Genomic DNA, 63,267 nt, shown 5'->3' on the forward strand with positions numbered 1-63,267 from the left:
GGCAGAGATTATTTTATTTTGTATTTGTATCTCCAGAGTTTAGAATAATGCCTGGCACATTGTAAGCATTTAATAAATGCTTTTTCATTCATTCATTCAGGAGTGATGAGGATTGGGAATACAGCCTGTGCAAAGGTATGCAGGTGGGAGATAAAACACTGAATTCAAGTAACAGCAAGTAAGTCAGTTTGGTTAGAATGTAGCGTATGATATACAAAGGGCTGTAAAACCATGCATTCCCTTTGATCCACCAGTGTCTCTACTGGCTCTGCGTCCCAAAGAGATCATGAAAGAGGGAAAAGAACCCACAAGTGCAAAAATGTTTGTGACAGCCCTTTTTGTAGTGACAAGGACCTGGAAACTGAGTGGATGCCCATCAGCTGGAGAATGGCTCAATAAATTATGGTATATGAATGTAATGGAATATTTTTGTTCTGTAAGAAATGGTGAACAGGGTGATTTCAGAAAGGCCTGCCAAGACTTATATGAACTGAGGCTGAATGAAGCAAGCAAAACCAGGGAAATAATCTATACAATGTGCTTGTGTGAGTAGTAAGAAGGGAATGAATGGAAAAGGTGTTGTGCAAATAGAATCATTTCCCCATTTCAAAACTCAGTTTCTCCTGCTGTAAAAGGAGAAAGTCTGAATTATATTCAAGGTCTCTTCCAGTTCTGAATTTCTGTAAGTTTGAACAGTGATTAGAACTGGGGCTGGAGTCAGGAAGACCCAAATTCAAATTTGTGTGACTCACTAGCTGTGTCACCCTGGCTATGTCAATTAAACTCTCTGTGCCTCAATTTCTCCATCTATAAAATGAAAATGATAACCTACCTCTCAAAGCTGTTGTGAGGATAAAATAGGATATTTTCAAAGTGTTCTACAAACTTCAAAGTGCTATATAAATGCCAGCTATCAGTATTAGCACATTTACTGAGGATTCTACATATCTCCTAGAAATATATTTTTTACATTATGATCAGGTATATGGGAGAAGTGGATATAATGGTGAAGGAGGTAATGTTAGTTTTCATTACTTGCTAATCTTGCAGCAAGAGTTGCCAGACCTCATAGTTGGCAGAGAAGACAAAACACCCACCTCTTCTAGGTTACAAGGGAACATTCCCACTGCTAAAAAGCCAATGCCTGTCTTGTCCTTTGGGCATATTGCCCGTGTCCTGGTACTCAGATGACCCTGAATCTGCAGTGGATATCTGCAATCCTACTTTGTACCTCATCCAAAAAAAAGACCAGCATTATCAGCTGTTTTTCTTCCCCTCAGGTACTCCCTCCACGAGAACTCTAGTGATGTACAATCACACACATATGTTCCTCCCTTCTGCTCTATTCAAATAATTCTCAATGTTTTGAATACTCCCCTCCCCAAACCCCCCAAACCTCATGAATTTATACTTATCTTTTTAAATCCAACTCACATCCCACCTTCTAAAAATCTCCCTTGATAAGCATTACCAATAATGATCTACCAGACTTCACATAATCTTTTGCCCCTTTATGTTCTCATCAGGTACTATTTTGTGCAATTCTTACACCTATTTGTGTAAAATATATGCCTTAATAATAATACTGGATCTATGTATGTACCCCTTTAAAAATTATAGTGTTTACATAAACTAACTCATTTGATTCTTATTACAACCCTCTAAGTACTTATATTATCTATTTTTCCCCATAAGGAAATTGAGACTCAGCTTTTTCCAAGATCATACACTGACAGGCGTCAGAGATAATCTTGGGAACCTAGGTCTCTCCTCCCTCCATTTCTTTCCATCATACCATATACTGCCTTTGACTAACTAATTATGAAGCTACTGATCAGAAAGTGAATCACTTCTGATTAATTCAAGAAACTGTGTTACTACTAGACTATACATTTAATCATGTCTTAACTAGGCTTATGTTACTGCTGCTCCGCTCTCCTGCTCCACCCTGTACTGGCCACCAAAACTTAGTGTTTAATAAATGTTTTTTGACTTGAACCGAACTTTCTCCACTCTGCTAACTTTGGGTCATTTTTCTCCTTTTTGTTTTTATGGATTGCATCATTGGGTGGAGGGAGAAACAGCTCAGGAATGTGCTCAGGGAGGAGAAGCAAAGTGGGAGGGGAGGGTGATGAGACAAGAGACAAGGATTTTTGTGTGCCAGCCAGCAGGATTCATTTTAGAAATATCACATATGATATGATATATATATATATATATATATATATATATACAGATATATATACAGAGAGAGAGAGAAATTATACATTATAGAGAGAGAGAATATATCTAGAAATATCATTTTTGGATTTTTGATCTGATCAGTATAGATACTCCTTCCGATGAGGCAGATTGCCACTAATTCAACAAACTCTCAGTTTTACCTATAAAATCAGAAAGAGGAAAAAGAGTGGAGATAACCTAAGTTTAGGTAAGATGTGAAATTTATAATCTAGTAGTAACAAAGTTGGAGACAACTAGATGCTCAGTGAACAGAAGGTTGGATCTGGAGTCAGAAAGACCTGAGTTTAAATGTAGCCTTAGACATTTACTAGTTTCATGACCTTGGACAAGTGACTTAATCTTGTTTGCCTTAATCCAGTGAAGAAAAGAAAAGAATGGCAAACCACTCCAATATCTTTGCCTGGAAAACCCCCATGGATAGTATTGGTGTGCTATATATAGTCCACAGATGAAGAGCCATACACTGAACAGTAACAAGGTTAGTTCAGCAACTTATAAATGGTTCACTCTGATCAACTATTATGCTCTTCTCAGCAATGCTGTGATTTAAAACAATTTCAATAGATTTAGGATGTGAAATACCTTCTGAATCCAGAGAGAGAAAACTATGGAAACTAAACAACACATAGTATTTTCATCTTTTTTCTGCTTGATTTTTTCCTTTCTTGTGTTTTTTCCCCTTTTGTTCTGATTTTCCTTTCACACCACCACAAATATGGAACTATATTTAAAAAGATTGCATATGTAGAATCAGTATCAGATTGCTTGTTGTCTTGGTGAGGGAGAGTAAAGAAAAATTACAATTCAAAATCTCACAAAAATGAATGTTGAAAACTAAAAAAGGATTTACACTGATCAGCAGCTGTACAAGTCGTTTTCTCTAGTCAGGGGTTCTCAGAATTCTCTGTGAATCCTTGAGGGTCCCTGAGATTGTTTTGGGGGTCCTCAAGATCAAAATTATTTTTATAATATAAAATTAAAATTAAATAGTGTTGTTTACACAAATAAAACTAAGAAGTTTTCATTTCTACTAAGTAAATATTGATAGAGCCCACCTACAAATGTTTTTTTAGATTGTTAAAGTATCTTAAGACCACAAGTTTGACAACGAGGCTCGAGGTCTTTCACCTTTTCATAGAGAGCAGCGCATCTATTCTTGGTTTTCCCAACATGACCAGTCTATTCTCTCTCTGGATAGGCGGGGGACACAACGGTGAGGCGAGACTGAGGAGGGAAGCCGGGGGTTCCCAGCTCCCCTCTTGGGGTTACTAGCTATGCGAAGTGAGCACAGAGCCCCACTCTCTTCCTCCTGGGTAAAAAGGACGTCACCCCTCCCTCCCAGGGCTGCAGCGATGCTCTAATGAAACGGAAGAAACAAAGCGCTTCGCAGGCTTTGGAGGGGAAAGAAAGCGCTTCGCGGGCTCTGGAGGGGAAGGAAAGCGCTTCGCGGGCTCTGGAGGGGAAGGAAAGCGCTTCGCGGGCTCTGGAGGGGAAGGAAAGCGCTTCGCGGGCTCTGGAGGGGAAGGAAGGCGCTTCGCGGGCTTTGGAGCGATTGTTGCACACACACACACACACACACACACACACACACACATCGGAGAAGAAACGTTCATTAAGCGCTGGGCACTGGCTGGAGACAGAGACAACTATCGGCGCTCCCGCCCTCAAGGGGCTTACGCTCTGCGGGAGGGGACAAGCAACACAAAGCGCGTCAAAGTAAAACAAAGTAACAAACAGAAACAAGGGCGCGCCTGTAGGCACAAGAGGAGACGCGGCGTTTCTGTAAACCTTGGGCGGGCGCGGCTGCGCCGGCGGCCTCAGACCCCTCCCCACCCCCTCTGGGGCGGGGTTGCCGCTCCCCTCTCCAGCGCGTCTTGCGCGCGAGGACGCCGAGGCCAGCCGGATTGGAACTCGCCAGTGCGGGCTGCGGCCGCGAGCTGCCCGGATGTACCCACACACGGCCATTACCCGGATGCACACCCACGCCTACGTTAGGGAGGACTATGAAAAGCGAGCATTAGACAGGGACGTCTTTGGCCTCTCTATTTCCCCGGGCTCGGCACAATGGCGGGCGTACGGTGGGCGCTTAGTCACGGAGCTTTTGACTGGGATTGCTTAGTTAAAAGAGAGGACACGGGAAGGGAAGGGGAGTAGAGAACGAAGCCGAGGCCAAGGCCAAGGCCGGCCGAGAGCTTGACGCATCTGTCACGGATGCCAAGGCGCAGGCGCGCCAAGGTGACAGGAAGCAAACAGTTGAGCCGGAGCCCGAAAGACCGGAGCGCATGGCTCTCCCTCGGCCAATAAGAGGTGGGGGCGTGGCCATCGCCGTCCGCCAACCAATGGGCGGGAGGGAGCCGGCCGCGGGCCCGCCCCCTGGCCTGACTCGGAAGTGCTTTGGCTTCGGCACAGAGCAGGCGGGTCAGCGTCTGTGCATCGGTGCATCTTTCGCTCTCGCTCTCCGCTCTCTCTCTCTCTCCGCTCCCGCTCCGCATCCGCAGCGCCCGCCGCCGCCGGCACCGCCGCCGTCATGGTGCGCAAGCTCAAGTTCCACGAGCAGAAGCTCCTGAAGAAGGTGGACTTCCTGAACTGGGAGGCCTTGGACCACAACCTGCACGAGCTGCGCGTGCTGCGACGCTACCGCGTGCAGCGGCGCGAGGACTACACGCGCTACAACCGGCTGAGCCGCGCGGTCCGCGACCTGGCGCGCCGCCTGCGCGACCTGCCCGAGCGCGACCCCTTCCGCGTGCGCGCCTCGGCCGCGCTGCTGGGCAAGCTGTACGCCATGGGCCTGGTGCCCACCCGCTCCTCGCTGCAGCTCTGCGACACGGTGACGGCGTCGAGCTTCTGCCGCCGCCGCCTGCCCGTGGTGCTGGTCAAGCTGCGCATGGCGCAGCACCTGCGCGCCGCCGTGGCGTTCGTGGAGCAGGGCCACATCCGCGTGGGCCCCCACGTGGTCACCGACCCCTCCTGCCTGGTCACCCGCGCCATGGAGGACCTCATCACCTGGGTGGACTCGTCCAAGATCAAGCGCCACGTGCTCAACTACAGCAACGAGCGCGACGACTTCGACCTGGACGACTAGGAGCCCGGGCCGCGAGGAGGAGGAAGCCCCTCCCCCACCCCCACCCCCCGGCCGCAGCCGGACCCCTGCTCCAGAGTGAATAAAAAGCATCTGTTTTCCCGCAGCCCTCGGCCCCCGTGTCTTTTGTTGTCTTGGCGGAGGCCGCCCGGGGAGGGAGGAGGGAGGGAGGGAGGTCTGGGAATGGAGGGGCTGCAGGGGGGCGGGGCTCCGGGACGGGGGGGAGGGTCTTACTCGGGCTCAGGACAGTGCCTGAGGGCGGATTTGAATTCAGAGCCTCTGGCTCCCCCTCCACCAGCTGCCGGGTCCTGATTGAACACCAGGCCCGTTTCATCAAGCATCCAGTGTGGCCATTTTGGAAGGAAAGCTTAGTATTTTATCTATTTTGAGTGGATTTCTACGCTTGTTAAATAAGGCTTAATTTGGTCATCGTTTTCATAGGTGTATTCACCTAAGTCATACACACATGCTCTCTAAGGAGAAGGAAAAAACCGAGGGGTTTTCAGAATCCCCTTTAAAAAACATTCGGTTTCGGCTGTAATCTTGTTTAAAAGCGGGAGGGGGGAGCGGGCTTACTGAAAACTGCGGGTCACGCCGAGCCTGTGTGCTCCGGCCTCAAAACCCTGACGGCCCTTCCCAGATCCATCCCTGCACAGATCTCTTCTGCAGGGCAGACTGTGTCGGGAGCTCTGCAGGAACAAGCATTTCCTTCCATGGCGGGCCACGCTGAAACGTACAACTAGAAGCAGGCTTGGGCTCCGACAGCTACCTTGTATCTATCTGCCTCAGGCTCTTAGCCCCCAGGCGATTCGCACCTAAAAACTTAAATATGGAAATGAAACGCTAGTGAAGAGCAGAGCCCTCGGGCAACGCGGCCGCGGAGCAGCTGGGGCCCAGTCGCTGCTGGAGCGGCTATGAGCTGACCTTGGGGTTTCTGAGCGAATCCGAACTTCCATTTTCCTAGATGGGAAAAGGGGGATGGGTTTCGCTGGAAGCTGAAAGCCAGACCGGGGTAGGGAGCGGGGGGTGACCTTCAGGAGCGCGCTGCGGAGGCGGAGAAGCAGCTGGGCTTCTGGCCGGCCCCCGCTGAGGGCCCCGACGATCTCCTGCCCTCGCCGGCGGGGAGGCTGAGGAAACGGGGGTCCCAGGCTCGCCTTTCCGGGAGAAAGCCTCAGAGCCCCAGCGTCGGTGGGAAAGCCCGGGGGAGCCCGGGAATGTTTCCCTTCCCCGCGCTGGCAGGCGCTGTGGGAGGCAAGGGGGGATCGGAGGCGCTGTGGGAGGCAAGGGGGGATCGGAGGCGCTGTGGGAGGCAAGCGGGGATCGGAGGCGCTGTGGGAGGCAAGGGGGGATCGGGAGGCGCTGTGGGGGCTGGTCTCCCAGGAGTCCGGGAAGGTGAGAAACGCTTGTGCGAACGACACCGTGAGGCGCGAGACATCGGCCTGAGATGATGCCAGGGCTGCGCGGGATGCAGAACTGGGAAGGGGCGGGGTCCCGGGGAAAGGATCTTCAGGGAGCCCCGGTAACAGACAGAGCATTCAAAACCGCGGCGCACCGAGCTGGGGGGGAGGGGAGAGGGGGGCGCACGAAGCTGCCTGCGGGGGGGGGGGGGGGAAGCACCAAACAAATTATGTATCTCGCACAGGCGATCGAAGCAGTTGTTTCAGAGGCAACATTTGAATCCAGGGCTTCCTAAATCCAGGCAGCATTTCTATGCACAGAGTCAGCTGTTAGGCTGGGCAGGGGTAGCTCAAGACAGTGTCTGTGATGGCAACAGGGAGACCCTTCAGTCCTTGCAAAGCCTGAGATTTCCTCAATGTGGGCGCTTCCTCCACCATCACCGCTTCTTATTCTTGAGTTACTATGGCAACCCGTGTGGAGACAACACGTTCCAAATGTCACGTTCTCTGTTTCTGTCTCTCTCTCTCTCTCCATCCCTCTTCCCTCCCTCCCTCTCCCTCCTCCCCCCTTTCCCTCCCTTTCTCTCTCTCCCTCCCTCTCTCTCTCTCCTTCCCTCCCTTCCTCTCTCTCTCTCTCTCTTTCTCCCTCTCTTTCCCCCGCTCTCTTTCTCTTTAGCTCTCATTCTGTCTCTGTCTCTCCACAACTGGAGGCTGAGTGACTCTCACACCTGGGTAGGTGACTCAGATCCTCCCGGCTCCCGGGCCATGGAGCTTCCCAATAATTGCCCCTTCTTGTAATAAAAAGGGCGCCGCGGGCTGCGAGCTTTGGCAGGTCCTTCCAGCTGGGAAGGCGAACTCTCCGCAGGGATTCACCACCAAGTGTCTCCTCGGGGCCTTCTTTGTGCCAAGCCCTTTGCCCAGTCCGGGGTTAGATCTCCCCGGCTCAGTGTTCTCCCTGTCCAATCCATCTGCTACGACAGAGCCCAGAGAGTCTCCAAAGTGTGTCCCATCTCTCCCCTTTGCCTCTGTCCTCCAAGGGCCTTCCTGGCCCTCTGCACGGCCCAGCCCAGGCTACCTGTGTCTAGGCTGGCCCAGCACTTCCCCGCACTACCACCCACGCCCATCTCCTCTCGCCATCGTTTCTCATCCCCTCCTCTGGGGTTCCCTGCTTTCCTACTGCCCTCGGTCCGGCTTCCTTCCATTCATTCTGTTGGAGATTGCTGCATATGCTCACCTGTGGGCAAGGGTTTGCCCCCATAGAATGCGAGCTTCTCGAAGACTTTGGCTTTCCTCTCTAACCCCGGACTTGGCAAAGGGCTTGGCACAAAGAAGGCCCTGAGGAGATGCTTGGTGGTGAATCCTGCGGAGAGTTCGCCTTCCCAGCCTGGAAGGACCTGCCAAAGCTCGCGGCCCACGGAGCCCTTTTTATTACAAGGCAGAAGAAGTGTGAGAAGGAATTTCCTGAGCCCGGAGCCGTGAGCCCAGCACGGAATGGGCCGCTTCAGACACACCGAGGTTCGTGGGACTGAAGCGATTAGACAGAGACCCCGTTGTCATTTGTGTACAACAAACCTACAAGTCCTGCCCAAACCTCTCCCATGAACCTGTCGCTCTGTGGAGCTACCATTGCTTGGCTGCCTCATGGGTATCCCTGAATCAATATAACCAAAATAACTCATCTGCCCCCCCCCCAAAGAATCTTTTCCTAACTTCCTTCCCTACACCCCCCCCCTTTTTTTTTAATACTCAAGGGCCATATCCAATCAGTTTTAATTTGATCCCTTAAGAAATATTGTATCTGTAATGCACACTCAAGACTTTGTACCTTCTAATGTTTAATGTTGATTGTCTAGTCCAAGTTTCCCACATTTTGTCATATAGAACTATTGATTTTTGTGGACAAATTAAGCAGGTTTTTTTTTTTTTGTTTGTTTTTTAATGACAAGCCCTTCAAGTTTCAGAAGGAGAGAAAACATTTTTATTTATAAAGAGCCAACATTTAACTCAAGGAAGAAAATAATCTCTTGGCCTCTTAGCAAAATTGTTTAGTTTATAAAATTGATCAGAAAAATGCAAATTAAAACAACTCTGAGATACCACAACACACCTATCATATTAGCTAAGATGACAGGAAAAAATAATGATGGATGTTGGAGGGGATGCGGGAAAACTGGGACACTGATGCATTGTTGGTGGAGTTTTGAACAGATCCAGCCATTCTGGAAAGTGATTTGGAATTATGCCCAAAGGGCTGTAAAACTGTGCACACCCTTTGATCTAGCAGTGTTTCTACTGAGCCTGTATCCCAGAGAGATCATAAAGTGGGGAAAGGGACCCACATGTGCAAAAATGTTTGTGGCAGGCGTTTGTGGTGGCATGAAACTGGAAACTGAGTGGATGCTCATCAGTTGGAGAATGGCTGAATAAATTGTGGTATACGAATGTTATGGAATATTAGTGTTCTATTAGAAATGACCAGCAGGATGATTTCAGAAAGGTCTGGAGAGACTTACAGGAACTAAGGCTAAGTGAAATGAGGAGAACCAGGACATCGTTGTACAGGACAAGACTCCCAATGACCAATTCTGATAGATGTGGCTCTCTTCAACAATGAGATGATTCAGGCCAGCTCCAATGATCTTGTGATGAAGAGAGCCACCTACACCCAGAGAGAGATTGTGGGAACTGAGTGTAGGTCACAACATAGCATGTTCACTCTTTTTGTTGTTTGCTTGCATTTGATTTTCTTTCTCTTTTTTTTTTTTCCTTTTCGATCTGATTTTTCTTGTGCAGCAAGAAAATTATATAAGTATGCATATATTGGATTTAATATTTTTTTTACCATTTTTAACATAAATTGGATTATTTGTCATCTAGGGAAGGAGGTGGGAAAATTGAAACACAAGGTTTTGCAAGGGTTAATATTGAAAAATTATCCATGTATATGTTTTGAAAATAAAAGCTTTAAATAAAAACAATTGTTTGGCTAGCAGCTTTTTATACTACTTTTAGTAGGCCTTATTTGTTTTGTTTTTTTAAGGAGGGAAAGCAGGGATATGTGACACTAGGAGAGTGGAAGCCTGGTTCTGGCCCTCCCTTTGCCACTGACTGTCTCAGGTGTGTGACTTTGGGCTTGCAGGGAGGAACAAAGGGGAACACTAGGTCACAGTGAAAAAGAACATGGAGTGCTCTGGAGTCAGAGCCTGAGGTTGAATGTTGGCTCTGACACTCCTTGGATCGTCTTTGGAAAGGCCCTTGACTTCTTGGGGTCTCATTTCTTCATCTGTAAATAGTATGGCTTAAACTAGATAAGCTCTGAGGTTCTAGATCTAAATCCATGAGCCTATAAAAAGTTACTGAAGAAGACAAGATGGCAGAAGACTCTGGCAAGCTTAAAAATCAATCATAAGACAGTATATACAATACCTGAGAATATGAATGCCTAGACACAGGAACTATATGAACATAAACATAAAACACTTTTTGATACAAATAATCTAAATAATTGGAGTAATATTTATTGTTCATGGGTAAGTAAAAGTCAACACAATTTTAAAAATAAAAATTTTACCTAGCTAATCTATTTATTCAATGCCATCCCAATTAAATTATCTTACTGAGTTAGGAAAAAAAAATTCATTTGAAAGAACAAAAGGTCAGAAATTACAAAAGAAACCAGAGGGAAAAGATTAAGGAAGAAAATCAGCTGTCTCAGACCTTAAACTATATTATAAGGTGAGAGCATTGTTGAAGTGTAATATGGATAATTTTGGTTATTCAAAAAGCAAAAATCTCTTGTATAAATAAAACCAATGTAGTCAAGAATAGAAGGAATGCAGAATATTGAGAAATTTTTCATAGACAATCTCTCAGAGAGGTTGTGATTATTTTGGAATTTTGCCACAGTGTAGGAAATGATGATGAGCTGGTTGATTTAGAAAAACATGGACAGATTTGGAACTATGAAGGAAGATGTTATCCACGTGCAGAGAAAGAGATGAAAAGTAGAAATATGCACAGCGTGGTTTATGAGTGGTTATGTATATACATTTGTACAATAATTTCCTGATTCTGCACACTTCACTTAGCATCTATGTAAGTCTCTCCTGCCTAAAGAAAATCTAGCAGAAGCAAAGAAAAGCTGGACAGCATTGAAAACTGTAATATTTATTATATAGGTTTTCTTGAAATGGAAATTTATTGTTTTATATTAATTCTCTTCTGGTCTGCTATGTACATGGTAATGGTCTTTTTTTTCTTTTCTTTTCTCATTTTGTATTTAAGATTAAAATGATTAAAAATTAATAATAAAATTAACAATGAAAAATATAATAAAACCGAAAATGTATGACAAAGGAGACAAGAATCTGACATGTGCCATTCAGTGGAAAGATCCCTGACTGGTGTTGGAGAAACTGGGTTTAAATCACTTTTCTGCTGCCTAAATACTCACAGAACTGTGCCTCAGCTGCTTCCATTTTCGAGCCTCAGTTTCCTTTATCTGTAAAATGACTAGACGCCTTTTGAAGTTGCTTCAATATCATTAGATTTGAAGTCAAGAGTAATTTGTAAATCACAGTATCAGTTTCTTCATCAGTAAAATACTTTATACATATTAATATGCATAATAATTAATATGCATGGTAATACTATTAATATCAAAAATACTTTGTGCATATTAATATGCATAATAATAATTAATATGCATGGTAATACTATTAATATCAATTATAATATGCACTACTTCTACAAGAATGTTATGAGAAAAGTGCTTTGCAAATCTTTAAGGTGCTACAGAAATGTCAACCTGTTGGAGGGCTATTATTCCTCAAAATCTCTTTAAATTTAAGCCTCTGATAGCTCCAAGTTAAAGAAAACATCAATTTATGTAGGTTTCCTGTTTTCCATATTTCCTAGTTTTGAATCTCACTCTGGATAAATGTAGAAGGAAATGTAAACAAATTTCATTTAATTTTTGTGAATCAACTGAATACTATCCACTTTGTAAAATTTTGTGGGGGAGAGAAGGGAGAATGTTCTCAAAGATGAAGAATCAGTTTAAACATTGATTTTAAAAAGAGAGAAAAACCTAGACTTAAAAAAACAACAACACTCAAAATTGTGTGATCTCAATTCATTTGCTGTAGGTGGCAGAATCAAGGGCCAAGTTAGGAGAAGGTTAATTTGTCTGGAAGAAAGCAAAATGTCAGTAAATAGAAAGGCAAAAGAAAGAACCATTTAAATGGTCTCATTGATGAAGATACAATTATAGCTAAATTGGTTCTCCCTCTCCCTCTCCTCCTCCCCCCTCTCCCTTCTCTCTCCCTCCCTTTTTTTTTTCTGGAACCCTCAGAGAGAGGTCTGGAACAAAAGGTCCAGTGAGCTGAAACTCATTTCTATTTGGTCTTTTTCAATGTGTGCAGCACAAGTGGCTGGTTTTATCTGTCTCCGCTGTGCAGAGTGAACCAGTTCCTAGCGTCCCTTGAAGGCTCCAGTAATTTTTCACCAAAGAGAACAGGCAGTAAAAGTCAGGATCTCCCAGCTCAAGCAATGGGAAACATTTGAATTTAAAGAGATCCTGGGGAATTTGAAAATGCTTAAGATTCAGGCAAAAGGAATCAATTTTAAATGGTTAGCAGAGAAAGGAATGGTCCCTAGTATAATTCTCCTGCCTCAGCCTCTGGGGTGGAACATCTTGGAGAACTTTTGAGGGTTTTATTGTTATTTTTGTTTCTTTTTTTTTTTTTACTAAAAAGGACAAGATTGGAGATTGGAGAACAATGTGTAATGAAAAGGGAGTACTGTAAGACTAGAAAGATTGATGGAAGTCTTGAATGCCAGAATTAAAATGTTTAAAATGGTATTCCCAGGAGCCAATGAAGATTTTGAGCCTAGGAATGGCTCAGGTCAGACTTAATTAGGTTAATTTGGCAATTGTGTGACACATTGGGAGAAGGGGGGAGACATTAGAGGGAGGACATTATGGTAGTCCAGTCATCAAGAGCCAGGCAATCCAACTCTCAGTTTGGAATGGTGGTCACATGAATGGATTCTAGAGGCATTGCCTGGGTACATTCAACATGAGCAGTTTTTTGTGCCTTTATTGAAGCTTAATAAGTGGATCAGCTAGTGGAGTCAGGAGGACCCGAGTTCAAATTCAGCCTCAGACACTGACTAGCTGTGTGACTGTGGACAAGTCACTTAACCCTGATTACCTGGAGAAAAAAAAGGAAACTTAATAAGTTACTGCTCTAGATGCTTTATAATCTAAAACCAAGGTCCCTCTTATTTCCACGGATTGCCCGCCACCCCCTCACTTTCATCCCCTCTTCTTCAGTCCTGTGGCTTCTCCCCTAATTCATCACCTTTTACCATGGACTAAAATTCCATTTCCCGAAGATCCCAGCAGAGACTTTCCTCAAATTCAGATCTCATTATGTCACTCTCCTTACCAAAGCATCCACCCCTTATTTTATTGCCCTTTGCTTTATTGCATTTTTTAAAAACAAATTGAAGGTTTGTCATGTCATGTCTGTGTCACATTTTGATAATTCTTGCAATATTTCAGACTTTTTCATTATTATTATACCTGCTTTGGTGACCTGTGATGCTATTGTAATTATTTTGGGACACCATGAATCACGCCCATATAAGAATGTAACCTTAATAAATGTGTGTTTTCCTATTGTTTCCCCAACTGGCCATTTCCCATCTTTCTCCTTGTCCTCATGCCCCCCTATTCCTAGAGATACAACCATATTGAAATTAAGCCAGTTAATATGGGACTGTGGCTCAGCTGCTTCCATTTTCTGTGCCTCAGTTTCCTTTATTTGTAAAATGACTAGACAACTTCTGAAATTGCTTCAATATCATTAGATTTGGAGTCAGGGAGAATTTGTAAATCATCTCCTTTGTCAGGCTCAGTTTCTTCATCTATAAAATATTCATAATAATAGAATCAATGCCAAATATAATATGTACCACTTCTCTTACAAGGATGTTATTAGAAAAGTACTTTTTGAATCTTTAAAGTGGTACAGAAATGGGACCCTATGGAGAATTATTATTCCTCAAAATCTATTTAAATTTTAACCTCTAATAGCTCCAGGTTAAAAAAACAAACAAACATCAATTCGTATAGGCGCCTGGTTCCCCATGTTTTCTAGTCTTGAATCTCACTACATTAAGTTCTAAAGTTTAAGTGAAAGAGCCGATTAAGAAGCAACTTCATTGCCACAGCCACCTCAGCCTTCAATAACCATTGCCCTCATCGGTCAGCAGCCATCCACACTGAAGCAAGACCCTCCACCAGCAAAAACATGAAGACTCACTGAAGACTTAGATGGTGGTCAGCATTTTTTGGCAATAAAGTATTTTAAATTAAGATGTCCATTTTTAAAAGATCTAACACTATTGCACACATAATAGACTACAGTATTGACATTTTTTATATGCACTAAAAAATCAAAAAGTTTACATGACTTGGTTTAGTGCAATATCCGCTTTATTGTTGTAGTCTGGAACCGAATCTGCACTATCTCCAAGACATGTCTGTTATCAGTAAACTCCCGTGGCATCCAGTTACTGCTAGGATCAAATTAATAAACTCCTCTGACATCTCAATTGTCCCAGAAGCCCTCTCCAGTCTTCTTACACAACTCCCCCTCTCTGTGTATTCAGGGCTTTCATCCTTGGTGCTCCATCTTCTGGGCTCCATGTTTTCCGGATGACTCCCATGCCTTTCCTCCATCCTTCTGCTTTCTTTCAAGAATGAGCTCCAGGGCAGCTAGGCGGTATAGTGGTTAGAGCACCAGCCCTGAAGGCAGGAGGACCTGAGTTCAAATATGGCCTCAGACACCTAACACTTGCTAGATGTGTGACCCTGGGCAAGTCACTTAACGCCAATTGCCTCAGCAAATATATATATGATCTCCAACAAGACCTTCTGTAGGAGACTTCCAGTTCTTCCCGGTTGCTATGGTCTGCCCATCCAAGATTACCATCTGTCTGCTTTGAAATTTTTATTTCAGTATGTATGTCTCCAGGAGAGAAAGTTAGCTCCCTGAGGGTAATGGCTGGATCTGTCATTGTTTTTGCAAACTTGGTATTTAGCATTGTCTCTAGAATTTAAGTATTTAATAAATGGTGGTTAATTAATAGGTAAAAGGTATGAAGTGATATGTTCAGAAAGTGCAATACTGATGACTAAGAGTAAAGAAGAAAGAGTTTTCCTCTTGGCTATGTTGAAAAAGGAAGTCTTCCTGCCTGCCATCTAGGGGAAGGGGTGGAGGGAGGGAAGGGAAAAGTCGGAACAGAAGTGAGTGCAAGGGATAATGTAAAACATTACCCAGGCATGGGCTCTGTCAATAAAAAGTTATAATAATAAAAAAGTAAAAAAAAAAAAAAAAAAAAAAAAAAAAAAAAAAAAAAGGAAGTCTTCAGGACCAGGTGAGACGCCCTGGTGGGTATAACATAAAATTCTTCTGGCTCAGTCAAACCTGTTTTGCTGTAGCCTCTCTTCCATTACCCCTGTTATTCTCCCTGAGGCTGGGCTGACGCAGGTCACTGGCCTTCCCACACAAGAGTCCACACCTTCTCTGCCAGTTCTCTGTCCTTTTTAGCCTGAGCATCTTCCCAGTGATGCTCATAGAGCCCTCCCCATTGTGCTGCCCTTTCTCTGAACATGCTCCAGCTTCTTCTCCATCTCCTTTCTGAAATACGGTGCTTACAGTTGAGAGCAGCCCTGCCCAGGGCTTTGGGTTTGGTTCCATTAATGTCCAGTGGTTTTGCATGGGCACCTTGTGTTCTGTACCACTGGAAGGGAAACCATTGTTCAGAGCCCGGATAATTTGAAGGTCCGAAGAGCACATTAGCATTTGGGGGCCATCACATCACACAGTTGACTTATTTTGAGCTCACACTCACAAGAACTCCCAGATCTTTTCCACACCAACTATTCTCTAGTTGCCCCTCCATCTTTTCCTTGTAATTGTTCATTTTTAAAATTTTAATATTGTGTATTGCATTTTATTGACATTTACCCTTGTTATATTTCAATGTTCCAGCCTCTGCCTCCCTTATTGATCTTCTCTTGGATCCACAATGCCAGAAGATGCACATTTTCACCTGTCTGCTAGAGTGGACTTCTTAAACTTTGTCCACTTTTGACCCCTTTTCACTGGAGAGATTTTTACATGACCCCAGGTATGCAGGTGTATAAAATAAGTATACAAATCAAACATTTATCCGTAATAAATCACAATTTCATGACTCCCCCACTCCAGTTATGATAGCCCATGTGGGGTCTCAAACTACAGTTTAAGAAGCTGGGAACTAGACTATTCATATAGCTTGGATGAGATGGAAATCTAATAGTTCTTGACTCTAATGAAATGAAAGACATCCCTTCCCTTCTCCTCAGGCCTGACCATCTGCTCTTCATCTATATGCTAGTCCCCAGCAATGTTATCTTACATATTTATATAACCCAACAACTTTTGGGCCTTGCCGAACAACCCACTTCTGCACCCCTAGGATTTCTGGGGGATTCCAACTGTATTATGAGCACAATCTAGCTTCCTTTTTTTTTTTTTTCTGTGCTTAACAGTGCTTAATGGGCAGTTACAGGTGAATAAATATTTTTTCATTCATTCATTCATTTTTGAATCCTGCTTCTATGATGTCCTTGTATTAGCTATCCCTCCCAGATTCATGGATCTCAAAAATTGATAAATGGGTTATCTATGGCTTAGTCCAAGCAATTGATAAAAATGTTGAACAGAACAGCGGAGGCCAGAATTGGGAGACGCGCCATAAGAGATTTCCTGCAAGTTAGTATCCAAGCGCCAGGTTCCGGTTCTCTCTAAGGCACTATTGGGGCCTGTGGATGCTCCTTTTTGTTCCAGGGATCACGGGGAACAGCTTCTTCCTTTGATGATTTAGCTACGTCTGCTTCGCTAGAGCTGGTCAGGGAAAATGAGAAAAATGAGAGCTGTCTCACCAATTCGCTTCTCTCTTATGTTGGGGGACATCAGGACGCGGATCTGGCACCAGAGTGTCACAGGTTTTAGAAGCAGATTCGATCTCGGCAATCACGGAGCCCCATTTTACAGATAAGAAAGTGGTAGGTGGGTGGGGGCTGCATCCAGTGCCAGGGTCTTTTCCTGTTTTGTTGTTGATTTGGAGGCAATAGGGATTGAGCTGCTTGCCCAGGGTTATCTAGCTAGTATCTGAGGCTGAATTTGAACTCAGGTCCTCCTGACTCCAGAACCTGAGTTCTGTCCCCTGTACACCCAGTTGCCCTCCAGGACTTTATCTAAAGAAGACCAATGTGGTGGAGATCCTGTGGGGCCAAGGAGCAAGTGACTCTGGGAAAGTAGTCTAAGAATGATCAGCAAATCAATGACGTTGGGTCCTGAAAACACTGGGAAGGAACACTTGGTTCCTTCACTGGTGACTTGACACACAGTCTCAGCAGAGTCTGTGAGGTCCCTTGAGTCTTATTTATTATTATTATTATTATTATTTTTTTTTTTTTTTGGCAAGAAGGAGAATCATTTTTATATCCCAGTCACCTCATCCTACCTGGGTGTTACCCTCCCCCCATCTCATCCTACTCACTCTTACCTGGGTGGGGACCCGTTACCCTCCCCCCATCTCATCTTACTCTTACCTGGATGAGGACCTGTTACCTCCCCCCATCCCATCCTCCTCCCGCCTGGGTGGCCTCCCCCACAAGAGCCATCACACCTTAGACACTCCTGTCACCAGGAAAAGGAAGAAAGTGCTTTTGAGACGCTTCTTCCATGGAGTCTGGTAACTCCCGATTCCCTGGCAAAGCCATGGGAGTGAGACCATTAGGGACAGAGGCGGGGACGCGGGAGGCGAGGGCCGGGCGGCCCCAGGAGTCCCCTGCCGTCGCCGGGAGGCAGCTGCAGGCCCAGCCACCTTCCCCGGGTCTGTGCTGCCTCCTGCAGTCCAGCCGGGTCATGTTCTCTCTCCTGATGCAAAGTGGAACAAGGTTTTATTCAGAGATCCTTTCACCTACAAACGCCCAGAAAATGCCAGAGCTGGAAGCTCCCTTACTCCTTCTCCAGCCTTTCCCCTCCTTTTACAAAGTGGGGAGCGCACCCATCCCATTGCTGTGGTTTGTCCTTCCTTCTCGAGGAGGTGACTCCATGACGTGCTGGTGAGGGAGGGATGGGCAAGGTCACCGGCCTCCCTGTCCCCTCCAGAGCCATCGGCGCCAGTGGCCGGACATAGATCCTGGAGGTCCTGGGAGAAGAGTCTTCAAGGCTCTCCGTTTGACTGAGGATGCGCCCTTCAGTGATCAGGGCAAAGAATCTCCTTCTTCATCTAGTCCAAAAAAACCTCAATAAATAAATGAATGAATTCAGGCGTGAAACATGCATCCCATAGTTAGGAAGTGGCAGAATCAAGATTAAATGTCCACTTAATAGGAAAGAAGAAAAACCTAAAGTGTTTTAGTTCAGGGTCAGGTGAATAGTGAGAGCCCAGACTGGAAAGGTAGATTGGTATGGAGGGATTTTAACTATAAGTCAAGAGTTTGGACTTTCTCTGGCAGAGAGATGATTCCCTTCAATCTCTACAGGATCCCCAAAATTGGAGTGCTAGAGAGAACTTCCCCTTAAAAGGCATTCAGACAATGAAAGGTGAATATGCAGAAGGAGTGTGAAAATTCAGATCTTACCAATGAAGATCAAAGCAGAATGAAGAGGTTTTTTTTGTTGCGTGCCAGGTAGTGTCCTAATCACTGTTCATACAAAAAAGCAGAAAGGGAGAAGGGCACAAAAGGCAAATGGCTATGTGCAGGCAAGATAGATCCAGCATAAAACGGAGGGTGATCTCAGAAGGAAGGTGGTGTGTGTGTATGTGTGTGTGTGTGTGTGAAAGAGAGAGAGAGAGAGAGAAAGAGAGAGAAAGAAAGAAATAGGTAGGGAGAGAAAGATAAGGAGAGAGAGAGAGGGAGGAGGAAGGGAGAAAGAAAGAGAAAGAGAGGGAGAGAGAGAGAGACAGAGAAAAAGAGAGAGACGGAGAGAGAGATGGGGTGGGGAGAGAGGGGAGGAAGGGAGAGAGAAGGGGGAGAGAGAGAAACAGAGGGGGGAGAGAGACACACACAGAGAGACAAAGAAAGACAGAGAAACAGAGAGAGACAGAGGCAGACAGAGAGAAAGAGAAGACAGTCAGAGACACATAGAGACAGACAAAGAGAGACAGAGAGGAGAGAGACACACACAGAGACAGAGTGACAGACAGACAGAGAGAAAGAGAAAGACAGAGACAAAGAGAGACAGAGAGAGATGGAGAGAGACAGAGACACCAAGACAGAGACAGAGAGACAGAGACAGAGAGATATAGAAAGACAGCCAGAGAGGGACAGGGGGGGGGGGGGGAGAAAGAGGGGAGGAATGTTTTCCTGCAGAAGACAGGATTTCATTATGGACATTAGAGAAGCTAAGAGCTAAAACTGAGAAGGGAAAAATTAAGCTAATGAAAAGTCAAGAGATGGAGTTTCAGGTGTGAGGAACAGGGAGTAAGCCAGTATAAGCTATATAGTCTGTATTGATGGGTAACATTTAAAAAGACTAAAAAAAATAGGAAGATTATAAAGGGCTTTCAAACACTTAACAGAAAATTCTGTATTTAAACCCGGAGATAATAGGAATTTGCTGAATTTGTGTGAGGGGGAGTTGGGTTGGGAGGGAAGGGATTATGTGGTGAGACCATTTTGGCAGCAAAGTGGAGGGTAAATTGAGGCAGGAGACCAATTAGGAGGCTATTACCATTGTTCAGGTGAGAAGTGACAAGAATATTAAGGCAGCCATGTCTCTGTGAGTGGAGAAAAAGGGTCAGATGTTAGAGATGTTGTGAAGAAGAAATAAGACACAGATTGGATATGTGTGGTAAGTACAAGAGAGGCGTAGCGATGATACCTGAGTGATAGTGAGAATGGTAGTACTCTTGACAGTAATTGGAAAGCTGGAAAGAAGGGAGGATGTGGGGAAAAGGTAATGAGTTCTGTTTTGAGCACTGAGTTAGAGATGTCTGTGAGACATGCAGTTCTAAATGTGCAAAAGGAGGGGCTGGGCAGGGTGGGGATGGGGACGGAGGGTGGATCCTCACAATACCCTGTGATTATTATCTCTATTTTACAACTAAGGAAACTGAGTCACACTGAGGTTAAGCCAGTTGCTCAGGTTCACACAGCTACTAAGTTATCCAAGGCCATATTTGACTTCAGGGCTTTTGATATCAGATCCAGCACTGTATCCACTGTGCCTGGAACTTGGGAGAGAGAGATTATAAATATACATATATAAATATACATATACATAAATATACATATCATATATTATATACAGTCACCCACACATATACCTAGAGATCATCTGCATGAAGATGAGAGTGGGAGTCATCAGAGCTTTTGATAATGAGGTCATCCAATGAGATAGAATAGAAGGAAAAGAAAAAGAGGGTCCAGGAGAGAGTTCTGGGAAACCCCTAAAGTTAGTTACCTGGATGAAATTCCAGCAAAGGAGACTGGAAACGAGCATTCAGTAGGAGCACTGTGAGAAAATCTAGAGAGAAGACAGCATCTAATAATAGATGATAGATAGGATCAGAGGCTACATAAATCAAAGCCAACATTATTTCATTTTCCCTATAGTAAATCTCCTTATTGAATCCCCATATGAATCAATAATCCTATGGGGTCATGGGAAATTAGGAAAATTAGAATCTCAGTGGTAGAGGGGTAAATAGAGGCCCAGTGAATCATGCAATATTGTTAGGAAAATTCATACTTTTACAAGGGTAACAGAAAAATCTGAAAGGCTTTGCCTACCTTTATCTTTTTTACCTCAATACCCATGTCAAGAAAGAGCTTCTATGAATAGACATTTCCCCATCAACACTTTATAAGTTAAATAAAGGATGTAGATTAGGTGATCCCCAATGTTCTTTCCAGCTCTAGATGCTGTGATTCAATGAATATGAGTATAAGGAGGGCAAACCAGCTTTTAGTATGACTCTTGGGAGCATAAATACAAGACGACTCCAGGGATGCTATTAATTCCTTGAGATATGAAATGAACCAGAGAAAAGACTGATATGGAAATAGGTTTAGAAGAATTGCCCATGTTTAATGGATTTTGGATTACTTGCTGCCTTGGGGAGGGAGGAGAGAGAAAGAAAAACCTGGAACACAAGGTTTTGCAAAGGTGAGTGTTGAAAACCACCTTTGCATGTGTTTGGAAAAGTAAAATACTATTAAAAAGAATTGACTTATAGGTAGGTGAGAATTGCACAAAATGAGAAAAGTCTGGATCTGTGGTAATGGGAGCAATGTCTACTCTGATGAAATCAGAGCCACTAAGATAGAGAAAACTTTTGGGGAAGTAGTTTACAGGAAGAGGCAGGCAGCTGTTTTGATCCTCTTGCAGTTAGTTAGGCTTAGGAATCCAACTCAAAAATCACCATAGTAATATGAAATCATAAAAACTTCCAGTGAGGTCACACATCCCGTCAGAATTTACACACAAGGGACTATTGTCCACTGGAAGATTAAGCAGTTTTAGTCAGCCTAGATGTTTTAGAGCTGTAGGATCAAATGCCTTCCTATCAAAATAATCACGAGGGATCAAAAGCCAACAGCAACAAAAGTCAGGACCAGGACCCAGATACCTCCTTCCTCAGAGGGTCTCACAGAACTTTGCCCATGTGGGGCTCTAAGGTAAGAACTGTTCAGGTTAACCCCTACTAATTTAAGCAAATGGAAGACATTCCTGTTAGAGTAATACAATTTATTTCTCTTCTTCTTTTTTAAAAATAGCATGATCTTTAATATTAAAGCTGGATATTCATTTAGAATATATTGTGGAGTATAGTACAAAGTGTTGCTCTAAACCTAATTTCTGCCAGACTGATTTCCCAGTTTTCCTAGGGGTTTTTTATCAAATAAAGAATTTTTTTCTTGGTGATTTATATTTCTGGCTTTATCAAGCACTATATTATTCAGTTCTACTTTTTCTGATCCTCCCTGCTATAACTGTTCCATTTTTGTCTCTAGTTTTTAACTAACATCAGATAGTTTCGATGACAATGCTTTATAATATTGTTAGTGGGCTAGAAATAGCTAATTTTCTCTTTGTTCTTACTTCTTTTCATCCTTTCCTTTAATAGTGTAGGATTTTTATTTTTCCAAATAACTTTTATTATTATTTTATCAAGTTTTGTAAAGCATCCTCTTGGTAATTTGATTGGAATTGCATTAAAAGTGTAAATTTACTTTGGAGACCTTGTCATTTTTATTTTATTGATACAGTTTGCCTATGAGCACTTAATTATTCCTCTGTCGATTTAAGTTGTTCTTTAGGGTGCATTTTATAACGCAATCTCTACAAGTCTTTTGGGTGCTTTAGTGCAGTTGATCTTCAGACAGCTTATATATTTTCTGGTTATTTAGAATGGGGTTTCTCTTTCTATTTTTTTGCTGGCTGGGTTTTATTTTTACATAGAAAGGCTATTATAGATTTGAGAAAGTATATTGTGGAGCCTGTCATTTTGCCTCATTTATTATCTCAATGAGCATCTTAGAGGATTCTCTGGGGTTTTCTAAGTAGAGTAACGGACAGTTTTATCTTCTCTTTACCCATCTCTGCGCTTTTAATTTTTTTTCTCTCTTATTGCTGTTGCTAGCATTTCCAGAACTACAGCAACATGATCATGGGAGGAGCGGGCATCCTTGCTTTATTCCCATATGTATTGGTCAAGGTTCTAGTATATGATGCTTGCTTTTGATGGATACATATATGCATATATACATAATATGTATATATATATATATATATATATATATAAAAGCTTCACTATGCCTATCCGCTTATAGTTTGCCAAGAAAAATACTTAGGAATGTTAATTTCTAAGTATTTTTCTTGGTAAACTCTAAAAGATGTTAGTCTCTCCCAGTGAGTGGCCACCTCCTGCATTTGAGGGGATTAAAACCCCAGCTGCTCAGCCTGGTAGGTGAACCCCCTGCCATGGAAGTGTCTCAGTGGATAAAGCAATGGGCCTGTAGAAGACATCAGCTATTGGACCTGTTTGCCTCAGTTTCCCCATCTGTAAAATGGGCTAGAGAAGAAATGGCCCCCGGCTGCAGTATCTTTGCCGAGAAAAGACCGAAGGGGGTTGGGAACAGTTGGACGCACGACTGATGTGGCTCAAGGGTCTTCTTCCGTTTGCAATGCCTTGTCGGGGTCCTTAAGAGGTGCTGCAGTACAACACCCACGGGCGCCTGATACGGCTGGGGTCAGCAGGCTGTATGTTCTTCTGGCTTCTGCCAGGACAGCGGAAGCCGCCGGAGGGAAAGCTGCTGCCGGAGGAGGGGTTTCAGTTAGCACTTAATAAATGCTTATTGTGGAATCAGCTAGCACTTAATAAATGCTTATTGTGGAATCGGCCGGCACTCAATAAATGCTTTATTGTTGAATCGGCCGGCACTCAATAAATGCTTATTGCGGAATCGGCCGGCACTCAATAAATGCTTATTGCGGAATCGGCCGGCACTCAATAAATGCTTATTGCGGAATCGGCCGGCACTCAATAAATGCTTATTGCGGAATCGGCCGGCACTCAATAAATGCTTATTGCGGAATCGGCCGGCACTCAATAAATGCTTATTGCGGAATCGGCCGGCACTCAATAAATGCTTATTGCGGAATCGGCCGGCACTCAATAAATGCTTTATTCGGAATCGGCCGGCACTCAATAAATGCTTTATTGCGGAATCGGCCGGCACTCAATAAATGCTTATTGCGGAATCGGCCGGCACTCAATAAATGCTTATTGCGGAATCGGCCGGCACTCAATAAATGCTTATTGCGGAATCGGCCGGCACTCAATAAATGCTTATTGCGGAATCGGCCGGCACTCAATAAATGCTTATTGCGGAATCGGCCGGCACTCAATAAATGCTTATTGCGGAATCGGCCGGCACTCAATAAATGCTTATTGCGGAATCGGCCGGCACTCAATAAATGCTTATTGCGGAATCGGCCGGCACTCAATAAATGCTTATTGCGGAATCGGCCGGCACTCAATAAATGCTTTATTGCGGAATCGGCCGGCACTCAATAAATGCTTATTGCGGAATCGGCCGGCACTCAATAAATGCTTATTGCGGAATCGGCCGGCACTCAATAAATGCTTATTGCGGAATCGGCCGGCACTCAATAAATGCTTATTGCGGAATCGGCCGGCACTCAATAAATGCTTATTGCGGAATCGGCCGGCACTCAATAAATGCTTATTGCGGAATCGGCCGGCACTCAATAAATGCTTATTGTGGAAGTTGAGGACTCCGAGGGACCGCGCTGATAACTCTCCCGGCGGGAGCCGAGCAGAGCAGACCGGGCGCAGAGGGAAAAGCCTCTCCTTGGAGTCGGATCTAGACTCTTTTTTCCTTGGACTTCTTTCCTTCTGTTGAGGGCCGAGCGGAGGAGGAGTAGACGCGGGCTCTGTGCCAGGCTCTGGGTCAGGCACTTTACTTGAGCCTCACGACTACCCCGGGAGGAGGTGCTCTCCTTACGCCCGTTTTACGAACGAGGAAACCGAGGCGGGCAGAAGCCGGGAGCCCCGCCCAGCTAATAAGTGTCGGAGGACACGTTTGAACTCTGGTCTTCCGGCGCTCCTCTACAGAGTGCAAGCAGAGCCCGCGACCGCTAGGGGGCGACGCCACGCCAGCCTTACGGAATTCAACCCGGCGTCCTTAGGCTCCGCCCACCAGGGCACTTCCGGCCCGGATTCGGGCCTAGGCCTGGGAGTCTCCGAGAGCGAGAGCGGCGACGGTAGGCGCGGGGGGACTGCTGGGGAGCCACGCCTGCCCGCCGGGGCGCATGCGCGGGTGGGGGCCGGCTTTCTGTTTGGGGGGGGTCGGGGCGAAGGAGGGGGGGGGGGGGGGGGGGGGGGGGGGGGGGGGGGGGGGGGGGCCCCGCGGGCACGCGGCCGGTGAGCTCCCCCCTTTCCCGCGGGGGTTGGTCCGCGCCACGGAAGCGGCTGCGCGCCAGCCTCGTCCTGGGCGCCCTGAACGCCGGCCCCCTGCCCCCTCCCCGGAGCGCGCCCCGGCCCCGCCCGGCCTTCGCCGCCGCGTACGTGCGCGAGAGCCCGCGGGGACCCTTCCCTGCCGTCCGCCCCGGGGGGGATGAGGGGGAGTCCTCCCCACGATCCTCCCCCATCTCTCCCCCCTCTCTCCCCCCGGGGGCCGCTCTCTCGGAGACCCCTCCCCACCAGCCCCCCCCCCTCCGCTCGGAGACTCCCCCCCCATCTCTGAGCATCTGGGGGGAGGGGCTGCCCCCGCCTAGCAGCCCTTGACGGCCTCCTCCCCCGCCCTCTTTCCCAGCCGCCCCCTCCCCCGCGTCCCCAGGCGCCTGGCACACAGTAGGCGCTCCCAAGGGCCCAGTGGGGCCTTTGCCAGGGCCGGCGGTGGGTGGGACCTGGCGCTTGGGAGACTCGGGGGTCGGGCGCCGGGCTCCTCGGCGCCCCCTGCCTCGCGTGGGCCGCTGCTCCGGGGCACGCGGCCCGCCTTTTTCCCACGGAGGCAGCCGGCTGTCGGGGGCACGTGTTCCTGCCTTCCGTTAATAAGCAGCTTTCCTCCTCTCCCTCGGAGTGGGTCTGTGTGGGAGAACGGCCAACGTTGTGTCACTTCCAGTGTTTGCAAAGTGCCTCATGAATACCGTCTCATCAGCCCTCACGACACCCTGGGGGAGGGGGGGAGACGCTGTGTCACCCCATTTTACGGATGAGCGAACTGAGGCAGAGGGGTTAAAGGACTTCCCAGGGTCACAGCCGGGGTCAGAGGGCGTGGTAATGGAGCGCCGCCCGTTCCCATGTTGGCCGGGCCCCCAAACGAGTGTCTGAGCTGCTGTTCCAGGGCTGGGGGGACGCGGCCTCGGGGGGTGTCTGGGGCGGAAGCATTCGGAGGAATGGGCCTTGTGACCGTGGAAAAACCTGTCAGTGCCGCCATCTGTAAAATGGGCATAAGGCCGGCCTCGCCGCCTTCTGAGGGGGACTCTGGCCGGAGACTGCGGGTCCCCGCGGCGCTGCTCCCAGATGAGGCCCTCGCCTCCGCGGCCCGAGTGCTGGTCTTGGAGCCTCTCTGTCCCCTTGCTGATCCTCGCCTTTTGTTTCTCACAGGGAACATGGAGGAGCTAAGCCAAGCCCTGGCGAGCAGTTTTTCAGTCTCCCAAGACCTGAACAGCCCCTCGGCGCCCCACCCTCGCCTGGCCCAGTACAAGTCCAAGTACAGCTCCCTGGAGCAGAGCGAGAGGCGCCGGAAGCTGCTGGAGCTTCAGAAGTCGTACGTGAGCCTCTCCCCCAGCTCCGGGGCCGCCTGGCCCCTCCAGCCCTGCGCTCTGGCCCACAGGTCCCCCTTCTGTGTGGCAGTGGCGGGAGGCTTTTCAGGCCGGGGCCTGGGAAGAGACGAGGGTGCGCTGTCCCAGCCCGGCCGTAAGCCAGAGCCATCTGTAGGAACCGTCCCGCTTCGTTGTTGCTCTAGATTCTGCCCTGTCCCGGGGGAGAAGGCGCCGCGCCCGGGTGGATCCTTGGAGCTCATTCCTCTGCCCCCTCTGGGTCCCCACCCCTCGTTGTGGCTTCCTTGTGATTCTGTGGCCCGGGGAAGCTTGGCATTGGTGCCTATTTCCTATCCTCCTTCCTCTTGGATGCTTTCTCCAGGCACGGGGACTTAGGAAGTCCCCCGTCAGCCCGGGGAAACGCCTTCCGCGTGCTCTACCCCAAACGCCGCCCGGCCGGGATGAGCCCCGCGGCTGGGAGGCAGGGCTCGGGGCAGGGCTGGTTCTCTGCCCTGTCGGCACCTCTGTGTAAGCGGGCACGGCCGCGGGATGGCCCCGGGCAGGGGCGCCTCCCTGGTGGAGGATGTTTGCAAGTCCTGTGCTCGCAGATTCCACGTCCAGATGGCTCTTATTCTTGGAGTAAAAGGCTTTTATGTACGGTTAAGAGGGAGGGAAAGGAAGCCGGGAGCTTGTGGTGACTCGCCCACTCCTGTTGGCTGGCTCGGGTTTTCAGTTGGTAGGGATGCTTCTAAGGCAGGATCCTGAGGGAACTCTACAGGGTTTCAGGTAAAAGTCACTTAAGCCACTTGAAAAGCCAGCTTTGTGATTGACACGGCAATTTGGAAATGGCACAGACGCCCAGTAGGAGGGGCGTCGCAGAAGTTGAAGTGCTGTCACTAAGGAGGGAGGCACCGTGTCTGCGGGTAGCGGGGTAAGCGGTGAACACAGGCGTAAGTAAGAGAGGCCTCTAACACCGACCACAAGTGGGATCAAGGAATATCCCCCAGACCCCTCTCGGAGAGAGGCCGCCGTCGTATACAGAGGCCGGGATGCTTTGAGAGTTTGCTGAACTACTGAAATCACGCGTCAACATTTAAAAGCTCATAAACCCAGATTGGAATATACTCGAAATGACAAGGATAAGGGTTCTGTTAGGACATTGTAATTAAAATCATGTTGTGTCTTCCCAAGAGTGCGAGCTAACTGTGCCCTGAGGGTCTCCCCCAGTGTATTGGAAGCTTCTTGAAGGGCGGCTGTTTGACTTTTCCAGTGCTTGGCACAGCACAGCATTTTATGTGTCAGGTATATAAGCTGTGTTTGCATGAATGAGTGATTGAATGAAAACAAAAATATTATTGACACATGGATTCCAGTTCTTAGAAAGCTAGAAAGGGAATTTGGAGACCTGTGATTAGTCTTTAATTGCTTATAGTTTGTTTCTATGAAGCTTTTTAAGCCCAGTTTTAAAAACCTATTTTTAAAAAGGGCATCCTTTGTTAGTCTTCAAAATGAAAAGGGAGAACTCGCCACTAATGAAGAAGAAATTAGAACAATAATTAGGAGTCATTTTGCCCAACTTTGTGCCAATAAATTTGATAAATGAAATGGAAGAATACCTTCAAAAATATACTTGCCCAGATTAACAGAGGAAGAAGTAAATAGACTAAACAGTCCCATTTTAGAAAAAGAAATAGAATAAAAAGGGCATCCTGAAAGTTATCTTTTTGAAAACCTCAAAGGGACAGGCAAAAGGCTTGTCTTCTTCCCAGAAAGCCTGAGGGAAACACAATGTTACTAGTTTGTCTGTGTCTCTTTTCCCTCTCCCCAAGTTTTTTGTTCCTCCTCATTCTAGTTAATCTGAAATGGAGTTTCTGCAGATGCATAACTGTGGCTCCAGATCAAGCAGCCTGGCCTTTCCATCTGACAGACGAGCCAAGCAGAGGGAATTACGGAATCCCACTTGGAAAATTCATTTTCAAATGTCTGGACTTATTTAGAAAAGTTATCCCTTGTTAAAATGACTGAGAAAGAGATTACTAACACAGCTTTCTGGCTGCAGCCCCACGTCACCCCCTCTTCTGCTTCCAGAACATGCCAGCATTTGGAGCCTCTTCCTTATTTGCACGCCATTACATGCTTTTAAGAAAGCGTCTGTGCCCCCCTCCCCCCTTTCTCTTTTTAAAGCAAGCGACTAGACTATGTGAATCATGCCAGGAGATTGGCTGAGGATGATTGGACGGGATTGGATAATGAGGAAGATAAGGAAGAGGAAGGCATGGACATTGACACTGGCAGGAAGCTGCCAAGGCGCTACGCTAACCAGGTGAGTCATCAGCAGGTGTCCCTCATCCCTCTGAGGTTGGTGATACAGTTCCAAGAATAAGTACAAGTGATGGTATCCCTTGGGTACTGGCACTGGACAGGGTGTGACCAGGAGATGGGGGAAGAGTGTTAGATAAAACTGGGTTAGCTTGGGGCAGACAAAAGGATCTGACCAATTTTTACATGCATTTGTGATTTGGGGTTGAATTTTGGAGTTGTAAGTGACCTGAGAGATCGTCCCGATTAACCTTCTAATTTTACAAAATTGGAAACTGAGGTCCAGAGCCAGTGAAGGACTTATGTGAAATCCTATAGCTTCTTACTAGTAAATTTTGTTTCTTCACTCCATTTCTTTCTGCCATACCACTTTACCATATGTCTTTTTTACATGCCATATATAGATCTTTTTGAGCATGTAGAAGAAATTTTATTGCAGGGTTTATTAAGGAAACATCTTATTCATCTAGCATTATCATGACATGGGGGTCCATGCTTGAAATTTCCCATGCTTGAAATACTTGCTGCTAAAAAAGTCACTTTAACCTCTCTTATGTTTTTACATCTTCTTTCTTAAGCATCTCTTTCTCATGGAGTTTAACTCTTCTTTGATAATCTAATCATCATTGTAAGCATCCATTCCAATCTGTGCTGAGGTGGAGTTTGCCTGTTTTTTATTCTTTCTTTTCTTTTTTTTTTTTTTTTTAATAGCTTTTTATTGTCAAAAATATGCAGAGATACTTTTCAACATTCACTCTTGCAAAACCTCATGTTACAAATTTTCTTCCCTTCTCCCCGCCCCCTTCCCTAGACAACAAGTAATCCAACATGTTCAACATGTACGATTCTATACATATTTCCACATTTATTGTAGTGCACTAGAAAAATCAGATCAAAAAGGGAGGGGGAAATGAGAAGGAAAAAAAAAAGCAGGCAAACAAACAAAAAAAGTGAAAATACCATGTGGTGATCCACATACAGTCCCCCTAATCCTCTCTCTGGATGCAGATGGTTCTCTCCATCCCAAGTCTATTGGAATTGGCCTGAATCACTTCTTTATTGGAAAGAGCCACCTCCATCAGAATTGATCACCACAATCTTGTTGCCACGTACAATGTTGTCTTGTATTCTCACTCCCCTTAGCATCAGTTCATGTAAGTCTCCAGGCCTCTCTGAAATCATCTTGCTGATCGTTTCTTACAGAACAATAATATTCCATAATATTCACATACCATAGCTTATTCAGCCATTCTCCAGTTGATGGGCATCTATCTACTCTATTTCCAGTTCCTTGCCCCTATGAAAAGGGCTGCCACAAACATTTTTGTACATGTGGGTCCTTTTCCCTTTCTTAAAATCTTTTTGGGATACAGGCCCAGTAGAGCCACTGATGGACCAAAGGATATGCACAGCTTTATAGCCTTTGGGCATAGTTTCAAATTGCTCTTCAGAATGGTTGGGTCAGTTCATAACTCCACCAATAATGTATTAGTGTCCTAGTTTTTCCACATGCCCTCCAATATTTATCATTATCTTTTTCTGTTGTCTTCTGCTTTTTATTATGTCATTTCCCTCTTCTTTAGCAGTCACATCTGGTGACTGCTAAAGTCTGTATGTCTGCTGTTTTTGCTTTCCATACAATTTTTTAGGTGCCAACATAGAAAGACCTTTGTTTTTCTTAGGAAGAATGTGCATGGGCTTTGTGATAGTTGTTTTTGCCCCTTGGAGGCCATTTAGGCCTAAGTGAAATAATTGTGCTGTTTGGGGTAAGTAGAGAATTTATACTAAGCATATTTGGAAATGAAATCAAAATTTCTTGTGCAGGCTGGTAAGCACTTGGAGGTGCAGCAGGAGAATTTATTATAGGCATGAAAATGCAGACTGTTCTGTGTTCACATGTTTCTGATGGCTGGGGTAGGAATTACTTTGTCAGTGTTTCAGGAGGTGATTTTTTTCCGCAGAAGTTACAAGAGCAACAATGTGTGTTTTTTTGCCCTCAAGGTGTCATTATACAACCAGTTGAGTGCAGGAAGGAGTTCCTCTCCCTCAAGGATTTTACAATACTTTTATAATACAGATGCTGCCATCTGTAGACAGAACGATCTTCCTGTAAATGAAAAAATCTTATCCTTCAGGAGCAAAGTACTCTGTCCCAAAGGTGCTGAATTTGTGATGGCACCTAAAGGAAGAATGTTAACAGATTTAGGAATCATTTGTGAACATGTGTAGAGAACTGCACATTTTGAAAACCTGTCATAATTATATACTAGTTATTCATCTCTACATCTTTGAAAAGATTCTTTTGCAAGGCAGTGTGAATGGGTGTCTAGATTCCAGAAATAGACTCAGACACCAGCTTGAGTCTTGTCCTACTGTGTCAAAGACAGAATATAATAACTTAAGTGAATCCTTAGATTATCTCTATTCCTCGCTTCTCACCTTTAACAGGGAGATTCCTAACCTCCCAGAAAAGCCGTCTAGATAAGGCTCACAGAGAAAGCCTGGGCTGATAGATGCTGAATGGAGCTAGACTCAAGAAGGCTCTCATCCCAAGGGCGTCTGAAAACTTATTCTCCTGATCTGGAGCCTAAGTAATTCAGCCAGCAAGGAAAGGGATTCCTGGATTTTTTGTTTTTTTTGTTTTTTTTAATAACTTTTTATTTACAAGATATACACATGGGTAATTTTACAGCATTGACAATTGCCAAACCTTTTGTTCCAATTTCCCCCCCCCCCCTTCCCTCATATGGCAGGATGACCAATACATGTTACATATGTTAGAGTATAAATTAAATACAATATATGTATACATGTCCATACAGTTATTTTGCTGTACAAAAAGAATTGGACTTTGAAATAGTGTACTATTAGCCTATGAAGGAAATCAAAAATGCAGGCGGACAAAAATAGAGGGATTGGGAATTCTATGTAGTGGTTCATAGTCATCTCCCAGAGTCTTTCGCTGGGTGTAGCTGGTTCAGTTCATTACTGCTCCATTGGAACTGATTTGGTTCATCTCATTGCTGGAGATGGCCACATTTATCAGAAGGGATTCCTGGTTTTGAGAAAAGAGCCGAAGGTTAGGAAGTGGAACAGACACTGTGTGGTCAGCATAGGCCTGGAAGACGGCCGAAGACTGACTAGAGGAAACTTGGGGAGCCCTAGCAGGGAGAGTGCCATGGGAAGGAAGCCACTTGTTTAATTTGCAAAAGAGGCTTGTTGAGCTTGGAATTTGGGGGCGTTGGTTGTCAGGAAGATTTAGGAACTGTGATCCAGGATCGGTATTTCCTGAAGGCTTTGGCTCTGTCAGACAAAGTCCCCTGACTCAGATGGTCCTGACCTGCTTGCCCGTTTATGTGATATTGGTTGTCCAGCTGCTTGGAGATGAAGTAGCCCAAGCTAGGAAAATTAGAGCAGGGCTGATCCACTTCCCGTTCTCCCCCCAATTTGTCTGACAGGAAGACTTGCAGCTGAGTGGCTCCCCTCCACAGGGTCATGATAAGGACCATGTGAGTTAGGTGTAAAGCTCTTAGCGCAGGTCCAACCATAAAGTGCTTGGTGAGTACTTTCTCCCTTCCTCAGTCCCTCTGTGGGAAAAGAGCGCTTGTGACAGGCGGATTCTGCCCAGTAAAACTGTTCCCACACTGACCTGGCCTGAGGCACGCCCCTCCCTCTGCACCGCCACAAAGCAGTGCTGAGTCTTCAGATCCCAGTCGGTTCTTGATGAGCTTTTGGAATTCTTTCAGAATTGTTCTTTTTTATTGTAGTTATAGAATGAAGCCTTCTTTGGATTCAGCTCGCTTTGCTCAGTCTTGCCAGTTTTCTCAGCTTTTCTCCTCTTAATTTCTGAGAGGAAATCACCTTTTCCATTCATACCCAATCATTTGGTCAGCCATTTTTTAGGGGAAGATTGGCAACTTTCTTGAAGGATCTCTCAGGTTGGCATTAACTCCTTTTCTTGTGGAGGAGAGGAGAGGAGAGGTGGCAGTCCTCAGGAGAGTGCCTACCTAGCGAGCCCCGTTGAGCCTCCTTCATAGTGTTGTATTTAGGGCTGTGAGCCTTGGGGCTTTGCACCTGCATTGAGGTCCTATAGGAGAACCTCTCTTTATCCTTTTGGGCTCTAGATCACTCTAAATAATCTTAAATGCCAATTTAATAATTCAGTTATTAACTAAAAACTAATAGTTCATTACTAATACCTGAATTATTTATAGCATTGTTACATCTCAGTAATTCCAATCTTGACCCGAATCATTCTGTAAATGCTGAATCCAGAATGATGGAGGCAATAGTCTTGTGCTCTCCCCTGTCAGTCCATAGCTGGAATATTGAGTTTTCTTTGGACATTTAAGGGGGCCTTTTAAGAACTTGTAAAAACTGGTTGAAGAAACTAGAAGGGTTTAGCTTATTGAGAAGATTTAGAAGGGACATGATTGCTGTTTTTGGAATTTTGATGGGCTAGCATATGGAAGAAAGATTGCTGTATTTATCCTATAGCATAAAAGCTAAGATCCATGGGTTTAGAAAAGTCTGACAGAGCCTTTTTTTTTTTTTTTTTAAATTTTTTTTATTATTATATCTTTTTATTTCCAAAACACACGCATGGGTAATTTTTTCAATATTGACCCTTGCAAAACCTTTTGTTGCAAATTTTCCCCTCCTTTCCCCTGCCTCCTCCCCTAGATGGCAGGTAGTCCAATACATGTTAAATCCAATACATGTATGCATAAGTATACAGTTCTTGTTGCACAAGAAAAATCTGATCTAGAAAGAAAAAAAAACCTGAGAAGGAAAACAAAAATGCAAGCTAACAATAATAGAAAGAGTGAAAATGGTATATTGTGGTCCACACACAGTTCCCATAGTCCTTTCTCTGGGTGTAGATGGCTCTCTTCATTACTGGACAATTGGAAGACAGCTTTTTTTTTTTTTTTTTAAATACATTTTTATTGATATCTTTTGATTTTTTTAATATTCCTAAAATGTTTCCCGATATCCTTCATGCTTCAGTTTCTCAGAGAGCCATCCACATAGAAAATGGAATATTAAGGAAAAAAATAGAAAAGAAATGTTAGGAAAAGTCATAAAAGTACTACTTCCTACCTCTGCTTCTCTCCTCACTTGGAGCAATGATTAATCTTGGTAATTTTGCATAGTCACTTAACATTTTTTAAAATAATTTGTTTTCAATTCTGAATTTTCTCTTTTCCCTCTCTTCCCCACCCATTGAGAAAGGAAGAAATATGATACTTTTTATGCTTTTGAAGTCACGTAAAACATATTTCCACCTTAGCTGTGTTTTCAGGGGTAAAAAAACTCAAGAAAAATAAAGTGACAATATATGCTTCATTCTTCCCTGAGTTCATTAGTTGTCTCTCAGGAGGTAGAGAGCATTGTTTTATCATGAGTGCTTTGGGACTGTCATGGATTATTGTCGTGATCAGAGTGGCTAAGTCTTTTACAGTTGATTGTCATTACAATATTGCTCTTATGCTTTACATGCAATATTCACTTTGTTTTTTTTATTTGAAAAAATTTTTATAGTATCTTTTTATTTTTCAGAATACATCAAAAGATAGTTTTCAACATGCTCTTGCAAAACTTTGTGTTCCATATTTTTCTCTCACCCTCTCCGCCTCTCCCCTCCCATAGACAGCAAGTAATGCAATATAGCTTAAATATGTGCAATTATTTCCACATTTATCATGCTGCCCAAGAAAAAAAAATTAGAGGGGAAAAAAGTAAACAACAACAAAAAAAGGTGAAAATACTATATTGTGAGCTGCATTCAATCCCTATAGTCCGCTCTCTGGATGCAGATGGCTCTTTTGGAATTGGCCTGAGTCACCTCATTGTTGAAAAAAACCAAGTTTATCACAGCAACATCCACTTTGGATTGTTTTGTGATTCATTATCTTTTGGTAAATTTTATATCTATTTATCTCGGTAAATTAGTATATTGGCAAATTTGCTATTTGGTATTCTTAGCTCTGCTAACTTCATTTTGCACCAGTTCATTGTAGATCTTTTCATATTTTTTTTTCCTTCACTTATTTTATTTTTTTCCAGCTACACGTAGATAGTTTTTAACATTCATTTTTGTAAGATTTTGAGTTCCACAATCAAGGCATTTCCAGTAGACTTATGATGGAAAATGCCATCCGCATCCAGAGAGAACTAGAGAGACTGAATGTGAATCAGAGAATAGTATTTTCATCTTTTTGTTGTTGATATTGTTTGCTTGGTTTTTTTTTTTTCCCTTTCTTTTGTTTTTTTACTCCTTTGAATCAGATTTTTCTTGTGCAGCATGACAATTATGGAAATGTTTAGAAGAATTGCACATTTTTAACTTACATCACATTGCTTGCTATCTTGGGGAGAAGAGGAAGAGGGGGAAAAATTTGGAACACAAGGTTTTGCGAAGATGAATATTGAAAACTATCTTTGCATATATTTGGAAAAATAAAAAACTATTTAAAATATTTTTGAGTTTCAAATTTTCTCTCCCTCCCACTCTCTTACCTCTTCCCTTTACAAGACAGAAAGCAAGCTGCTGTTATATATGTACAATCATTTTAAACATATTTCTGTATTAGTCATGTTGTGAATAAAAAATCAACAAAAGGAAAAAAACAAAAAAAGTGAAAATAGTATCTTTCAATCTGCATTCAGTCTCTATAGTTCTCTCTCTGGATGTGGAGGGCATTTTCTACCACAAATCTATTGAAATTGTCTTGGATAACTTATGGCTAAGAAGAGCCAAGTCTATCATATTTGATCGTCACACAATCTTGCTTTAAAACTATCTACATTGTTCTCCTGGTTCTGCTTACTTCACTCAGTATCAGTTCATGTAAGTCTTTACAGGCTTTTCTAAAATCAGCCTGCTCATCATTTCTTATAAAACAATAGTATTCGTTATATTCGTATACCCCAATTTAGGCATCATTTCCTAATTGATGAGCATTCCCTCAATTTCCCATTCCTTGCCACCACAAAAAGAGCTGCTATAAAAATTTTTTGCATGTGTGTCCTTTTCCCTTTCTTATGATTTCTTTGGGATACAAGTCCAGTAGAGACACTGACAGATCAAAGGGTATGCCCAGTTTCATAGCACTCTGGACATAACACCAAATTGCTCTTCAGAATGTTTGATCAGTTCATAATTCAATCAACAGTGCATTCATGTCCCAGTTTTCCCCACATCCCCCTAACATTTATCATCTTTTCATGTCATCTTAACCAATTTGATAGGTGTGAGGTGATACCTCAGGGTTTTTTTAATTTGCATTTCTCTAATCAATAGTGATTTGATCTTCTCAAAATTTTCAGCATTGAAAATGATAGCACAGTACCATTCGATTATATTCATGTACCATTTTTTTTAGTTATTAACTAATAGATGGGTATTTAATTTGTTTCCAATTCTTTGCTGTACCCAAAATGCACTATAAAAATTTTAAAGAATAGTTAGTACCAATATTTCACAAATTATTCTCAAAAATTAAGAAATCACTTTACCACATTCCTTTTATGTGATAAATGCAAAAATCAGGAAAAAAACATTGAAAGAGAAGCATAAACGATATTATTAATGAATTTGAAATACTTTCAAAGAGATCACAACAATTAGAAATCATTCATTTTAGCCAAGTTTTGAAAAATAGCTAACATAATTATCTCATTAAAAACAAAAAACCACATGTTTATCTCAATAGATGGCAGAAAAAGTCTTTAACAAAGTACAGTACTCATATATGCTAAAAATTCTACAAAGTAAATATATATCTATATATATATATCTGATAGCACAAATTTATAAGATACTGTTGCAGATCTATAAGAGTAATATCCATTTCTTAATAGGAAAATGGTCAACAGAAATAAATTATTCCTTAAACTATTCCTTGTAACCAAATTTTTTTATTTTTTTAATTTTTTTTTTAGATTTTTTTTTATTAAATCTTTTTATTTACAAAACATATGCATGGGTAATTTTTCAACGTTGACCCTTGCAAAACTTTCTGTTCTAAATTTTCCCCTCTGTTAGATCACAGGTAGTCCAATATGTGTTAAATATGTTAAAATATATGTTAAATCCAATATATGTATACATATTTATACAGTTGACTTGCTGCACAAGAAAAATCGGATCTAAAAAGAAAAAAACATGAGAAGGAAAACAAAATGCAAGCAAACATCAATAGAAAGCATAAAAATGCTATGTTGTGGTCCATGCTCAGTTCCCACAATTATTTCTCTCTGGGTGTATATGGCTTTTTTCATCACTGAACAATTGGAACTGGTAATCAGAATTTATTAAAAGAAGGAAAAAAAACAATTACTTAAAATTAATCACCTCACCAAGCAAGTTTTGACAGTGTAAGCAGATGAAAAGATAATTTTTTAAAGATAAAAACATTTTTGAGAACAATTTGAAAAGTTTCTCAGATTCTCTAGTGGTCAATTAATCAAACTGATATTAAGGGCTACTTATGTGTTAGGCACTGTGCTAAGTGCTGGAGATACAAAAAGAGACGGGAGTACTTGCTCTCAAGGAGTTCATAGTCTAATAAGGGAAGTGTAATTTATGCATTACTTTATATCAATCAAATTGGCAAAAATAAGAATGGTATAATAATGCTGTTAATGAATGCATATTGTTAAGAAATAGTTAGGCGACAATTATAAAATTCATTTGAAGAAAAAGGCTAGAATCTCAAGGGAAGTATGGAAAAAATAAAGAAGGAAATAAGTGTTTATTAGACATCTGCTCCATGCAGGCGCTGTGTGCTAAGTGCTTTACTAATATTACCTCATTTGATCCTCACAACACCCCTGGGAGGATTTGGGAACTGAGGCAAAACAGGTTCAATGTCTTGCTCAGGGTCACACAGCTAGTAAGGGCTAATGGCTGGATTTGAACTTAGATCTTCCTGACTACAGGCCCAGCACTCTATGCCCTGTGGTGCCACCAAGTCCTTTTAGGGATGGAAATTGGGAAACAAGGCAGGAATAAAAGGATTATAGTTTCCCCATGATTCAGAATTTCTTATAAAGCAATGATCATCAAAACTCTTTGGTAATAGGTGAAAAAGAAAAAAATAGGAAAGTAGAACAGGTTAGATCATTTCAGTTCAGAACATTGAAAGCTTTCACACAAACAAAATTAATGCAGCCAGCATCTGAAGGTAGTCTTCAAGAGGATGGAGTTGGAATTTTCCTATGGAATGTCCGATAATGGTTTAGTAGCCAAGAGATCAAGAAAATTAAACGTAATTTTATGAGACTAAGAGATATTCCCCAGTGGATATAATGAATGGACATAGAATATGAAGAATTGGTTCTTAAAAGAGGAAATACATACTATAAAACATAAATGGCCCCAGATAATTAATAATAAATTCAAATCAAAACAACTCTGAGATTTCACTTCTGATAAATTGGCAAAGATGACAGGTGTTTGGGAAAGAGGACCCTAATGCATTGTAAATGTGAATTGGTGAGCCAATCTCCAAAAGAAGTTTGGAATATGCTTTTTTTTTTTTTTTTTTTTTTTTTTTTTTTATTTAATAGCCTTTAATTTACAGGATATATACATGGGTAACTTTACAGCATTAACAATTGCCAAACCTCTTGTTCCAATTTTTCACCTCTTACCCCCCCCCCCCCTCCCCTAGATGGCAGGATGACCAGTAGATGTTAAATATATTAAAATATAAATTAGATACACAATAAGTATACATGACCAAAACGTTATTTTGCTGTACAAAAAGAATCAGACTCTGAAATATTGTACAATTAGCTTGTGAAGGAAATCAAAAATGCAGGTGTGCATAAATATAGGGATTGGGAATTCAATGTAATGGTTTTTAGTCATCTCCCAGAGTTCTTTTTCTGGGTATAGCTAGTTCAGTTCATTACTGCTCCATTAGAAATGATTTGGTTGATCTCGTTGCTGAGGATGGCCTGATCCATCAGGACTGGTCATCATCTAGTATTGTTGTTGAAGTATATAATGATCTCCTGGTCCTGCTCATTTCACTCAGCATCAGTTCGTGTAAGTCTCTCCAGGCCTTTCTGAAATCATCCTGTTGGTCATTTCTTACAGAACAGTAATATGGAATATGCTTTTTTACAAAGGCTACAGTAGGAATGAGTTTTGTCCCAGAGATTACACTGCTAGGCATATATTTAAAACAAAAACAAAAAACAGAAGGAAAAGACCCATCCACACCAGAATCATCATAGGACTTTTTGTGGTAGCAAAGAACTAAAAACCAAGGATATGGTTGTTGATTGGGAAATAATTAAATTGGGTGCAGTACTTGAATGTGATGAAGTATTCAAGAACAGCATTTCATAGCAGCAAGGGGAGAGTTACACAGTAAGCCTGATTCAGACCTGAGGGAGCAGCCACCCAGTCCTGAGCGCTCTGTAATCCCAATGTCCCAAGAGGCCTGAAAGCAGAGGCGAGATACTGCAATGAGAGACGTGTGCTGTTAGAGCCAGTTGAGGTGTTGATTGGCTTTATTGGGCTGCTTTTTTTATCTTCTTCCCTTTAAAAAAGATACTTTGCTACAAAAAAGTGATTTGTTGATTGGGATGAATGGGGGATATCTTCAGAAATAAAAGTGATATAAAAGCAAAATATATGAATGCCTTTTGGGGGGTGGTGAAGTTAGACAGGTTTAAGCTTAATTTAAGAAAAACCTCCCTGAAAATGAGAGCATGGACAGTGCTATGGGCTGTCACAGGAGGTCATGAATTTTCCATCATTGGACCTCACATGATGTAGAGGGCCAGGAGATAAGACTTCATTCCAGCTATTGAGTCTTAGAGTAACTTGGCTCACCAAAATTCCCTTATTGAAATAGCAGAGACTGTTTGTCAATATAATAAATAATCTAGTGATTGAAGCAAGAATGTCCACAAGGAGACTAAAGGTATTTGGGAGAAAGATATCTGAGATAATGGTATAATAAACTTTACTCTGATACGTATCTCAACTATTTACACCTCTGTCTAAGTAACCAAGATCCGGGCTTAAGGGGTTTAATCATGTAATCATAGTAGAATTTTGTTAGGCTATAGGGATTTTAAAAGAGTGTACTTTGTATCAAACCTATGAGCATTTGAGGTATACATATTTGTGTCTCTGATAAATAAACTTCAAAAAGTCCATAATCAGGACTTCTCTGCCTGAGCCTGGTATGTCACATCCCTCATCACTACAGGAGCTGGACTCCAACAACATGACTTTTGGGTAATTAGGTTAATGAAAGGGGAGATTCTTGCTTGGGCTGTAATGGGAGTAAATAGGCTCTCTCAGGCTCTGTGGTCATGACCTTTTTCTTATTGATTCATCATATTGGGATTTTCTCTTTCCAAGTATGGCCCATCACTATTGAAGGGATAGCGTCTGGCTCGGTAGAAAGAAGGCAGGATATGAAATGAGACGGGGCCTTGAGCCCTTCAACTTTCTGGGTGACTTTGGGCTGCCCCAGACCCTGGGCCCCTTCGATGAAGTGAGCTCATGCTTTTGGTGCCTTGGGTTCCAGAGTGTCAAATATGATCCGTCACTGTCTTTATCTCCTAGTTAATGCTCTCTGAGTGGCTGATTGATGTCCCTTCAGATCTGGGGCAGGAATGGATTGTGGTGGTGTGTCCTGTGGGAAAAAGAGCCCTTGTTGTGGCCTCCAAGGTAAGTGACAGAGAAGAGGGATCCTTTGGGAGAGGGGGCTTGGTGTGCTGGTTTTGGCAGTCCCTGGGTGGCTAACATGACTGCAAAGGAAGGATGGGAAGACAAGAAGAAGAAACCAACTAGATCCTAATCTAATGAATTTCATCTCATTTTCCAGGGTTCTACTACAGCTTATACCAAGAGTGGATACTGTGTCAACAGGTTTCCTTCCCTTCTCCCTGGAGGCAATAAACGGACCTCATCCACAGGAAAAGGTAGTCTGTGAAATCTTGCATTTGAAACATCTTAAAATAACACTTTTTCCTCCTCTTGTGGAGCCTTTGCCCCAGTCATTCTAATTCAACAAGCCTTTATTAAGAACAGGACATGCAAGATGGTACTCTATTCTAGACACCCAAAGACAAAAATGACAGAAGTCCTGTTCTTGGGGAGTTTATCAAATATAGGCACTGAAGTGTAATGGCCACTTAATAAATGTTTATTGACTCTATACAGACTTACATTGTCAAAGTAAGGTTGACCTTTCTAGCCTTTTCCTTTTCAATTATTTTAGGGATCATAGATACATTGGATTTCTCTAGAAGTCTTTATAAAACCAGTTAAAATGTTAGGTGGGGAATGTTTGTATCCTAGTGTATCTAATTACCTTTTTTCCTCTCTACCCATCTCCTTCATCAGATCAGCAAGCATTCATTGCTCCACACTCTGGATTCCTTCTTCTGCCACTCTAGTGAAACTGTTTTCTCAGAGGTTCCCAGTTATTTTCTGTTTCACTCAAGCATGCATTTTCTTTCCTTCTTATCTGTTCCCCTCAATTGAAGAAAAAGAAAAGCTTAACACCCAACAAAGCAAAGAAATGCATATTGTCCAGGAAAATAACTTCTTACATTGGCCACGTCCAAAAGTACCTGTCTCTAGCCTACTGAGTCCATTTCATTCAGAAGGTTGGCAATATTTTTCATCTTCAGAATTCTGGAATATTTCATTCAGAAGGTCAGCAATATTGCTCATCTTCAGAATTCTGGAATCATGGTCATTCTCTTGATTATATTTATGTATAATTACTTTGTTACTGCCAAATATAGTAGCCACAGTTTTCCATATTTACAGTTTTACTCCTCATTTCCTATGTAGTCATGTAAGCTTTCTGGGACTTAGTTCTCTCATCTATAAAATGATGAGTTGGACCAGAATTCCTCTAAGGTGCTTCAACTCTAATTCTGTTCTTCTAATTTACTCTTCAGGCACAATCCCCTCTGAGAATGATTCCTAAATTTTTGTCTCTAGACCTAACTTTAAAAGCTTATTTAAAAGTCTCGCATGTCTGATTGCCTATTAGATTAGGTTAGGTAACCTAACTAACACCTATGTTTTTACTTGACTTTCTGAACCAAGTTCAACACACCAGAAATAAACTCCTTATTTTCTTTTTTTCATTCTCTTAAAAATCTTGTGTAATCAATCTATCAACAGGTTTCTTTTAAGCCTCATTATTTCTGCCTTGAGAGGGTCAAAACACATTCTATACTCACAATCTTCATTTTAAGCACAAGCCTATCAGAAACAATTTTATTGATTTTAATTCTAAATATTTCTTCTTAGACTCAAAGATGGGCAGAGCCTTTCAAAGCTTCTGAAACTCTTAACACAAGTTATTTTGAAGTTAAAATCTGTGACTCTCCTTGACAGTGGTCAGAATTCCATAACCAAAAACGAGCAAAGGTTCATTTTTGCTGATAGTTCAGTTAACAGTTCACTCCTTTAAACAGACTGAGTCACTTGAGTCCAGTCTTATAAGAATCATTTTCCAAAATTCATTCTACCTTTCCTCAGTCACCCCTTCCCAGGATTCCTCTTTGCACCTGTCCAAAGGTGAACTCAGGAGATACTTCCATTAACTAAAGAAATCAAAGATTCCTTCTCTGAATCTAGTCATTGCCCTATTCTGGTCAAGGCATGGGGAAAGAACATGCGCTCTCTTAAGTGGTGCAATTCTGGTGCCTCTGTGCTCCAGTTCTGGCATGGCCCCAAATCCATCCTCCATAAGACCAGAGCTCTTCCCTGAACTTTCACTCACTTTCCACATAAAAATGATCAGGCTTTCTGTAAGAGGAGAAAGAACTTTGTGCTGGGCTTTGTTTCAGAATTGATAATAAATGAAAGTTTTCTCCTTTAGATCAGTCCAAAAGCTTCAGATTAGGGTAGGGAGAAAAATGCTTTTTTAAAATGTCTAAAAGAGGAAAGGGGGGGGGGGTGGTATAGGAGGTGAAGGGTCTCAGTTGGCTTCTACAGAAGAATCCTAGAATTACCTTGTCTTCTTCATCTTTTTGACGCAATCTGATCTGTCTGTCTTAGAAAACAGAAACTACCTTCTAATTTTGTTTTTTTTCTTTTTATTATTATAGCTTTTTTTTATTTACAAGTTATATGCATGGGTAATTTGACAGCATTGACAATTGCAAAACCTTTTGTTCCAATTTTTCCCCCCCTTCCCCCCCCCTCCCTTAGATGGCAGGTAGTCCCATACATGTTAAATATTTAAAGTATATGTTAAATACAGTACATGTATATATATGTCCATACAGTTATTTTGGTGTACAAAAAGAATCAGACTTTGAAGTAGTGTACTGTAAAGGAAATCAAAAATGCAGGCAGACAAAAATAGAGGCATTGGGAATTCTATGTAGTGGTTTATATTCATTTCCCAGAGTTCTTTTGGTATAGCTGGTTCAATTCATTACTGCTCTGTTGGAACTGATTTGGTTCATCTCATTGTTGAAGAGGGCCACGTCCATTAGAATTGATCATCATATAGTATTGTTGTTGAAGTATATAATGATCTCCTGGTCCTTCTCATTTCACTCAGCATCAGTTCATCTAAGTCTCTCCAGGCCTTTCTGAAATCCTCCTGCTAGTCATTTCTTACAGAAAGTAATATTCCAATTACTGTTCTGTAAGAAATGACCAACAGGATGATTTCAGAAACCTAAGAAACCGAACGATGCTGAGTGAAAATAAGGACCAGGATCGTATATCTTCAACAACATACTAATGATGACCAGTTCTGATGGATCAGGCCATCCTCAGCAACAAGATCAACCAAATCATTTCTAATGGAGCAGTAATGAACCAACTATACCAGAAAAAAGAACTCTGGAAGATGACAAAAACCATTCATTGAATTCCCAATCCCTATATTTATGCACACCTGCATTTTGATTTCCTTCAAACTAATTTAAATAATTCAGAGTCTGATTCTTTTTGTACAGCAAAATAATTTTTGGTCATGTATCTTATTATGTATCTAAGTTTATTTTAATATATTTAACATCTACTGGTCATCCTGCCATTTTAGGGAGAATTGGGGTAAGAGGTGAAAAATTGGAACAAGAGGTTTGGCAATTGTTAATGCTGTAAAGTTACCCATGTATATATCCTGTAAATAAAAGGCTATTAAATTTAAAAAAAAAAATAAAAATAAAAATAAATATTCAAAAAAAAAAAAAAAAAAGAAAGTAATATTCCATAACATTCATATACCATAATTTATTCAGCCATTCTTCAATTGCTGGGCAGCCACTCAGTTTCCAGTTTCTGGCCACTACAAAGAGGGCTGCCACAAACATTTTGGCACACACAGGTCCCTTTCCCTTCTTTAGTATCTCTTTGGGGTATAAGCCCAGTAGAAACACTGTTGGATCAAAGGGTATGCAGTTTGATAACTTTTTGAGCATAGTTCCAAATCGCTCTCCAGAATGGCTGGATGTGTTCACAATTCCACCAACAATGTATCAGTGTCCCAGTTTTCCCATATCCCTTCCAATATTCTGTATTATCTTTCCCTGTCTTTCTATCCAATCTGACAAGTGTATAGTGGTGTCTCAGAGTTGTCTTAATTTGCATTTCTCTGATTAATAATGACTTGGAGCATCTTTTCATATGGCTAGAAATAGTTTCAATTTCTTCATCTGAGAATTATCTGTTCATATCCTTTGACCATTTATCAATTGGAGAATGGCTTGATTTCTTATAAATTAGAGTCAATTCTCTATATATTTTTGAAATGAGGCCTTTATCAGAACCTTTAAGTGTAAAAATGTTTTCCCTGTTTATTGCTTTCCCTTCTAATCCTGTCTGTATTAATTTTGTTTGTACAAAAACTTTTCAATTTGATATAATCAAAATTTTCTATTTTGTGATCAGTAATGACCTCTAGTTCTTCTTTGGTCATAAATTCCTTCCTTTTCCACAGGTCTGAGAGGTAAACTATCCTATGCTCTTCCAATTTATTTATAATCGCATTCTTTGCCTAGGTCCTGAACCCATTTTGACCTTATCTTGGTGTACAGTGTTAAGTGTGGGTTGATGCCTAGTTTCTGCCATACTAATTTCCAATTTTCCCAGCAGTTTTTGTCAAACATTGAATTCTTATCCCAAAAGCTGGGGTCTTTGGGTTTGCCAAACACTAGATAGTTATTGACTATTTTATCCTTTGAGCCTAACCTATTCCACTGATCAACTAGTCTATTTCTTAGCCAATTAGTTTTGGTAACGCTGCGTTATAATATAATTTTAGATGTGGTACAGTGAGGCCAACTTCATTTGATTTTTTTTTTTTTCATTAGTTCCCTTGTAATTTTTGACCTTTTATTTTTCCATATGAACTTTGTTGTTATTTTTTCTAGGTCGTTACAATAGTTTTTTGGGAGTCTGATTGGTATAGCACTAAATAGATAGATTAGTTTAGGTAATATTGTCATATATTTGCTCACTCTATCCAAGAGCATTTAATAGTTTTCCAATTAGTTAGATCTGACTTTATTTGTGAAGAAAGTGATTTGCTCATATAGTTCCTGATTTTCCCTTGGCAAATATTCCCAGATATTTTATACTATTGGTATAGTTACTTTAAATGGAATTTCTCTTTGTAACTCTGACTGTTGGATTTTGTTAGTGATATATAAGAATGCTGATGAGTTATGTGGGTTTATTTTGTATCCTGCAACTTTGCTAAAGTTGTGGATTATTTCTAATAACTTTTTAGTAGAATTTCTGGGGTTCTCTAAGTATACCATCATATCATCAGCATAGAGTGATAATTTGGTTTCCTCTTTACCTACTCTAATTCCTTTAATCTCTTTCTCATCTCTTATTGCTGAAGCTAGCAGTTCTAATACAATATTGAATAGTAATGGTGATAGTGAGCAACCTTGTTTCACTCCTGATCTTATTGGGAATGGTTTTAGTTTATCCCCATTACATATGATGCTTACTGATGGTTTTAAATAGATACTACTGATTATTTTAAGGAAAAGTCCATTTATTCCTATCCTCTCAAAGTGTTTTTAATAGGAATGGATGTTGGATTTTATCAAATGCTTTTTCTGCATCTATTGAGATGATCATATGGTTTTTGTTAATTTGGTTATTGATATGGTCAATTTAATTTTGTTTCCTTTTAAAAAATATATTGATATATACCATTTTGATCCAAAAGTATATACTCACAAGCATTCCTCTCCTTTTTTTTAGACCAGTGTTGTTTATTGGATTTATCTAGCTTTTTTCCCCATAAAACATTATTTTTGACATGTTACTCCCCTCCTCAAGGAGTCATTCCCCATTGCCTGTTTGAATCACTTCCAGAGTTTTCTCTTTCCAAGAAGTGTACCATGATGGGGTTTTGTCTTCCCCACCCAGGCTGTTCCTCCCTGATTTCCCAATATGCACCATTTCCCTTATTGAGTTGTTCTCTTATTTGTCCCCATACCCTAAGAAGGAGATTTATTCTTGTCTTTATGTATGCTTTTTGTTCTTCTTGAAATGCCCTTTTTCCCCTCTGCCTGTCAGAGTAATCCTCCTGTAGTCCATATGATCTCTCCTTCTCTGATTAGCATCAAATTGTCTGTCATAATAATAGTTTACATGGATGTGGCACTTTTAAGTTTTACCAAGTGCTTCATGTGCATGATCTCACAGTAGGCCTGTATGCTAGATACTATGAGTAACATTCCTGTTTTATAGATGAAAAAACTGAAACTAAGCTCACTGAGGACAGGATCTATGTCTTATGCTTTTAAAATCCATTACTAGGTCATATTGGTTGATTGATAAAGATAGAGTTTTAAAACTACAAAATAAATTGTTTCTTTGAGTTGATGATTGTTTTCTAGGTTGCTTAAAGATAAATAATATATTATCATATATATGTATATATTACTTACATCATACTTATTTAGAATTGGGGATACTGAAACTAACCTTGCCCTCTTCTCCTTGAAGATGGGCCATCTCTTTCAGGGTATTTCCCTGGCTGTTTCTATTCCCCCTCTCTTGCCTTTACTTCCAAGGATGGGTTGGAATACTGGATGAACACTCCCCACTTCCTACTGAAGGGGCCTACTGGGAAGGGGCAATGGTACGAATTGTCATGGATTCAACCCTGAGATTGTGGGGCAACCTTTCTGACTTGCTCTGTTTGATCCTTAGACTACACAATCCTGGACTGCATCTATAGTGAACTGAACCAGACCTACTATGTTCTGGATATGATGTGTTGGAGGGGACACCCTGTCTATGATTGCCAGGTAAGTGTCTGGTGCTTGGGATGCCTCCTCCTCTTCTGCTTTTAGCCTTCAAATTGTCTCATTCATTGTATGGGAGCAAGCTCTTTGACCCTATATAAGGGCTCTGCTGTGTCTCGTGTATTTTCTGCTTCTTTGAAGTAATTTTTTTTTGTTTGTTTGTTTTTTTTTTTTTTTTAATGATGCTAACTAGATTAAAGAATGTTTAGGGAGGCCTCAAGAGGCACCTTTGGTTTCCTTTATCCTTTATTGAGAGCTTGGCTCTTAACCAAGTTGTACCTTGGACCCTGTTGGCACTCTGGTGAAGCCTGATTCTACTGTGCTTTGCTGCCTAAGTTTATCATGGGGGGGAAATGTTAAGTTTCAGTTAGAAATTAGAAATTAGAAAATGAATTTTTTTTTTCCACCTGTGTTCCTAGAACTCCTGAAATCTATCCATGGACTCCTTTGGAATCCATGGATGCAGGTTAAGAGTCCCCCTGGCCTGTAGGATCAAAGCCAGGCTCCTTGATTTATCTTGGAAAGCTACCTTTATTTGGCTTATTATTTATTTCTCCTATTTATTTACTCTGGGCTGACCCAAAATGGCTATTGTGCCAGACATAAGCATCCCTTATATTTGATTTGTGCCCCTCCTTCTATGTTTCTCTAGAATCCCCAGTTTTCTTTAGGATGCTTGACTTTGGTGCAGCCCTCCTCCCCTCTCCCTCTTAAAGCCTTTCTAAACCCTGCACTCTGAAGTGGTAGATCCTCCTTCTTGGGTATCTGTGTGTCTGTAGGTGCATGTTGTTTCCTCAATAGAATGTAAGCTTCTTGAAATCAGGGACTAGTTCTTTTTTGTCTTGGCCCTTGGCAGAGTATTTAATGCTTGTTTTTGTGACCTTGACCCATAAGACTGTTGGGAGGCAAATGGAAATATTCAAATAAAGGGTCTTTGAGCCTCATTCTACCAGGATGCTTGTTTTCCATATTAGAATTTTGGTCGATGAGGATTTTCATCTTTTCCCTCTTTCTTGCCTTTCCTCCTCCTATCTCCTTCCTTTTTCCAGACTGATTTTAGATTCTACTGGATCCATTCAAAGTTACCAGAAGAGCAGGGACTTGAAGAGAAAACCAGGCTTAATCCAGTAAGTATTTTATATTGAGGTTTAAAATTTTTCCTACAGGGAGTTAAATTAGTTTATTATCTATTTAGTCTAATATATATTAAATTATAAATTCATTGAGGTCACACACTGGAGTTTTTTTCATCTTTACATTCCTAGGGCCTAATACAATTCCTTACATATAGATGTTTAAAAAAATCAAATCATAATTTGGGTGTACTTAGTACACTGCCTTTGTCTTGCTTTCATGGATGGTCCTGTTGCTCCTTTTTAGGATCATAAACATTTTTTTGGTAAGAACCTTTGAGGTCATCTAATCAGTTGAGAATTTGGGGTGCAAAACTGTGCATACCCTTTGATCCAGCAGTGTTACTACTGGGATTATATCCCAAAGAGATTATAAAGAAGGGAAAGGGACCTGTATGTGCACGAATGTTTGTGGCAGCCCTTTTTGTAGTGGCTAGAAACTGGAAACTGAATGGATGTCCATCAGTTGGAGAATGGCTGAATAAATTGTGGTATATGAAAATTATGGAATATTACTGTTCTGTAAGAAATGACCAACAGGATGATTTCAGAAAGGCCTGAGAGACTTACAGAACTGATGCTAAGTGAAATGAGCAGGACCAGGAGATCATTATATACTTCAATAACAATACTAGATGATGACCAGTCCTGATGGATCAGGCCATCCTCAGCAACGAGATCAACCAAATCATTTCTAATGGAGCAGTAATGAACTGAACTAGCTATACCCAGAAAAGAACTCTGGGAGATGACTAAAAACCATTACATTGAATTCCCAGTCCCTATATTTATGCACACCTGCATCTTTGATTTCCTTCACAAGCTAATTGTACAATAATTCAGAGTCTGATTCTTTTTGTACAGCAAAATAATGTTTTAGTCATGTATACTTATTGTGTATCTAAGTTATATTTTAATATATTTAACATCTACTGGTCATCCTGCCATTTAGGGAGGGGTGGGGGTAAGAGGTGAAAAATTGGAACAAGAGGTTTGGCAATTGTTAATGCTGTAAAGTTACCCATGTATATATCCTGTAAATTAAAGGCTATTAAATTAAAAAAAAAAAAAAAAAGCTGGAGGAACCAATAAGGGGAAAAAAAAAAAAAAAAAAAGAGAATTTGGGGTGCAGATGGGTCAAAAGGAATCCAAAAGCAGTACCTTAAAACTAGTGGCAGAGTCAACACAAGAATCCAAGGTCCCTGCTTTCTCCCTGGGGGCTTTGACCTGAGAGGTATAGAATTAATTGTATTTAGGGCATCTAATTAGTTAATGATTAATTATTCATCTTTGGAAGCATATCAGGATTTGAACGTGACTGAAAGTGGATCAGTCCTTTTAGTCCTTTTGTTGCTGGAATTGGGCACAAATCTAGCCAAGAAGATTAGGGACACAGGAGTTGTCATCTTACTGAGGTATTCTTGGGCATGAATGCTGTTACTGGTGTGTAGAAAGATCCTTCCAAACCTTTATTGGAAGCTGTGTTAGAATTCAAAGAATGTCCCAAATTTCTTAATCTGATAGGATTTTCAAAGCTAAAAAGGGCTAAGCTGGTCCAGAGTTATTAAACAAAGGTAGGTTGGGGAGAATAAAATGAAACTTGACCAAGAATGCCTGAACTTATGCTAAGATTACTGGCTTTGGGGTCATTCCTCAAACAGTGGAAATAAAGAAGAAATGCTACAAGTCTCACTGTTGTGACTTTGTGTGTTTTTTTCCTTCTAGTTTAAGTTTGTGGGTCTGAAAAATTTCCCGTGTACCCCAGAGAGCATATGCAAGGTCTTATCCACGGATTTCCCCTTTGAGGTAAGAAATTTCACTGTTCCCTCTTCTCAAGCAGCGAGGGACAAACTGGACTGGAGCCTTAGAACCATTTTTTATTTTTTCTTTGGAAAATCCTTAAAAAAGCTTGTGTCAAAGGTCATCTTACCTGAGAAGCTTCATCCCTGGGTTGATGGATTGGCATCCCAGGGAATCTGGCACAGATTGAGCTGCTTTCCCTTGAAAGATTTGCACCTTTGGGTTGGAAGCTTTGGGGGTGCACTGGCACCTTCAGGCCACTAGGGTATGGTGTTCCTCTAGGATCCAGTGGTAAAGGCCCAGTAGGAGATCTGCTGGGATCTCCAGCTGTGGGAATGACCTTTAAGGACATGTCTACCCTTCTGTTTTACATAATAGGAAAGGGAGGAGAAGAAATGGGTATTGGCTGCTGCCCAATACTCTGCACTCCAGGGCTTGGACCCAGAGGATTCTTGGGGAGAAGGGGGGAGCTTATCCCAGGATTCCCTGCCAGCTGGTCCAGAGATAGAGAAGGCACTAACGGCATGGGAACCTCTGGTTCACTATCATTACATTATTATCCATGCTGTATTGGGAAGGTCTCTGGACTTGGGAGCCAGGGGCACTGGCTTTTCTGCCACCACTTTGATGTTACTGTCCTCAGCAGCCTCTGAGGGATCTCACCATGGGGCTCATAAAGCACCTTCCTTTGGCCATCCTCCCACCTTGTTAAATTATGCCCAGTCATTGACCACTGTCAGTTAGAATGGAAGATGATTTTATTAAAAGGATCCTAGCCTGCAGAATGAGGAAATGCCAAGTGTTTGCTCACCACAGGAAGTCAATTAAGAGAAGGTGGTAAGGACACCACCCTTATTTATAGAGCTTGTGTCCTACATGACCGTGAATGAATTTCAAAGATGAGTCACTGAATGATGAAAAACAGAATGTCGGGTTATAGGAAATCCTTAGGTGAGGCACATTAATGGGAACTGAAATGCCAGCTCTCAGCAGGGACTCAGGCAGTAACCTGAGTGAGCATTCCCACGGCACCTCACTCTGGAAGCATTGGGAGACCAACAACCCAAGATGACTTGTGGATCATCTTGAAAACTGGCACCTCTGTGGTATTCATTACATTCTCTTATTTTTTTTTTCTAAGATGGACATTTACTTTAAAATTTTCCTTTTCTAATCTAATTTGGAGAAATCCTATTTGTTAGAACTCAGGACTGTAAAACCTTTCTCAGACTTAGCTTTGGGAACTGGTTTCTCCCTAGGTCATCCACTTGTTGTCAGCCAGCTCCACTTTGACACAAGCTCATGGTCTCAGATGGTGCTTTTGGGGGGTCTCTAACTGACCCCTTGGTGGTTTTCCACTTTTCAGGTGGATGGACTTCTCTTCTATCACAAGCAGACCCACTATAGCCCAGGGAGCACGCCCTTGGTTGGCTGGCTGCGCCCGTACATGGTGTCCGATGTCCTCGGCATGACGGTGCCCGCTGGCCCTCTGACCACCAAGCCCGACTATGCTGTGCATCAGCTGCAGCAGATCATCGAACACAAGAGGAGCAAGAAAGAAGCCGGGGCAGTGAATCCGAACGAGGCCTCTGAGAACGGACGCTATGAGCTGGAGTACCTGTCCACCCCCAAGTTAGCCGATGGTTCGGGCAGCCAGATCGAAGCCACGAGTCTCATGGAAAACTGAACTCTCCAAGGGACCAGGAAGAGCCCACGCCTGCACCCTCTGAACTGCTCTTCCCATGGCTTGTCGCATGCGTGACGGGTGCCTGAGGCCCAGAGACGAGACTTGAGTCCATCCCATTCAGCCAGACACACCTGGGGCCCGAGAAGCTGAGCTGAGACCCCTGTTCCCTGGCAAGGAAAGGAAATGTTCCCAGGATGCAGAGCGCTTCCTTGCTAGATCTCATATCCTTGTCCTGGGCGGACGGTGCTCGGGCAGAGTTGAGCGATTCCATCTGCTAAAAGTCTATCTCAGACATGCTATGTAAACATATGGAATTTGTAAGAACTAAGTTGTCTGTGATTTTTATGCCTTTGTTTCTGTAGACCTCTTGCCCCAGTGCGGGGCAGTTCCCCCGAGGGCTGTGCCTTGTTTCCTCACAGATGTGTTACCGCACTAGGTCTTAAGCAGCTGCATTTGGGAACTCATGTTTTTGCAACTGGGAGAGGAAGGGAAGTTGGATGAGGGGCCCCGAGTTCTTGGTCTCTGCATTAGTTCTGCCTTCTGAGAAGGCGAGAATGATTTTCTTCCTGTGGACATTGCCGAAGGTGAAAGTTCCTTTTAAGCCATGGGAGCTTATGAAGCTGACCAACTAGCCACTTCTTTGTGTTGTGAGAATGTGCCCTGCCCCCTGCCATCTGGTTCCTGCCTTCTAAAGCTTCCTCCCCCCCCCCCCCCCCCCCCCCACACACACACCCCTCTTTGTTGCTACATCACTGGGAAGCATCTACCTTGTCTCTACAGGAAGATGTATGCTTTCATTTCCCATAGTGCTGTTGAGAACAGTATTAGTGATACAGGTCCAATCTCTTAAGACAGAACTCCCCCAAAGTTTATTGTCTTAACCTGGGAATGATAATGGGGCAGAAGTGGGTGCTAAGTGGAGCACAATTACACCCATTCAGCATATCTCCTGAAAGTAGCCAGGATGGCTGGTGATCAGGCACACACTGAAGCTGATTCTAAAACCCAAGAAGGAAACTTTCAATTGTGCTGTTGATTGTAGATTCAAAAGTTTTAGTTTGATTTTCCTTTGAATTATAAAAGCATTTTGTTTTCTCAAAGACCTCTTAACTGACTATAAAATAAGGTCATGATAAATATTTATCTTATTTTAGGTCAGATGAAAATGACAAATTCATATCCAAGTTCTGCAAAACAGTCTCCAGAAATAAAGTTGTTACTGTACTGATTCTGAAACAGCCCTTAAGTAAAAAGGGAGTTATTAGCCCTTTTGAGTGCAAGAACTGCTCAAACTAATGTGAATGCTTTGTCTTGGTGGTATTTAATATTTGACCTGGAAAAGCCATATAAATTTAAAAATAAGAAAATACAAGTCATGCAGATGAGTATAATACCTATATGAAAATGGTTGTGGGCATTCTATTCTCCTTGTAAAGACTTAAGTTTGGCCCAAGCAGCATTTTTAAAAATACATTTTATAACTTTTATTTTTAAATTTTTTTTCTCAATTAAAAAGAAATTAAAAAAAAAAGATTTGAGTTCCAAATTCTATCTCTTTGCCCTTGTTGAGAAGGCAAACAATTTGATAGTAGATTTTTCATGTGCAACCATGCAAAACATTTCTGTATTAGCCATGTTGCAAAAGAAAACATGTCAAAAAAATCAAGAATTAAAAAAATATGCTTCAGTCTACATTCAGACTCTGTCAGTTCTTTCTCAGCAGGTGGATAGTATTTTTCCTTAGTCCTTCAGAATTGTGTTAGATCATTGAATTTGAAGGTAGCCAAGTATGATTGATCATTGAATATTGCTATTCCTGTGTACAGTGTTATCCTGGTTCTGCTTGCTTCACTTTCCATTAGCTCATATAATCCTTACCAGACTTTTCTGAAATCATCCTGCTTATCATTTCTTAGAGCACAACAGTATTCCATCACAATTATATACCAGAACTTGTTCAGCCATTCCCCAATTCATGAGCATCTTCTCAATTTCTATTTCTTTGTCACCACAAAAGAGCTGCTATAAATATTTTTGTACATAGAGGTCCTTTTCCTTTTTTTAATCTTTTTTTTTTTCCCCCAAAAGCTGTTTTCCTCTCTCCATCCTAAATTTCAGGTCTCAAAATAACTCTTCACATCTCTTCCAACATTTATCATTTTCATTATCTGTCACATTGACCACTCTGACTCTTGTGAAGTGGTAGCTCAGAGTTGTTTTAATCTGCATTTCTCTGATAGTGATTTACAACTTTTTTTTATGTGACTACAGAACATTTTGATTTCTGAAAACTGCCAGGCAACATTTTAAAAGGCACAAAAGGAAGCCTGCTGACTAGGTATGAGTTCAAAACCTCGCCTTGGTGTGATCTTGCACCTCAGTTTCCTAATCTCTAAATTGAAGAGGTAAAGGATGCACCAGCTTTAAATGATCATTTGGACCAGAAACTCTGCTCGTGGGGTCCCACTCATCCTTCGTGGTCAGAGAAGTGTCCCTGTACAAGAGTGACTGAAGATGTGTCTGGCTGCCGGTGTTGGCTTGTGTTTGCTGCAGCCTTCTAGGAACTGCTGTTATTTTTAACACTGTGAAAGCAATTAAAAGGAATAACTGAAAAATGCTTTTCTCTGTATAGCATAAACACTGGGGGGTTGGGGGAAGGAAGAAATGTGTATGAGAACACAAAGCCACTAAAAAAGAGAAATCCTAAAAAGGAAAGATTAAAGATCTATATTTTTAAGTATTTTTCCCATTTACTTGTAAAGATAATTTGTAAGATTTTGAGTTATAAATTTTTCCCCCCTCTTTCTCTTTCCTTCCCTCCTCCCCAAAACAGAAAGCAGGCTGATAGAGGTCACATTTTACATGGGCTATATACATAGATCATATATTCATTTTAAACATGTTTTCATATTTGTCATGTAAAAGACTAAGAACAAAAGGGAAAAAGCACATTTTTTAAAAGGTGAAAATATGCTTTAATCAGCATTTAGTCTCCATAGTTCTGTCTCTGGATATGGATGGTATTCTCCGCCCCAAGTCTGATGAAATTGACTTGGGTCACTATGGCTGTAAAGAGCCACGTCCATCAGAGTTGACCATCATATAATCTTGTTGTACAATGATCTCCTGGTTCTGCTCACTTCACTCAGCATCAGTTCATGGAAGTCTGCTCAGGCCTCTCTGAAATCATCCTGCTGATTTTTCCCATAGAACAATAATATTCCATTTTCATGTCCCATAACTTATTCAGCCATTCCCACCTACAGTTTCTTTTAAAGCAAATACAAGACCAGCTAGGTGGGGCAATGGTTAGAGCACCAGTCCTGGAATCGGGAGGATTCGAGTTTAAATGTGGCCTTAGATACTAGCTACTTAGAACTGTGTGACCAAGGGCACTTAACTCCAATTGCCTCACCAAAATAAAAAGGGGTGGAGGGAAGAAGAAATATGTTCTTTTGCTTCAATTTCTTTTATATACAAGACAGAGAAAAAATTGTAAAATAGACAAAAAGTGCGATTTTATCCCAACCAAGGAGGGCTTTCTTAGGCACTCTTTTCTCCTTAAGTCAGTGAAGACCAAACTTTTGTTAATCATTTCATTTCCAGACCTTTCTCAGGCCACTGCCTTTTCCCTTCAAAGAATTTCATCACCTATTACTAACAAATTGGCCAAGGAAATTTTAAAAAGAGAAACCCAAATATCAATTCTGCTACTTAACAGCTTTGATAAAAGGTTTCTTAAAAGAGAAAGTTGAACCTGTGGCTAGAGTAAGGATGTCTCATGTCTGTGTACTTCATGTATCCAGTGACTAATTTGGATAAGTGAAAGTTGGCTGTGTTTTTATATCTGTCATGTTTTGAATGTAGTGTCCATTCTCAAGAAAAAAAGCGTTTAGATGAACCAAATATTCTTGGCCTCAGAATAAACCTAGGATAGATTAAAAATAATAGCCACTGGCATTTCTAGGGGGCTTTAAAAGTGGCAAAGTACAGACTGAACAGTACCTTTGGAGCTTCAAAACAGCCCTGTGAGGTTCGGGCACCAGAGGTATTAGTAATACTACAAGCAATGAAACAGTGACTTTGTCCAAGATCCCACAGCTAGTCTATGAACCTAGGTCTTATGCCTTCCAGCCCAATATTTCTGTCCCTACAAAACTCATCTTCCCCCAAGAGTATTCCTGAGGACAATTTTTTTGTTGTTGTTTTTTAATAACTTTTTATTGATAGAACCCATAACAGGGTAATTTTTTTTACAACATTATCCCTTGCACTCACTTCTGTTCCTGAGGACAATTTTTTAAAAATCTCAAAACCAATCATTTTTAACTTATTTTCACCCAGTTAAAAATGATGGAGTGTGCCTGGGAACAGAATGATTGGAGAATAATCCCAAATTTCCAGTCCGATAAATGTTAGTGTTAAGTCCCAAGAAATGGGATAGTTAAGGTTGCTATTTCCACTAGACAGGAAGGCACTTGCACAGATCTAATGTGAAATTTTATTTCTGGATTCATGTTCTGTACCCTTGATTCCATATAGATTTGTCCTAAAATAAGAAAAAAAAATCAGCATTTCTTCCCTGGAGCTGTCAGCAATCTGATAGGTGACATAGGCAGAGCCTCAATGCCTCCCACAGGAGAACAAATATGCTTAGAATTGTCTTGTTGATTTTGTTGGTTGATTTTTCATTTCTGAATAGAATCCTCTCCTATCCCCTGCCTAATAAACTATCCTCTGTAACAAAGAATAAAGAGCGAGGAAAGCAATTCCACAAAACCAGCTAAGGCACCAACAAAGCTTGACAGTGTATGCCATACTTCAGACCCTCTACCCCCAGATTCTCATCACTGCAGAGAAGGGAGAGAAGAGCATTTTGTTCAACTCTTCAAACTTCTTGAACATTTTGCTTAAAATTCAGTTTTGGTTTTTTATATTATTTTAGTGTTTACCACATCAATTCATATTCCTACTTCCCATCCTTCTCTAACTCTTCATATTCATCATTTCTTATGCCATATTATTACATAACATTAATGTACTGAAATTTACCTTTTCCCAAAATCATTGAACATATACTAGTCTTTTTCTCCTATGAAAATTGTTTCATATTTTGGTATAGATGATGGGGGGGAGAAGCGCCATCTTTAGCCTCCTTTGGGGTCAGGGGTAGAGAATGGTCAAGACCTAGCATTAAAGTTTCTGGATCAGAGTATATGGACATTTAAACCATTTCTAATTTTATCCCCCCTCCTCATCTACTCTTTTTTTTTTTTTTAGCATAATTTCAAATTGCTTTTTGGAGTAGTGGACCAATTTAAAATAGTGTATTATTAGTATGGCCCCTCCAACATGGCCCCATTTCCATCTTTTAAAAAATGTTTGTCAATTTGCTATAAGGTAAAGCCTAAGAGTTGTTTTTATTAGTTTTGTTACTGATGATTGGGAGAATTTTATGAAAATAGCTTGCAATTCTCTTGAGAACATCTTTTGACCATTTAATGGTTCATTCATATAGTCATATTAGTCCCTGATATCAACCATTTCTCAGTTTTTTGATGTTTCCCCCTCAGATTTATAACTTCCCTTGCATTGACTTTATTCATGCAAAAATTCATGTAATCAATTCACATATATATACACATATGTATACACACATATATTACATATATATATATATATATATATATATATGGAATGGATGCCTTTTTTCAGTGATGTTCTCTAATAAATGTGGGAGGGACCCTGAGTTCTCAAAGGTTTTGCAAGCCTGGTGGATCTGATTGCGCTTGAAAGGCCCCAACTTTGACCTCTCTGAGGGATCAGCCAATACCAGTTCATAGATGCAGTTCTCAGAGAGTATCACCAAGATGTAAAAGCGCATGAGCTATATCCACCCAAGGCATGTCCCTGACAATAAGGTTCCAGTAACTTCGAAAATCAGAAGGACCCTTTATTTAGAGATTAATTATGCCATATATAAAACTGAATAAAAAGATTTGTTGGTGTAAGTAGATTCAATGTGACAAAAAAAGATATAAAAATCTAAAGTCTAGGAAGAGTACATTGTGATATGACTAATGATGCGATCATACAAATAGCTCAGTATCAGCTCAGATGCTTAAAGGGGCTTAAAAGGAGTGAGGGTAGGTTTGAGGAGAAGATAGTGGAGCTAAATAACTACATTTTTCATAACCTTGTTTGTATAGATCAACATAAAAATATGATAAAGGTCTAAAGTCCAGAGGACTGTCTTCAAAAATTCCTGCAGGACAATCTCTAGAGAAGAAAAGACAAAGTGTGCATGCAATACCTTACCAAGTCAGAAATGGCTATGCCACGGAAAGAACAGTCTAGTTCTCCCCAGATGAGCTGTGAGAGGGTTATAGCTAGGAAGAAGTAGGTAAGTACAGAGGGTCCAATAGAGGGATAACCCAGCTTGGTTCCATGAAGCATTCCCAGAAACCCACCAGGTTTCCAACATGACCTACATGTTTACCACCATGTTCCAGCTGGAGCCCATCATGGGGTCTATTGACTGGCCCTAGTAGTTTGGCCATCATCCACCTTTAATCTTAAATCGAGCTATTGATCCTCAAAGATCTCATTTCCAGGACTACAGATAGTTATACTAAGGAAAAATAAAGCATCCTGGGGTAGCTAGATGTCTATGGATAGAATGCTGGGCCTGAAGTCAGGAAGATTTCTCTTCTGAGTTCAAATCTGGCCTCAAGCACTTAATTGGCTGTATGATTCTGGGCAAGTCACTTAACCCTGTTTGCCTCAGTTTTCTCATCTGTAAAATGAGCTGGAAAAAGAAATGGCAAACACTAGTATTTCTGCCAAGAAAATCTCAGCCGGGGACATGACTGAACAATAATGACAAGAGCTGATTTCTGGAGTGTCAGTGACTGAGGTTTGCTTCTCCAAGTGGCCTTTCCCATTGATCTGGCTTGGTGACTGACTTACATACAACAATTCTTACAAAGTTCCTCGGTCCAGGGCCACTGGCACACACTTCAGCTGGTAGTACGTTGGTCATTACCAGAAGCAGGAAGCAACGTCTTTCCTCTATCTCCTTTCCAGTCCATCTTCCTTGGTCCCCACACACCCACATCCCACCCTTGAAACCACGGCTGGAACCGAATCTCGGCTCCCAATGCCTGCCACCATGGCAGGATGCTCTCCCTTTCAGGGTTTCTGCTCATCCCCTGTAAAATGTGGCTGGCAAGGCCTTGTTCCTCTGGTTCTTGTGCCTCTGCACCTAGTACATACAGTAGGTGTTTAGTAAGTGCTCGGCTTGAAATACACACTTAGAAAAGCTTGATTCTGAAAAGACAGGGCCAGAGTAGGCAGCCTCTCCAATTCTTCCAACCCAGAGGCCATGGCGCTTTCAGACTGAAGTTGTAGATAGTTCCTGGGGTTGTAATGATTCCATCCATAGACTGGCTCCAATTCTGGGCTGCTTCAGGAAGCTGTTGGGCCTGCTGACTTGTTAATTCCCCAGGACCCCACACTGTGTTAATCTGGTCATGTTTAATCCTGTATGTTTTTTAAATGAAGGGTTGGGACTAAATGACACCGTTCTAGGGTGCTAGGATCCGGCTGAGCTGTCTCCTTCCCTCTTAGCCTCTCAAACTCATCCATCTCCTGGTTAGGTTCCCCCCTCCCTCCCCCCCTTCTCAAGTTGCCTTTCCTTTTCCATAAACACTCCAGCCTATCATCCCATTCAGTGCTTTGTCATCCCACCTCGCTGGCTCCCATCTGATCCTATGAGCTCTTTGAAAGAAAGAGTATCCAAGTTATTAGTAATTATTACTGTGCTCTGCCTGAGACTCTCTGTGCCCTTTTATCGCCTTATCCCAGTTGGCTCAGTGCCTTTGGCTGGCCCTGCCCCCATCCCCAAAACAGCCTCTCTCTTGTCTCCCTAGCCAGCTTCCAGTGTGTCCCCGGCCTCCTCCAAAGCCCTCCAGAACATTGGCTGCTTCTGTGAAGCCCGAGTTCCCAGTGCTTCAGAAAAGCAAGCCCTCCTGAGAGAGATTTAACCACCTACCCTGCTTCAGGCCGGTTAGAAATGTATTGTTTGGATTTGTGTTGGCTTGAGGCTGTGGACATGCCTGATTGCTCCCAGAACCCACAAATTCAATAATAACAGAGCCTGTCCTCAGGAAGAGTTAATCTTATACTGATCTTGTAACTGTATTAGGTTTTTTTTTTTTTTTTTAATGTTACAGAGAATAAAATACATATCCCACAAAATGGCAAGGGGCCTAACCTTTCATTACCAAACACCAGATGTCTCCAAACTGCTCCATCCTTTCATTTAGCAACTATTCATTAAATGCTTATTACAAAACACTGTCCTAGACACTAGGAAACATGTACAAATCTGCAATGCTTTACAATAACTACAGCTCAAAAATGAGATGTAATCAGAGCCTAAAGGAAGGGCAAAATGTTATTGTGGAAGAGGAAGCATTTGAAGTCTGGGTTGAGATGAGGAAATCCTGGGGCATCTGAAGTACCACAGGGAAAATCAGCAAAGGTACAAAAGGGAAAACGCTTGACCATAGCCAGTGTGGTCCAGTTTGGCTGCCTCAATGAAGTAGGGACAGTGTTAATGTGAAAAGCCTTGAAACCCAGATTACTCGACAGATCATAAAAATTGGGAGGGAAATGAACAGAAGAGGGACATTGTCAGTTCCGTATAAGGAAAATTGTTAAAGGTGTTATGGATTTTGAACAGAAGAGGGACATTTGTCAGTTTTGTGTAAGGAAAATTATTAAAGGTGTTATGGATTTGATTAAGAGAATGGAGGTAAGAGAAATTAGGAGATGTGGCAATAGGAAAATGGTGATGAATTCAAAGAGAGATTAGAAATGCCCAAGTTTGGTAGCGATTAAACAGAAATCAGACATGCAGAAGAGGGGTGGAGTCAAATAAAATAATAAAGTTGCCAGCAGGAAGATTAAACACTATAGTCAAAATCCAGGAGACTGAGGATCAAGTAACTTTCTCAAAATAGTCATCTAAATTGAATTAGAACAGAGTGAATTTCTCCATAGTTGCTTAGCCCTGTCTTTGTCTCTCACAGCTCTTACTCTAGCTTGTTCTATAATTCAGAGAGTTTCCAGTATCTAAAACTAGTTGCCATTGGTCTGGGTGAACTAGGTTTGCTGCTTAAGCATTGACTTAATCCTGGATCCCTCAGGAAAGGTCATATGTACCTCTAAAATCTGATGGGAAAAAAAAAAAAAAGGAATTGCAGTCCTAGTTAGCTCCAGTCCCTTCCCTGAACACTAGCGACCAGTCAAACTGGCTTTCTTACTGTTCTTCCCCAGACATACTTCATTCAGTTCCCTCCCAAAGAGTCTTTGTTAACTGCCCCTATTGCCTGTGATGGTCTCCTGACCTCAACCTCTCAGAATCTTTTAAGATTCTTTCAAGACCCAGTTCAAGCACCACCTCCCTCTGAAAGCCCTCCAAATGTCAATGCCTTTGCTTGGGAAATGATCTTGTATTTATTTTGCTTATATAAGTGTTTTGTGTTCACTCCCTCACTTAAAAAGTTGGGACTTTTTACTTCAGTCTTTTGTATGCCTAGCACATAGTAGGTATTTTAAAAATGTTTGCTTGCTGAAGTGATAGTGCCTTTGCTTGAAAACTGCCCTTGTATTTATTTTGCATATATTTCTAAGTGTTTTGTGTCCACTCCCTCACTTAAAAAGTTGGGACTTTTTACTTCAGTCTTTTGTATGCCTAGCACATAGTAGGTATTTTTTAAATGTTTGCTTGCTGAAGTGATAGTGCCTTTGCTTGAAAACTGCCCTTGTATTTATTTTGCATATATTTCTAAGTGTTTTGTCTCCACTCCCTCACTTAAAAAGTTGGGACTTTTTACTTCAGTCTTTTGTATGCCTAGCACATAGTAGGTATTTTTTAAAATGTTTGCTTGCTGAAGTGATAGTGCCTTTGCTTGAAAACTGCCCTTGTATTTCTTTTGCATATATTTCTAAGTGTTTTGTGTCCACTCCCTCACTTAAAAAGTTGGGACTTTTGTATGCCTGGCACATAGTAGGTATTTTAAAAATGTTTGCTTGCTGAAGTGATAGTGCCTTTGCTTGAAAACTGCCCTTTATTTATTTTGCTTATATAAGTGTTTTGTGTCCACTCCCTCACTTAAAAAGTTGGGACTTTTTACTTCAGTCTTTTGTATGCCTAGCACATAGTAGGTATTTTAAAAATGTTTGCTTGCTGAAGTGATAGTGTCTTTGCTTGAAAACTGCCCTTGTATTTATTTTGCATATATTTCTAAGTGTTTTGTCTCCACTCCCTCACTTAAAAAGTTGGGACTTTTTACTTCAGTCTTTTGTATGCCTAACACATAGTAGGTATTTTTTAAATGTTTGCTTGCTGAAGTGATAGTGCCTTTGCTTGAAAACTGCCCTTATATTTATTTTGCATATATTTCTAAGTGTTTTGTCTCCACTCCCTCACTTAAAAAGCTGGGACTTTTTACTTCAGTCTTTTGTATGCCTAGCACATAGTAGGTATTTTTTAAAATGTTTTCTTGCTGAAGTGATAGTGCCTTTGCTTGAAAACTGCCCTTGTATTTATTTTGCATATATTTCTAAGTGTTTTGTCTCCACTCCCTCTCTTAAAAAGTTGGGACTTTTGTATGCCTGGCACATAGTAGGTATTTTTTTTTTAATGTCCGATTGCTGAAGCGACAATTCTCTAATCCTCAATTGTGACATGATCCCCAACCATTAGGATGGGAGTGAAGCATTAACCTCCTCCGTCACCCTAAACTGGCAACCCAGTAACATGACTCTTTTGGCTATGTGAATCTGAATGACACTCAAAGGCTTTTGAAAGCAGAGAGATTCCTGAATGAGGCAAAGGTTTGGAGAAGGATGTTTTCTTTTGGGAGAACTAAAAATAGTCAAGTCGATGATGGATTACAGGATACAGCCAGCAACAAAATAGAGAGATGGTACAGTGATCAAACAGGCTGGTTGCTTGGACCCAAGTGTACTCGCCCTGTTTGGCAACCTTTTTAAGGGTCTCATTCAGCCTGGAATTGGCATCGGCAGTGAAAGAGCCTTGCGGCTTTCAAACATTTGGGTGGTAGCTGAAAGTTAATAACCAAGTTAAAATTCATCTCGGCGGAGACTTCTCAGATTTGTAATATATTCCCTTCCTCCACTATGGAGCATCAAGTCGCTTTTGAAAACACATACTCCTTTCTCCCTTTATCTTCCTCCCACAGACAGGCTCTTTTTCCGCTTTGCTCCTTCAACCCCCAGGGAGATTTCTCCCTCCCCCAAGCTCTTTTCTGCCATCACCCTCCCCCACCCAGTTCCTCTCTTCCTCTCTCCCTCCCTTCCCGGATTCCTCTCTGTCTCCCTCTCTTGGAGAGACCCTCTTCTCTGCCTGCTTCCTCCTCTCCCGCTGTTTGTGAATGAGGCAGTTTCTGAATGGAGCTGCTGGGGGTTAAGGCTGATGATCAGGGGCCGCAGCATTGGCCGTGAGAAGGGGAGGGGGATGTCGTAGCCTGCCTTCCTCTTTTCTTTCTCCGTGGCTGCTTTTGAGGAATAAGGACTTAGGGAGGCAGAGCCGGAGGTCGCGGGGAAGGCTTTGGATCCTCTCAGGGCAGTTCAGACCCGGAGGGGATTTATGGGCTCGGAGTAGGAGTATTCTGGAAGGTCAGGACTAGAAGAGCTGGGGGAGCGAGCGGAGGGTATTTTAGTCCGTTTCAGGAGGATTTCTGCTAAGCTCTGGGCCACGGCTTGAAAAAGTTTTCTTTCTTTTTTCATTGATTTTCTTTTTTAAAAAATAGGCTAATATTTGCCTCCTGGTTGTTGTTTTTTTTTTTTGGGGGGGGGGGGGGGTGTTGTAAGGAGGATGAGGCAAGAGGAAGAGGAGAGTTAGAGGATTGCTCCTCACCCCCTT

At 42.1% G+C, this 63,267-nt stretch overlaps 2 protein-coding genes across 4 annotated transcripts; both read left to right on the forward strand.

Moving 5' to 3' along the window:
- Positions 1-4,169: 4,169 nt before the first annotated feature.
- Positions 4,170-5,429, forward strand: IMP3 (IMP U3 small nucleolar ribonucleoprotein 3). Its single transcript, XM_003754994.3, has one exon. The coding sequence runs from the start codon at positions 4,772-4,774 to the stop codon at positions 5,324-5,326; it is 555 nt and encodes a 184-aa protein (XP_003755042.1). The 5' UTR covers positions 4,170-4,771; the 3' UTR covers positions 5,327-5,429.
- A 15,863-nt stretch (positions 5,430-21,292) lies between these two features.
- Positions 21,293-51,639, forward strand: SNUPN (snurportin 1). Of its 3 annotated transcripts, none has more exons than XM_031956568.1 (9): positions 21,293-21,472; positions 25,930-26,092; positions 28,269-28,407; positions 40,003-40,107; positions 40,265-40,361; positions 46,597-46,694; positions 47,741-47,818; positions 49,550-49,630; positions 50,991-51,639. In XM_031956568.1, the coding sequence occupies exons 2-9, from the start codon at positions 25,935-25,937 to the stop codon at positions 51,309-51,311; spliced, it is 1,077 nt and encodes a 358-aa protein (XP_031812428.1). In that variant the 5' UTR covers positions 21,293-21,472; positions 25,930-25,934; the 3' UTR covers positions 51,312-51,639. The 3 variants fall into 3 exon arrangements, with proteins under 3 accessions (XP_031812428.1, XP_031812429.1, XP_031812430.1); XM_031956569.1 differs by lacking the exon at positions 21,293-21,472 and adding an exon at positions 24,481-24,584; XM_031956570.1 differs by lacking the exon at positions 21,293-21,472 and adding an exon at positions 24,759-24,884.
- The last annotated feature ends 11,628 nt before the right edge of the window (positions 51,640-63,267 follow it).

Source organism: Sarcophilus harrisii, chromosome 2 (genome assembly GCF_902635505.1).
Source record: "Sarcophilus harrisii chromosome 2, mSarHar1.11, whole genome shotgun sequence".
Lineage (NCBI taxonomy): Eukaryota > Metazoa > Chordata > Mammalia > Dasyuromorphia > Dasyuridae > Sarcophilus > Sarcophilus harrisii.

Bases quoted from the DNA above. Each gene is read 5' to 3' on its own strand.
- SNUPN (XM_031956568.1), top strand. From the start codon at position 25,935: ATGGAGGAGCTAAGCCAAGCCCTGGCGAGCAGTTTTTCAGTCTCCCAA. The intron at 40,108-40,264 runs GTAAGTGACAGA...CTCATTTTCCAG, and splicing joins CCCTTGTTGTGGCCTCCAAG to GGTTCTACTACAGCTTATAC. The intron at 40,362-46,596 runs GTAGTCTGTGAA...TTTGATCCTTAG, and splicing joins GACCTCATCCACAGGAAAAG to ACTACACAATCCTGGACTGC.
- IMP3 (XM_003754994.3), top strand. From the start codon at position 4,772: ATGGTGCGCAAGCTCAAGTTCCACGAGCAGAAGCTCCTGAAGAAGGTG.